The 72,089-nt window shown below is 42.9% G+C and overlaps 1 long non-coding RNA gene across 1 annotated transcript; it reads left to right on the plus strand.

Moving 5' to 3' along the window:
• Positions 1-3,218: 3,218 nt before the first annotated feature.
• Positions 3,219-36,537, plus strand: LOC123615666 (uncharacterized). The gene is made up of 5 exons (XR_012499476.1): positions 3,219-3,340; positions 8,903-8,977; positions 25,082-25,140; positions 28,928-28,990; positions 35,772-36,537. It is a non-coding gene; the product is annotated as an uncharacterized LOC123615666 (long non-coding RNA).
• Positions 36,538-72,089: the final 35,552 nt, after the last annotated feature.

Here is a 72,089-nt window from a genome sequence, read left to right on the forward strand (position 1 = left end):
GGGGAGAGACAGCGGGAGCCCTGTGAACTGTTTCCCATGCTTTCAAGAGGGTATTAATAGGGATATGTGTTTGCCTGAAGTTGAAAGAGGGCAGGAGAGAGACACACCCACTGAATGAGATTTTAGGAACATTTGCTCTAGGAAAGGACAGGCGACTGTTCCCAGGTTACAGGGTCTGCACGGCAATTGAAATAATTTTGTAAAGTATTCCTTAAAGTGATATTGGCGTTCACGGCCCGCGCAGCGGCTGCAGCTTCGTGCTCTGCAGGTGTGTCCCGCGGTGGTCCCAGAGCGAGCGCTGTAAGCATCCAGGTGTGGGTTGGACGGGAGCGCTGGCATCCAGGCCTGATGAGCTCCGGGGAAAACCTCAGGGTCTTCCCCTTTGTCCTCACATCTCCTCGCTAAGATTCGTGTGGCCCAATCTGGGGAAGGGTCTGCACAGAGGAATGGGCACAAATTAAAGAAAACATATTTCAATGAGACATAAAGGCTTTTGGAAAGGCTGTCTCTGGGGTGGGATTCACTGCAGTACTGGTAGGTTCTACTTCCCCGGAGTCCCCTCCCAGAGAGCACCTGGAAGCCAGGAGACCAGGAAAGCCACAAACAGGTGCAAGATGATTTCTGGCAGTGCCTTCCCCTCTTTGAGCTGCAGTTTCCTAGTAAAAGGGCAGATGATCAAGTGACATCTATATTTCTCCTCACTGGAAAATGACAAAAGATAAGGAAACAGTTCTGAGACAGTGTTGTAATAGTTCAGAATTCAGCCAGATTCCCAAGACTTTTAGCTAATGCCAAGTACATTTACTGAGCACCAGCTGTATGCCAGGGACTCTGCTGGGACTGGAGGGAAAAGGATGAATAAGACATAATTCTAACCCTCAAGAAATTTTAGGCATATATGCACATTTTAATAGTCTTAAAGGGGCAAAAATGGATAGTGGCATCTCCAAACAAATCACTCAAAAACCTACTTGCTTAAAACAACAACCATTGTTTTATTTCTCGTCATTCTGCAAGCTGGACTAAGCTCAGCTAGGATGCTGAGAGGCTTCTCTGTTTTCACACGGCCTCTTTACATGATTTCTCCAAGTGTTCTCCCCAGCAGTGTAGTCAGACTCCTCACAGGCAGCTCAGGGCCATCCAAGATAAGCCCCAATGGGCAGTACTCATCCAGACTTTCCCTGCTCACGTTCCACTCATCAAAGCAAGACACATGGCCAAGCCTTGAGTCAACGTGGGAAGGGACTATGCAAGAACATGGGAGTTGGGTGCATAGTTCATGGGGAGGTCCTCAAAGTCTACCACAGTTATTCTGTTATCTTATCTTCAAATAAAGGCAAATAAGACCAGAGAATTTATCCAACATCGTTGAGCAGAGCCAGCACTTGGACCAAGATCTTCCAACCATAAGTCCAGCATGTCATTGGCTGGATATATGTCCACTCAGTCATTCATTCAACAGTAGGTCAAAACAACTTGTGTAAAGCTCTGAGTGTGGTGCAAAGGTAAATCAGACCCAGAGGGCTCGGGTCGGATGGGAGCTTACAGACGCGCTGGGGATAAGACCTATGTATGTAACTAATGCAGCATTCTAGGAGAAACAGAAAAGACCACAGAAGAGGTTTGGAGGATTAGGAGAAGGAACCAGCAAGCTTCCTCAAATCAGGACATTAAGGATGCCTAGTATCTGTACACGTGGAAATCGGGGATGGGGGTGGAAAAAGGGAATTCCAGAAAGGAATGACATGGGTAAAGGCATGGAGAAAGGAAACTGACAGACAATTTGTGAATGTGTTTTCATTTCTCTTGGGTAAACAGATAGGAGTGGAATTGGTGGCACTGAGAGATATGTTTTACTTTATGAGAAACTGCCAGTTTCCTGAAGCAGGTGAATTAGTCTACATTTCTAGCAGCTGTTGAGAATTCTGGTTGCTCTGGGTTCTCACCAACATTTGGTGGTGTCAGTTGTTAAGTATTTTAGCCATTAAAGTGGGTGGATATTGATATCTCATCATGCTTTTAATTTGAATTTTCCTGATGACAAATGATGTTGAGCACTTTTTCATGTGCTTACTAGTCATTTGTATATCATTTTTTGCAAAGTATCTGTTCAAGTCCCTTGCCCATTTTAAAATAGGGTTGTCCTTTTTATTATTGAATTTTAGGAGTTCTTTACATATTTTGGATACAGGTCCTTTGACAAATATCCGTGTTATGTTTTCTTCCAATCTGTGGCTTGCCTATTAGTTTTCCTAATGTTGTCTTTCTTTGAGAAAAAGTTTTTTAATTTGATGAAGTTTAATTTATCAAAAATTTGTTTCATGGTTATTACTTTCTGTGAACTAAGGAACCTAAGTCTTGGAGATGTTTTTCTCTAAAACTTTTATAGTTTAAACTTTTCCTTTTTAGGTCTATGAGCCATCTCAAATTATTTTTTTGTGTACAACATTGAGATAGGAGTTGAGGTTTGTTTTTGTTTTTGTTTTTCTCATGGGAATATCTGACTGTTCTAGCAGCAACTGTTGAAAACACTTTCATTTCCCCCTTGAATTGCATTGGTGCATTGACTGAAAATTATTTGACTGCATATTTGTGGGTGACCAAAACATTTGACTCCAAGGGAAAGTGGGTGCTTTATTTCCAAGGACAGAATAATGCTATTTCTAAGTTTCCTGGGCTATGATCCATATCAAGCAACAGAACAAAGTTCATCAAAGTTCACGGCTAAAATGTATGGCTCATTTTCAGTGTCTCATTTGGTTTGTTGCAAGACTTTCCACAAAATTGTCCATATTAACTTAAATAGGAGCCTAGAGGCAGAGGTAATGGCCAACTTGCTTTTTATGTATATGAGCAAGTGATCAAGTCTATTGAATAGTTTTGGTTACAACTATGGATATTTTCAGTGCTCCTGTCCTAAACTGCATGTGCTTGGCGGGGGGGTGGGGAGACAGTCAAAACTAAACCACTGTTGCATAAATCCAAATAAATAAATACTGCAAGAATATTTGACGAGTCAGTGACAAACTCTTCAGTTGTCTCTACAAGGAGGGAAGGATAGCGAGGCTCCCAGGGTATAGAACTGTTCTAAAAATAGAGATGACCACAGAAGAAAGGTTTTTCAGAATCAACTTCTTAAAAGATGCCAGCACAGCCCTACTCTACGCTGAAGCTTTGGAAATCAGCCTTCTGCCCAGCCAGTGGCTCCCACCTGTCCTGTCATTTCAGGAGTTTGAAGAGTGAGGTGGGCTCAGGAAGTCTTTGGCAACCCAGTGAGAGCAGATGTGAGGCCGCCATTCTGGCCCGGGGCCCTGCAGGTCTGCAGGGATGTCTCTGCAAGGTAAGGAGCATCAGTGTTTCACGTTCCCACTGGATGTGAAACCGTGTTGAGCGCACAATGCCAGCCACTGTCCCCGACCTGGCCTGGGAGCCTGGGGTGGAGGGAGGCAAGTGCTGTGGTTATGAAAGGCTTTGCATGCCAGCGAGCCAGGCCTCTAGATGAACCTGTTTATCTTGTTGCAGGAAACGGCACTTTATCCAGGGAGTTAATTCAAAAGTGAAAGGCATCACATGGGACGTCAGCTGGATACTCCCAACCCAACTTGCCCTCCTCTCCATCTCGAAACCTCTAACTCAGCTAAAACACCATAAACCGAAAATTGTATTTAATTAGCTTAGCTACTGGAGATCCTCAGATCTGTTCACTTGATGCAGGGACATGCAAACCCAAAACAATACAGTTCGTGTTGGGAAGCTAAGCTCTCTCCAAAGGATGACTCGGGTGTGTTAAGGACCACGGCTGGGCTTTCTGACCCCAGCTCTGGGTCCTGTGGTGTATTTGTACACGTGGAAATCAGGCATGGGGGTAGGAAAAAGGGAATTCTAGAAAAGGAATGAGTGGGAAAGACTAAGACAGACAGACAGGCATACAAGGTAGTAAGCCAGGGATGTGTGTGTTTACTGAAAGTCAGAGGCGTTCTGTATGTGTGATGGGAAGGAAAGGGAAGAAAAACTGTGTTGAAGAGAAGGAAAGAAAAGATATATGTGGCCAAGGGAGAGGAAAAAAAATGCAGTGTGTGCATTAGAATAAGCAAGGGCTTGGAGTGAGACGTACCTGGGTACCTATTATTGCTCCTACTAAAGTAATAATAACAACAACACGAAGGAGGAAAAGTCACTTTTCTTGTGTGCTTAACTGTGTTCTGATGCAGCGTTAAATACTTTTAATGTATTATCTCATTTTTTATTTGCAACAACAGCCTGGGTACGAGACATTATTATCCCCATTTTACAGATGAGGACAGTGAGGCCCAGAGAAATTAGTGACTTGCCATGGTTCTATGGCTAGCTAACATGCAGAGAAACTGCGAGTTGAAAACAGCTCTGGTTGACTCTGAAGCTTGTGATCTTAACCTCCACACAGTAAATGAATGACAGGCATCCATCCAGGAAACTCACTGGGCTTCCAACTGGTTCAAATTCTGCCTCTGCCCTGTGACCTTGGATAACCTCTCCGATCTCTTTTGTGTAAAATGTAAACTAAAGCCTCTGTTTCCCAGCTCCCAGAGTTGCCTGGAGGACTAAATGAGGTAACACACGCAGAGGTGCTTGGTAAATTGTTAAAGGACTAGACAAATGTGAGAGCTTGTTAATTGGGGCATTTTTGCATGTTCTGGTTTCTCTGTTCCTTTGCAGAGATGTTCCCACTTGTGAGCCTGCATATCTGTTTATTTATTCCATGAAATTAGATGCTCCTTTTCATCCAAACACACATGTCCTTTTTCCTTCTCACCTGTTCCTTCCTCTCACCAGGGCAGCCACCTTTGACTGCTCCCAGGCTCCAAAAGACACGCAAGTTTGAAGTTCAATAGAAGAATCACACACAGCAGATTCCAAATGGCCCTTCAGCCAGAGTAAGGAAGGGATGTTCATTTCCTGTATCTTACTAAGGGGTGAGGAATAGAAATGTGTGGGTTAATTAGCACATGAAAATTTTTTCAAGTCTAATAAATATAACTGAAGTCAGGGCTGGCTGAGCTACAGAGGCAAGGAATGGCCATGACTTGGAGTCTAATCTTCAGTTCACTCAGGATCCAGGGTCGATCAGGCTTAGCAAAATCAATGAGCATTAACCACACTCTGAAATATAATTTCCAAGCTGCGTGTTAGGCTCTTTTAGGTGCATGGAAAAGTGAAGGCCAGGTGCCCTGAGGAGATGAGAGTTTATTATTAGGCTAAACAGGCAGAGAGGAAGACCACCAAACTGTGCTAAGGGCACGATGCTCTCATGGACCAAGTACTCCTCTGACCACTGCATCCCGCAGACCTGGAGACAACAGGAATGTGGCCTCTCGTCACACAGGGATGTAGGACTGACCTCCCTCTGTTCACTGTGTCTTCACCCCAAGACAAAGGTTGATCCGGAGCCATCGTCACCATTCTATATGGAGTTTTGAAACCAGGCAGAGTTTCACATGAGCCATCTCATTAGTGATTGGCCAGACCGACTGGCCAGACTATAAGTGGGTGTCTTTTAGGGACATTGATAATCGATTCAGTTACTAGAGGCCAAGGCAGCTGGTTTAACTCAGACACGTGGCACAAACCATGTGCAACCAGATGAACTTGGCATGGCTCTCCTTTAGAAAGGAGCTCCGGGCATGCCAGGTATGTTGAACTTGAAGCAATACTTAAAAGTTTGTGTCAGCTGGACAGCACGTTCCCTGCCCTGCAGGGACCCTGTGCATGGGAGCGTTCTTGCTGAGCGTGGAGTCAGAGCATGGCAAGTGAGCTGCATGGCCTTGATGACACCAGGCAGTGCCAGCCGGGCGCAAAATTCTTGCTGGGACTTCTTTCTTTCCCACTGAGTACCTAGGTGGACATGGGCATTTCCATCACAGGGGCTCAGAGCCAGGGCTAGAGAAAGTGGAAAAAGCCCAGGGTGGGGTTAGGTCTTCCCATACTGACAGACACAGTCTAGACTCACCTTGTTCCTACTCGTTACATCTCCCAGGCTGGTCTTCACACAGAGCAGGGAACATTAAGACTGATTAAGACTTGAGGTGCTTTCTGCAGGTCTGCCTTCCTGCTTCCGCAGGTCCTCTTCTCCATGATGGAAAGCTCCCCTGGGCCAAGCTCCATGCTGGGTGCTGAGGATTAAAGCACAGGAGAGAAGTACGGGGTTCCTTGCAGTCAGGTGGGGAGACAGCCACTTGCGCAGCTACCTACGTCAGTGTGATCTGTACAACTGAGAGAGGAGAAAGGAGTGTGAAGAGGGAAGTGACTGCCTCTGCCTGAAGGGCTGAGCAAGTCTTCACAGAGGGGCCTTGGGAAGGTTTTGTAGATAGAATAGGAGTAGATTATGGAGGTGGGGAATGGGGGAGGCATGCCAGGTACAGGGTGACAGGCACGGACTAGCACAGTCGGAACTACAGGCTGATCAGTTTCTGGAATGCAGAGCTTACGAGAAGAAGAATGACACTGATGATCTGAACCATGACAACTACTATTTGTAAAGCACCGACCGGGCCAGGCTCTGTGCTAAAAACTTCGCATCATCACAGTCTGTCTTTGAAACAACCCTATGAGCCAGGCACGAACATTTTTCTATTGGGGAAAATTCTTGGTTGTGTCATAAGCCAAAGTCACACTGGCTGAGGCAGATGTGGCCAGTTTGGGAAGCTTTCTCTTCACCTTTCCATTGACTCTTGTTTCTCTCTCTCTGCAAACTGGCCTCATCCGTGTACTACGTGACGTCCAGTCATGCAGGATTTTCACATCTTTGGCTGTCCTCCCCAGAGAGGGATTAACTCTTTCTTGCTTTTAGTTTAAAAACAAACAAAACGAAAAACAGAGAGCGGGGCCAACGTGGGCCTAGCTTAGGTCATGGGCATCCATTCTGGGATTAATCAGCAGTGAGCTGTAGATGGTTAAGAATGTGACCACCCCAACTGGGACCAAATGGCTGGAGTGGAAGGACGAGCAGTTCCCAAGAGGAGGGGACTCTTGAGAGACAAAAATCACAGATGCCCACTGCGTTCTTTATTTTAGGCATAAGGATATCGGCCCTCTGAGAGGCTGAATAACATGCTGAGGTCACCCAGCGAATAAGCAGCAGAAGCTGGAGCCCAAGCTGAGTCTCTCTCAGTGGTTCTCAAACAGGGAGGATTTTGCCCCCTCCCCTTGGCACATGGGGCAATGTCTGGAGATATTTCTGCTCCTCTCAACTCAGGGTGGGAGGTGGGGCTGCTTCCGGCATCCTGTGAGCAGGGGCCAGGGATGCTGCTAAAACCCTACACTGCACAGGACAGCCCCACGAGGAATGATCTGGCTCAAGGATGTCAGTAGTGCCGAAGCTGAGAAGCCCTTGCCCATCTGAGCACGAACGCCACTCCCTGACACGGCCCTCCGCTCTCAAAGGGCCTCGCCTGGCCTTTGGCGGCTCCCAGGCCTCCTCGCCACACGTTTATAGACAAGCGTGCTGGGTTGCTTCAGCCTCGTGCTCCAGGTTTTGTTTCTCAGCAGTTCCTCCGTCAGAGAGCAGCCTTCTTGTTTCCCAGCGCTGGGTTCAACTTTCACTCAACGTGAGCGCTAACTAGATGCCAAATAATGGGCGCATGAAAGTTAAACCCTTTGGAGCTTTAAGCATTTTATCAAAACTAAAATTGACAGTCTAATAAAATACCTCCCACCCATGAGGATTATATCCGGTGTCTACCTAGCACTGTTTTACCATGAGGAGGGATGGGTTTGCAATAAGGTCACCAGATTCTTTCATCTCTCCGCTCAAGGTTAACAGCACAGTCCGTGGCCACGGAAAGGTTCCTTGGGCAACAGAGTTGGTGGATTTGCCTGGGTTTTGTCTTCTCCTAGGTGATCCGTCAGGTGTTGGCTACAAGAGGAGACAAGGAGAGGCGTAGAAAAACAAGTTCATTAAACCTGCAGGTCCTAGAAATGGGAGGCCTGGCTCCCCACGCAGGGCCACCTGGGGAAGCACCAGCACTGGTCAGGAGGCAGAGGGGGCAGGAGTGAGGGGGGATTTGAGGCCATGACCTTAACTGGAGTTTCCCCAGGGAAAGCACGGCAGGGAAGGGTAAGCAGTCTAGAATTGGCTAGTTTAATCATTTCAGGGGGCTCCGGGCTATAGGGGTGTGGCCCCTAGTGGCCTGGTGCCTGGCTCTGTCATTCACTGAGGCTGAGGACTATCGCCTCCTGGGATGTATGGGCCAGACAGGGGGCGTAGGGCTCTGGGCTGGCGAGTTTGTACATCAAAGGCATGCTCCCAGCCGAGTCCTCTGCTGTCTCTAAGAATTGCCTAGCCTCAAGAGGGGCAGTCTACCCTCCAGCCAGAAAGGTTTTTAAAGATGTCAAACCCTCATAATATAAAGAAACTAGAAAATATAAATGTGGCCTGGCTAGCATAATTTTCTAAATCAAGCAAGTAAGCTTAGATGCCACCATCCTCCCTAAGTTCCAGATACCTGAGAACGGGGTTCTCTTTGCCCAATAGTCTGAGTTACACTGCTCTTTCCTTCTGCTCCTAAGTAAACCAGTTCTCCCCTTTTTGTATTTCCCTCCCTCACTGGCACCACTTTGCCCAGTCACCAAGTTAGAAGCTACAGAGCTGAGCCTTCTTTCTGCCTCATCCCCCAGTTGGACTTTTTGAGAACTAAATGCAGTATTTAAAATCAAAGGCAGATTCTGTCTGTCTTCCAGAGGTACCTTCTCCTTTCTCTCCTCAGTGCCACTGCCTTGGTTAAGACTTGCTTCAGCTCTTCCTTAAAGGGGAACCTCCTTATTCGCTCCTGTCTGTGCACGTTCCCTTTTCACTCCCACCCCAAAATAGTCCTCCACCAAAGTTAGCTGTCAAAAGTCCAACTGGGTTTTGTTTTGCTTTACTTAGGAGCCGTCAGTGCATCTATGCTCCCCGAAGAATGAAACCCAAGCTTCTTATCGTGCAGAAGACGCCCCATCCCAGGTGAGTACCCACCTCCAGATTCATTCTGGTTCCTGCCCCATATCCTGCCCTTCACCTGTACCCCAACCCCACCAGCAGGGGGCAGCATGCAGTGCTTAGTCGGGGACAGCTCTGGAACAAGACCTTGGAGCTCACATCTGGGTTCCACTGTCTGTCAGTTGGATGATTTGGGGACAAAGCTCTTAGCTTCCTGGTGCTTTAGTTTGCCCAACAGCACTTGTACCAACCTCACAGGCAAGAAGCAAATGCATCCATAACACATGCAGAACTTAGACTAGAGCCTGACACGAAGCGTAAGCTCAATAAACACGTTGTCATGCTTTCACACCTCCTGCTCACCTCCTTTCCTCATCTGATGAACGCCTGTCTCGACCTTCAGGGTTCACCTCAGCTGTCACTCCTGGCTGAAGCCTTCCTGACGCCCCCGGAAAGAGCTAGTCCTGTTTTGTGGTCCTGAAACGCTTGCTTACATGTCCATCTCCCCCTCTTCTCTGCAAGGGTGTGGTCCCTTCCTCTTAGTATCCATCACCATACCTGGCACGGTACCCACCACATAGGAGATGCTCAGTAACTGTGAAGGCATAAATATACAGATTTCATGGGGGCAACACCAACATTTAGAGTCCTCTGCCGGGGTCATCCGAACGTACTGATCAGTTTGCCCAGCACTTTTTCCCCTAATTCTCACATTTCAGCTATTCCTACTTGCCCACTTTTGAAACCATGAAAAATGAACTCATTTACAGAGTTCGGTGGCTGGTCCTTCCACCTCTACCCGTCAGCTCTGATCCAAGTCTGAGTGTCAGTCGTGTTTGTTATCAGTGCTTCCCAGACTCTCCACTACCTCTCTGACTTGGTTACTGCTCACCCGCTGAGACCAACCCTTGACTGTTCAGCACGCCTTCCTCACTAGTCTCTGCGCACACGGCATCAGAAGGGTTTCCTGTCCAGTGAGACCGGCCACCAGGTCTCCAGCTTGTGGCCCCAGTTCCTCCACAGTCAGTGCTTAAGTAATTTCAAGTCTCCAATGATTAGTAATCTGGGTATCTCCTACCTCTGCCTCATAGCCCTGGGTTCTCAGCTAAGAAAATGGCAGGCAGCCTATGGGAGTTCCTCTCTCATTAAAAAAAAAAATCTTACAATATTAGGTCATTTCAGTCCCAAAAGACAGAAGCCACGCTCCGTTGTTCTTCACCAGCAGCTGTCAAGTTTTATAGACCAACGTTTAGAGGCGCTGGTTAGAATGCAGGTCCCTGGACCTGCTGCTGGGGGTTCTTGTTCAGCAGTCTGGGGTTAATTTTTTTTAAGGGCTCAATTTCTTCTCCCCTTCCCTCTTAACAACTAAGGTACTGTTTATAGCTACCTGCTTTGTACTTACTAAACTTAGGTTCTATAAGAATCTGAGATCTTGTAAATACTGCATATCCTATTTGAATCCGCTTCCCTTGTATTGAAAAAGATTATGCCAAAACTCCACAGAGCTTGGGTTTTCACTAGATTTCAAGTGGAGCTATCAACTCACAGCTGACGCGCAGCTCAAAGGAAGCATAAGGGCTTCTTTTCATTCCCCTGAGAACATCAGATATACCTTAGTATTTGTACACATTTTGTGCTTCATCCATAGAGAAGCAGCCACTTCAGCACTGGCATCCCTGGTTACCAACAGGCAAATCAGAGATTTCTGCATTTATTACTATTCCTTTCTTCAGTGGTCTGCGGTGAGGTCGAAGTAGCTGCCTTTGTGTCATGGTTCGCAGTTCCCTTGGGCTACCCTAACAAATTCCCACAAGCTTGGTGTCTGAAAGCAAAAGGAATTTTTGTCTCACAGTTCTGGAGGCCAAAATGGAAGGTGTCAGAACCAGGGTCCCTCCAAAGGCACTGTGGGAGAATCCTTCCTCATCTCTTCCAGCTTCTGAGGGCTCCAGGCATTCCGTGGCTTGTGATGGCATCACTTCTGTCTCCACCTTCTCCGCCACATGGCCTTTGCCTCTGATGCGTGTCCAACATCCCTCTTCTCTCTCTTATAAGGATACCAGCCATTGGATTTAGAACCCAACCTAAGTACAGGAGGATTTCATCTGGAGATCCTTAACTTAATTTTGTCTGTAACGATGCTATTTCCAAAGAAGGCCACATTCACTGGTCCTGAGGGTTAGGACTTGGACTTAGCTTCTTGGTGGGACCAAATTCAGCCCCCTGGAGAGGGTTATTCTGATTTATGGGGTTCTGGGGTTATACTGTAAAAACGCTGCCCTTGGTCCTGGATCAGTTTGAGAGCTTACCTTTACACTAGTTTTCACGATCTCTAGACAGTTTTCTACTAGGATAGTAAGCTGAAAAATAAGAAATAAAAGCGAAAATGCTCCCTACCCTGGGCAGAGCACATCTTCCTTCCCGCGTTGTTATGATGGAAGAGAGGGAGGGCAAGGAAAAGCAGAAGGACTGGCTTCCTTCCTCTGCTCCACGTGGCTCCCTCCCCTCCCTTCCCCCTCCCCTCTCCCCTCTTCTCTTTCTTCCTCTCTCTCTTGAATGCTTGGTCTTTCCTTTTCCAGCCACCAAAATAAGATTTTGGCTCTAAAAGCAAAGTTCTAGGCTCAGACACTGCCTCTTCACCAAATGTGCTGAGCCTACTGCTGGAAACGTAGACATTAAATGCATGAATCCAAGAACAAACACACCAACGAATGGAAGCATTTCCTCTTCTTTCAACTCATTCAGGGTTTTGTAGATTAAACTTGGGGGGAGGGGTCAAGCCTTCCTCCCTATAATCCTTATCCTGGTTTTCTCCCCCCTTATCAGCTTGGTTTTTACCATCGAGATAAGATTCCTCCTCTTTCTCTTCCTGTGTGTTAGTCACATTCCCCCACCTGTTTCAAACCAAAGAAGTCTGAAACCAAGGCTCCACAATAATATCTGCTTTTTCAGCAAAATTATGGGTGTCTTAATTTCATGGTTGCAATCTGTCTTGTCTACAAGGGCCCCGTCTCTTTTACCTTGTGTTCATTTCCTGTACACCTAAGCCTCCAACTATCAGTTACAAATCCTTTGGCTGGTGCCCCCTTTTTAGACAAAACACATTTTACCTTTTATACAGCCTTCAATCCCTTCTACTCCACAGTAGATCTGGGTCCTAGAAGCTTTCCAGAAGCTGTGACGTCCTTGACGTTGGGATCAGGGCCAGTCACATGGGAGTCCACCCTGAAGCTCTGCCTCTGCTTTGGCAAAATCTGGCCAAAAAACACCTGTTCACTCACTGGTGTCTACCTCTCCCATCCCAATACCCCTGCTTTTCATTCTTCCCGCAGCGAATCCACTCTATGTAATGACATGGATGAGTCTCACAAATACAGTATGAATGGAACCAAAAAGTTAAGAACCAAGAGTATGCACCATGGCTAAAGTTTCTGTGGATCTAGAATCCAGTAATGTAGCCATCACTCTGGGAGGGATGGGTAGGGGACTGATAAATATTTAACACTTGGCTCTCAGGAAAACAAAGTCATGCTGATTTCCCTGGTGCAAATACTCCTATCTTGACCAATTTCAAACTGCTAACGTGATGTCACTTAACATGGAGTTGGGAAAAGCTGTGCCGTAGCACAATGTTATGCGGGATTTCCACTAGACAGATAGATGTAAATACTCTCAAGAGCATAAATCATAACAAAATGTAGAGAATGCTTTGGAAGTGGTGAATTTCTAATATTTATTACCATTCCCTGTAAGTGCCAAATAATCTGTTCATCACCTCATTCACATGCAAATTTGAAAGCCCCAACAGCTAATAAATGTCCTCTGAGATACAGAATTAAAATAACTTCAAATGTCCAACTACCCTCTTGATTTCCACAGGTCTCAGATCCTCCTAGTCTGTCCATATTTATTCAGTGTATCAGTAAATGTTTTCTGAGCTATGTTCCAAGCAACTTTCTTTTTCTTTTTGACAGTTCTACTGAAGTATAATTGACCTACGGCAAACTACATATGATTAAGTACACAATCTAAGTTGTTTTTTTAAATCAAGGTAGATAGTTTGATTCATCTTGATTTATTTATTTGATTGTGATTTGAGGAGCACTGACTTTTTTCTTTTTCTTTTAAATTTTTGGCAGGGGGGTAATTAGATTTATGTATTTATTCATCTATCTATTTATCTGTTTATTTATGTGGAGGTACTGGGTATTGAACCCAGAACCTCATGCCTGCTAAGCATGTGCTCTACCACTGAGCTACACCCCCCCTAAGTTCTGATATCTGTATACACCCACAAAACCATCACTACAATCAAGATAATAAACACGTCCACCACCCCCAAAATTTCCTGGTGCCCCTTGCATCCCCTCCCTCTTCCTGCCCTGCCCTCCCCTATCTCTAGGCTACACTGATCTGCTTTCTGTCACTTTACATTAATTTGCATTTTTTAGGATTTCTTACCTTGGCTTTTGATATACTTTATTTAATTAGAAGTTTACATACAATTTTTTCGATAGTAGCTATGTTTAACAACCAGTTCATAAATTTCTGAAAATTGGATCCTCACCACTCATAAGCCATGAGGGGCCAGCTTCAGTAGGAGAAAAGGGTGGATAAGTGAATGGAATGGGACATGAGGGGAGATTCTGGGCTTGCGTAATGTTTTGTTTCTTGATCTGGGGGCTGGTTAGAGATCTTCGCATTGTTAAAATTTAATTGAGCTGAGCACTTACAATATGTGGACTTGTCTGAACTTACCTTGTACTTCAATAAAATTTACCCCCAAAAGGCACAAGAATTTAAAAAGGTGGGAATGTTGAGGGGAGGGTATAGCTCAAGATCTAGAACACGTGCTCAGCACGCACGAGGTCCTCGGTTCAATCCCCGGTACCTCCTCTACCTCTCTCCCCACCAGGTACCTCCTCTACCTCCCTCCGCACCACCACCCTCCCCAAGATAAAATAATTAAAAAAAAAAAAAAGGTGGGAGTGTTGGATCACTTTTCTTCCCAATTATTTAAAACCCTTCTCTGGCTTTCTGCTGCATTTCAGCTAGTATCTAAGTTCCTTACACAGCTCTCAGCCCTGCCCTGCAGACTCTAGCCCCTGATAATATTCCCAGCCTCACTTATTCAAACCTCAATTCCTCAAACTTGTTAAGTTCTTTCCAGCCTCAGGGCCTTTGCACAGGCTATTCCGGCTGCCTGGAGCTCTTTCCTGCCACTTTCCAGAACCCTACTTCCTTCTCAGCCTGGACTGCTCAGTCAAAACTTCACCTTCCCAGGTCTGGACCCCCGCAGCTGCCCTCTCTAAAGTCGAGCTACTCTTTTTCTCAAAGTCTTATTTGTTTCTTTCTAAATACTTTTAAAAATGTGTAACTGTTTTGTTAATTTGAGTATGGCCTGTGCCCCTCCTAAAGTGTAAGTTCTCCGAGGCCAGAGATAGTATGTCTCTCACGGATCAGTGTGACCTGGGCGCACGGTCAGGCTCCGAGCTGCTGCTCAGCACAAACCTAGTGAGTGAAGCTGTGAATCTGGGGCTTTGTTGGGTCATATGGGGAAGCGGGGGCGCGGCCCGAGGGGTGTGGCCGGAAGGGCTGGGAGGAGAGACGCCGCCCGGTGTGCAGCCTGGGAAGCACCTGGGGTTGCTCCTGCACCAGCTGCGGGTTCTACATCCTCCTTCCCGCGAGAGTCTGGTACAGCCTCCTTCCCGCGAGAGTACGAGTGCGAATTTTGCAGACCATCCAGCTCGACCCCAGCACCCCTCCGTTTCCAGATGAGGACCCTGAGTCCCGGGTTCCCCGGCTCAGAAGAACCCGGTTCCTCGGCCCCATCCAGAGCTCATGCCTTTTCATCACGATGTCAGAAGCCTGGGGTGGGGGGCAGGGCGAGGGGATAGGAGGAGCAGGGGTTTTTAACAAACGCAAGAGAAGCTGGCTTCCTAACTTCCTCCTTCAGCATCTGTGGACCAACAGCCGAGACTCTTAAGCCTCAGTTTCCTCATCAATAAAACGGGGGTCATAATGATTACTTTGGGGGGCTCTTGTGAGGAATGAAGGAAACACTGTGTGTAAAGCAACGATCTCATTCTTGGTAGTTAGTAGAAACTCTGTTGGTCGGCAGCAGCTCGTGGGGGCTGAGCAAGATCAGGTCTCTCTTCCCTGTTGCACAGATTTATTTCCTAATCGTGGCTCTGACTGTTGTCCAGTATAATTAATGCCCTGGCAGTGGGTTGACATTCACAGGCCTTAAATGTGTAAGAAAAGAGCTTGTACCACAACACGGTGCTCACACATCAGGCTTCTGCCACTGAACGTCTAATGAATTCATCCCTTCAGGCACTCAAAAGAGTGAGAAAACTCAGGTTTCTGAGAAAACAGAAAGCTCAGGTTGGAGGAAGAGCTATCTCTGACAGTTACAAGTAATGGAGTCAATAATGCCTCACTTTCCCAAAGAATTGGAACCTTTTTTTAACGTCAAAAATATAGCAAGACATCTCTTGGCAAACATATGTAGTGATGTTCCCTCCTTAAGAACAACCTTTCTTAATTATCAGTATTTTTTTTTTAAATTGAAGTATAGTTAGTTTACAATGTTGTGTTAATTTCTGGTGCACAGCACAACAGTTAATTCATATATGTACATACATATGTTCGTTAATTATTGGTATTTAGTTTCCCATTAAAACTTAATCACATTGACCTCAGGGCTTCCAGGCATTAAGATGATATGCTGAGTGAAAAGGGCGGGTGGGGCAGGGCACTGATGTATTTTTAGTACATACTTTTTTCCAAACACTGGGTTAGGTGTTAGCTTCCCTATGAAATAGGCATACTCCACTTCAGGTTTAGGTATGAAAGGAAATATACCAGTTAGATGCCACAACAAAGAGGTCCCAAATGTATAGCAGTTCCAATGGTTAGAAGTTTCTCTCTCTGTCACATAACTCTCCATAGGTAGGCAGCCCAGGATCAGCAGGTGTCCGTGCATCCTCGAGACAGTGCTTTCATTTCTGAATCCAAGATGGCTGCTTCCTCTGCTGTCATGGTGTTTGTATCCCAGACAGCAAAGTCAGGGAAAGGTAAGGTGATCAGCAGTACCACACATCATTTCTGCTCACAGCCCTCCGTAACAATGGTTTCAATAATATAGAAGTTTCTCTTTCATGTAACAGTCTGAAGTGGGGGCCGCTACAGTATCAGGAACCATATTTGTTCTGATTATTCCACCATCCCCCATAGTTTACTATCTTCTACATAGTGGAAGGAGGTCCACCACGTGGTCCCCATGCCAGCCAACAGAACCAGGGGGAAGGAGAAGGAAAAGACAACTCTTTTCTTTTAAAGAGCACAATCTAGAAATAGTTCACAACAATTCTGCTTGTAGCCTATTGGCCAGAATTTGGTCACGTAGCCAAAATTGGCTGCAAGGGAAGTTGAGAAATGTGCCTAGCTAAAACTGGGTGGTTCTATTGGTAGAGAAAGAAGAAATAAATGCTTGAATGCTTTCTGGTTAGAAATAAACCTTTCTGTGAGAGTCAGCATAGGGTATGTGCAAGGCAGTGGCACAATCTGACTGATTGTTCAGGAGTCGTTATGGGTGTGAGAGGAAGGTACATGCAGATGCATAAGCAGAGAAGCAGAGAGACCAGCTGAGAAACAGAGGTAGCTTGGTCTAGGGTAGTAGTAGCTGAAATGGTGAGAAGTGATCTGACTTGGGGTATATTTTGAAGTCTGCTTTCAAAAGCCCTCAGCGGGATTTTCTGAAGGGTTGGATGTGAAGTGAGACCAAGAAAGAGGCACTGAGGATGTTAGGATGAATGGCTTCGTCACGTCATAAAGGGTGCAGCTCAAACACTGAAGTTTTCCTTGGACCACTGCTTCGTGGCAGTCATGCTGTCACATCATCCTGGTTTTTCTTCCTAAAACGTATCTCCATCTGAAAGGATCTTGTTTCGTTTTCTGTTTGTTTACTTATTTCCTGCCTCCTCCCAGTAAAAAATATGCTCCATGGAGTGGAAACTGCATCCATCCTCTTCGTGGCTCTGCTGTTAACATCTAGAGCAGTGCCCAACACATAGTAATACGAGTGGTAGCCAACATTTATTTAGTATTTGTTGAATGGGTAAGTTAAGATAGATAGCTGGTGTACCTGAAGATATCAGAATAAAAAGAAAAGTTAAATGATATAATAAGAAAATGGAATAATAAAACCAAAGAGCTACACGTTGAAGGATTTGTAGTGTTTTTTAAATAATTAAATATTGATCAATGCTATCACATAATCTTTGTGAAGCTGTTACTCTAAAGTTCTACAAGTACCCTCACAGAAGAGTAAGGTTACTTTAAAAGAAGAAATACTCAGGCTGATCACAAACCTTCCCTCAGCCCAACAGATAACAAAAAAAATAACAAATAGAAAAAAAATAAGCCATCTCTAGAGATCGAAGAGGGAAGGGAAGTGACTCAAGAATTCTAAAACAATCAAATTGTCATTCTCCACCCCAAAACTATTAGAACTAATAAATGAATTCAGCAAGGTTGCAGGATAGCAAGATTACTATATAGAATTCTGTTGCATTTTTCTAAATACTGATAATGAAATATCAGAAAGAGAAAGTAAAAAAAAAAAATCTAATTTAAAATTCCATCAAAACAAGCAAGCAAAAAACAAACAAACAAACAAATAAAACCTCCCCACTGGAATAAAATTAACCAAGGAGGTGAAAGACCTATACACAGAAAACTATAAAACACTGATGAAGGAAACTGAAGGTGATTAAAAGAAATGGACACATATCCAGGCTCTTGGATTGGAAGAATCAATATTATTAAATGGCTATTATACCCAAAGCAATCTACAAAACTAATGTGATTCCTGTCAAAATACTCAGGACATTTTTCACAGAACTAGAACAAATAATCCTAAAATTTATATGGAATCACCCAAAGACTTAGAATTGCCAAAGCAATACTGAGAAAACAGAACAAAGTTGGAAGTATAACCCTCCCAGACTTTCGACTATCCAGTAAAACCACAGTAATCAAAACAGTGTGGCAGTGGCACAAAAACAGACACAAAGATCAATGGAGCAGAATTGAGAGCCCAGAAATAAACCCATGTACCTATGGTCAAGTAATCCATAACAAAGGAGGCAAGAATATACAGTGGAGAAAAGACAATATTTTCCACATGTGGTGCTGGGAAAGTCAGACAACCACAGGTAAAAACATATACAAAAACAATCTCTAATCTCAAAATGGCTTAAAGACCTAAATGTAAGACATGAAACCATTAAACTCCTAAAAGAGAACATAGTCAAAACATTTTTGGACATAAATTGCAGCAATATTATCTTGGATCAGTCTCCCAAGGCAAAAGAAATAAAAGCAAAAATAAACAAATGGGACCTAATTAAACTTAAAAATTTTGCACAGCAAAAGAAACCATTAGCAAAATGAAAAGACAACCTACACCACTCACAAGGGGTTACTATCCAAATACACAAATAGCTCATACAACTCAATGTCAAAAAAAACCAAAACAAACCAATCATCAAAAAATAAGCAGAAGACTTGAAAAGTCATTTTTCCGAAGAAGACATACAGATGGCTAACAGGAACACGAAAAGATGCTCAATATCACTAATTATTAGAGAACTGTGCATCAAAACCACAGTGAGATAGCACCTCACACCTGTCAGAATGGCTATCACCAAAAACGTCTACAAATAATAAAAGTTGGAGAGGATGTGAAGAAAAGGGAAAACTTGTACACTCTTGATAGATATATAAATTGGTGCAGCCACTATGAAAAACAGCATGGAGGTTCCTTTAAAAACTAAAAATAGAACTACCATATGACCCAGCAATTCCACTCCTGGGTATATATCCAGGAAAAAAAATGAAAACACGGATTTGAAAAGATACATGCACTCCAATTTTCATAGCAGCACTATTTATAACAGCCAACACATGGATGCAACCTAAGTGTCCATTAACAGACAATTGGATTATGAAGATGTGGTGTGTGTGTGTGTGTGTGTGAGTGTGTGTGTGTCTGTGTGTCTGTGTGTCTGTGTGTCTGTGTGTGTCTGTGTGTGTGTACGTATATATATAAAACTTAGCCATAAAAAAGAAATGAAATACTGCCATTTGCAGCAATGTGGATGGGCCTAGGGAATATTATGCTTAGCAAAATAAGCCAGACAGAGGAAGACAAATACTATATGATATTATATATATGTGGAATCTAAAAAATAATACAAATAATGTATATACAAAACAGAAACAGACTCTGACATAGAAAAGAAACTTGGGGTTACCAAAGGCGAGCGGGAAGGGGGAGGGACAAATTAGGGATTTGGGATTAACAGATACAAACTACTACATATAAAATAGGCAACAAGGATTTACTGTATAGCACAGGGAATTATACCCATTATCTTGTAATAACCTTTAATGGAGTATAATCTGCAAAAATACTGAGTCACCATGCTGTACCCCTGAAACTAAAACAGTATTGTAAATCAACTATACTTCAATTTAAAAAAATTATCATTCAAATATGAAGAATTCTGGGAATATATCACTCATATCCCTTTTGGATTGAAAAGGTATCATCAGAGCCACTGAGCATGATTAGAATGAAGTATTTATGACAGGAGTGATGTTGAGGCATATAAAGATTATTGGTGAACACTGAAATATACCAAACATAAAGTGAATTTTTAAATCATTGTGGTTATAAAACAATGTAAAAGTTACAATTCTCAAAAGCTAGACAGTGTAAAATCATAACAGAATATGGATTTGGCATCTTTAACAGATGCCAAATTAACAGTGGTTTAAACAAGACAGAAATTTGTTTCTTCCTTTCACTGCAGTCTGACTGCGAAGAGTCCAAGGCTGATCTGGGCTCCATGGTATTAGGAACCCAGGATTTCTCTCTCCTGTTAGTCCCCATTCCCTACAGGGTGGCCCTCCTTGGACTGGTTGAATACGGCTCACCACCACATCCAATGGGTCTGTATTCCAGCAGCAGGAAAGGTTAAAAGAGGGAGGAGGACGAGAGGTCACACTCATGACTTCCACTCACATCCAATTAGTTGGTCACTCAGCAACAAGGGAGGCTGGGAAATCTAGTCTCTAGATGCATGGTACGTATCTACCTAAAACTTCTACTGTTATACAAGAAGTGGAGAAAAGGCATGTATGGGAAAGGGAGACACCATCAATCTTTGCCGTACTACTTCAGGGGCTGTTTTGAGGATGAAATGAAGTGTTAGGAGACATGCTTAATACCTATACCTGCAACACAGTGAGTATCCAGTAGTTACTGGGTATTATTTTTAAGTGAAAAGGAGCTTATTTTTTCTTCTAAAAATGTTGGTTATAAAGTATTCAAACAATATGAAAGAATACAAAAAAGTAAATGTCACTCTGAACCCGACATTTCGCGTTAACCACTGCTAATACTATGTTCATATCTGATAATTTATCAAGTGTTTGAGTCCCAATATGCAGTTACTTTTATAAATGTTTCAACATTTGAAAAAAAGAATATGTACTCTCTAGTTACAGGGTGTTTATCTAGGTTACTTCAACCACATCAGTTACATTTTACATTTTTGTGTTATGTTATTTGGTGCAAAAAGATTTACGATAGTTATACTTTGTGGTAGCTCTACTTCTCCTTGGTTTTACGTGTCTGATATTAACATCACACCTGTTCCTTCCTTTCTGCTTCCACTTCCCTGGACACTTGGGCTGCTAAAAGAATTTGCGCCAAGCAAATTCAGGACTTTAACAGGTTAATTTTTTTAAGGGCTCAATTTTCTTCTCCCTTTCTCTCTTAACAACTAAGATACCATATACAGCCACCTGCTTTGTACTTACTAATCTTAGGTTCTATAAGAATCTGAAATCTTGTAAATACTGCATATCCTATTTGAATCCACTTCCCTCATATTGAAAAAGATTGTGCCAAAACTCCAGGGAGTTTGAGTTTTCACTAGATTTCAAGCAGAGCTATCAACTCACAGCTAACGCACAGCTCAAAGGAAGTGTAAGGGTTTTTTTTTTTTTTTTTTCTCATTCCCTTGAGAATGTCACATATACCTTAGTATTTGTACACATTTTGTGCTTCATCTGTAGAGAAGCAGCCACTTCAGAGTTGGCATCCCTGGTTACCAACAAGCGAATCAGAGCTTTCAAAATTTATTTTCATTCCTTTTGAATTCCTCTCTTTAAGAGGAAATTATGAGAGAAAGTATATCCTTGCTTATTTGCACCAATTTTCTTTCTGAGAAAATAATCATGATGATGCCAGGAACCGGCTGAGGGTGCCTACTGGGTGCCAAGCACTTTGCATACAGCCTCTTTACTCTGAGCCTTACAGCCACCCTGTCACATGAGCGTGACTCCCCATTGTGCAGCTAAGACTACTGAATGCCACAGGTGAAGGAGCAAGGAGTTACATACATAGACTAGTCGTGGCACGGGGTGGTGGGAGCTGGGGTTCGGACCAGTTCTGTTTGACTCCAAAATATCTGCTTATTCCACTGCTGGACTTCTGGGGGAAGCAGGAAGTTCTTTGTTTTCCTCTGTCTTGAGTAATGGTTCCTCCTTTTCTCTCCTTGGATGCTCTTTACTGGAGCCAATGAGAACACATTCCACATGCAGCTACAGAGATGCAAGTCTGAAGGAGTGGAAGGCTAGAGCCTGTTTAATTTACAGTTCAGCAAGCAAATACGATTTCCTTACATAAACCCTCCAGGAGGGTTGACGAGTTCAATCCTCTTGTTATTTCAGTGCTGTAATTCCAGAATATGCCTGAGTGATTTAACAAAGGAACACTGATACCAAATATTGCTCTCCATCTACTGCAAATGCCCTTCTGTTGTTGTTTAGAGTACATGAGCTCCGTAGGAAAACATTATTTCTAGTTTTAGAAACGCTAACTGCATTTAGAATGGCATTTTGCCATTTTGGGTAAAATTTTATTCATTACTTAGATTTTTTTCTTTCAACCAATGAAAACTCCTAATACGTAACTCTGGAAAAAAAAGAATTGTCCCTTTTGATTGCAGATACATTTCCGTTAATGTGAAGTATACTTGTAATACACAGTGTTTTAGCATCACGGGTCTAAAGGACCTGGGGATGGTTTAATGGGAAAGAGGAAAGGGTTTGGATCAAGCCAGCAGTTCAGAACTGGTCATGTGTGGCAGCATACCTGTAGATCTTTCCACAAATTCAGGCCCTTCTCCAAAATCACTGGTTCAAAATATTAAGAAGTGGAGTCACAGGCATGTGTACCGAAAAAATGTCACAGATGATTTTGATGCGCATCCCTGGTTAAGAACCCCTGGGCTAGACCATGCGTTCCTGGGATGGGACACTGAGTAGCAATGACAAAATATTGTCCTTAGAAATGCTGGCTCCCACTATGAACAATTCTTCTTCCTTTCCTTTTCCCCCACTCTTGGGGAAAAAAAGTAAGAAAAAAATTGTACAATGAAATAAACATGGGCAGATGTTCAAAGATGGGAGATCTGAATCACCTTGTTCTCAAGAAATGCACCTTCGTGATCTGTTCTGAATACCTGGTGCAGGCAGGGTTTAATGGCCACTTGCAGGGCTGGGAAAGAGTTTTTGAGAGCAGTAAGTGCAGTTTTTACTAATAAGGCCCAACAAAGAAATCAAAATACTTCCTTCTCATCCAATCATATGATGAACAGGATGGAAACAACATTGGAAATCCTGGGGTCCAGATGCTTCATATATGCTTGGAGAAGCTGAGCCCAAAGTTGGGGAAGTGACTTCTTCTATGTCCCAGAGCTTTTCTCTGTTGTACAAACTATGCAATTCAGTGACTAACTTAGGAATGCAAACCAAGCTCTCTCTCTTTTTTTTTTTTTTTTTTTTTTTTTGGAACCTTGCCTTACTGAAATTAGAAAGAACACAGAAACAGCTGTTCAACCAGGTCCAGAAATGAGATTCCACTCTTCAGTAAAACATCAACAATTTAGTCAAGAAGTGGTAAGGGAGGGGGGGAAAAAAAGATTTGGTGAAGCAGATTCTTTAGCAAAGTTGCCCATCTTCACAGAGTGAACTAATCAAAGCTACCTTTACGTTTGCTTTTCTGTCGGTGTGAATTGCTCTTTGTGGACAGATATTTAAGAGTAGATTTAGCTTGAGCTTCACTGCATTCAATTTTTCTGGATTTATCCCTCAGAGGCACGCTCTTGCAACCTCAGTCTGTCTCCCTTCTTCAGCCCCTACACACACATACCCTAAACAAAAGCCTTGGAGAGGAGACTAGAATAAGAGTTAAAGACTGTTATTAAATAATATCATTAATGTCTTGTTGCGAGGTGCAAAGCCCCGTGAAAAGACCAGCAGGACCCACAGGCAGGGCCATTACTTTCCTGTCAGTGCCATCCAGTTCCCTGGCCCAGTGGCATTATCTTGTTTTTTATTTCTGTAAAACGGCTTGCTTCTAGAAAAGCAGAACTTACCCCTAAGATTCTATTGGTTCCCTAAGCTCACTCCTGATTGGTCCATTTCTATCACTCCTTGGTCCAGTTCTAAAAAGCTCATTCCTGATTGGTCCACTTTGTTACACCTTATTTGCATACGATATTGCAAAGTCTAGACTGGCAGCCTATAAAAGCCTGTGTAAACCTATAGACAGGGTCCAGAGTTTGGAGTGTTAACACCTCTGGGCCTGCCAGCGTAATAAACCTGAGTTCTCCAACCCTCTGAGCACTGTTCGGTCTCTTGTCAGGATCCAGGTTGCTGTCACAACTGAGCTGTAACACACTTTGCTGCAACAGTTGGATGTTACGAGCTGAATTGTGCCCCACGCTACCCCTGCCAAATTCATATTATTAAGTCCTGGCCCTCCCGTACCTCACAATGTGATTGTATTTGGAAACAGGGTCTTTCAAAGAGTAATTTAGTTAAAATGAGGTCATTAGAGTGGGCACTAATCTAATATGACTGGTGTCCTTATAAGAAGAGGAAAGGAAATCAGGAAACAGACACGCACTGAGGGAAGATGACATGAAAACACAGGGAGAGGACGGCCATCTACCAGCCAAGGTTAGAGATCTCAGAAGAAACCAACCCTGCCAACACCAAGATCGCATACTTCTGGCCTCCAGAGGTGGGAGAAAACAAATTTGTTGTTTAAGCTGCCAGTCTTACCCCCAAGTGGTGTTTTGTCACAGAAGTCCTAGGGCATGAATACACTGGACCACAGGCTTCATCTGCCGTGGAGGGAAGAGTTAATCCCATCCTTTAATAAGTATATGATCTGAGTGGAAGGGCGATGTCATCACTTTGACCCTTTAGTTAAAGTGAGGACCTAGGCATGGGATGAGTTAAGGGGCTTCTGCGGGCAAATAGCAGAAAACCCAACTGCAGGTAACAAATGGGATGTGTTTGGCTCCAACAAGTGATACGTCAAGAGGTAGTGCAGGCTGCAGGTGAAGTTTGATCAGGGTGCGGCCTCCTCTGCCACTCCTTGTGTATCAGGCATGTGGTTGGGTTGGCTCCCCTCAAAGGTGGAAAGGTGGCATTGGTAGTTAAACTTCCTTCTCCATGCCCATCCGTGGAGAAAGCATGTCATCATGTAACCACTGAAACAAGTTCAGGCTTCCTCTGATTGAACAGTCATTGGCACACTTATAATACCAACAACAGTATCAACAACAAATGTTCACTGAGTCCTTAACAGGTGCCAGTCACCCTTCTGAGAGCTTTAGCTAAATTAACTCCTTTTAACCCTGATAAAAAGAGCGACAGGATGACAACAATTTGTTAATTCAATCAAAGCCAGTCCCTGAAGCTGAGGGGAGGTAAGCCACCCCCCTGCCCCCACCACACTCAAAGTATAAGGTCCTGATACAATGTGTGCAGAACATATATTAGGGAGAGAACCACAGTATGAAGTACAGCCATGTGTCCGCAAAATCAAAACTGCACCACGCTTCTCTTTTCTTTTAACGATCTAGCTTAACACAGGCAAAAAAGGAAGATATGTTCTACTTTCATTGTCCACATCACCTAAATTACTTTTCTCCTAACTGTCCTTTTGAGTGTCACAGTATTGTTTTCTCCTTGCAGGTACAGTTGCCAACCAAGCTGGGAAGCACACAGGTTTCAGGAAATTCCTTCCCACACAGGTAACCAGCTTTTCTCCTGTAAGGTACAGTGGCCCCTTGGGTCAAACGCAGGGCCTCTTTGAGTCTGCTGCTGTTCTGACGTTAGCAGAGAGGTGTGGAAACTTCTTGGCTTATTCTGGCTTGTGTGGAACTACTTTCTCTGTTCCTCATGATTCATAGTAAGAAAGGAACAATCAGGGACAGGGATTTGTGCTGCTTTAGTGAGTCTCACTCCTGTCCTCCCTTCCCCCACCTCTCGGACATGCTACCTGATGTCTTGTAAGGATGAAATGCACGGATCTGATATTTTCCATTTTTCAAACTTGAATTCAATTAGAAGTTTAAAATGGGTCATGAAACTAGCAATGCACGTGATATGACTTATGACATGCTAGTAATCAAGAATCAATTTCATCAGGCTTCCTTGATTTGAAATAATTAATGGGCAACTTACTGTCAGAATGTTAAATATTTAAATACCACCTTGGTACAAAGTACTACAACTTTCTTGGAGAATAATTTGACAAAGCTTTATGAAAAGTCACAAAATATTTTTATCTTTTGTATAGCCATCCTGTTCCTGGGATTTACTTAAAAGTGGAGGAGGAAAAGCATCGTGCACAACTATGTTCATTAAAGACCAGCTTAGAATAACACAAATGGAAACAATATACATTCCAACTACATATATGGCTAAGACAAATATAGTAAAGAACTCCGTGAGGGAAATATTACGTAACTATTAGTAGTTCCCTTTGTTTGGAACACTTCCCCACCCCCTCTGCCTTACTTTTCTGCCAGCTAACTCCCACTTAGCCTTCAAGACTCAGGGTACCCACCCCTCCTTCTCTGTCTTATGTAACACCTGTGCACACTTCTATGGCTATCGAAGAATTTACAGCCCACGCAGTTGTAGCCCACTGGCTTTGCTCGTCAGCCTCTTCGACTGGATCGCAGCCCGTCGAACAGACCCCGCGCTTTGTGCAGCAAGTCAAAACTCAGAACGCGTGGGGGCAAGAAATACAATTATTCCTAATACATAAAATTCAGGCCTCAGTTGATTCAAGGCTGCCTTCACACACACGCACACGCACACACACACACACACACACACACACACACACACGCCCATTAGCACCACCATCCCCTCTGAAGTCTCTTGCGGAAGGTGAGAAATTGGCTTAACATCCTCCTAGGGGGAGGTGCAGAGGGCAGGAGATTAGAAATACAGCCTGCAGAACATTCCTGCAGGGCTCCAAGAACCATTCACGTTCTTTACTGTTTCCTTTGACAAAGTTGGTTTCCATGAATGTGGGAGTTCCGTCACAACACACTGGGACTGCAGAGGACCGGAGGGATTCGGTGGACACCGACACGCCACGCGCCCCGCTTATTTGCCCGCCCGACTTAGGAGCCGAGCGCCCCGCAGGGAGGAGAACCGGCGAATCCTCGCGGGCGCCCGGCGCTCGCGGACCCCGCCCGCCCCGCCGCGCCCGGCCGTCACGTTGGCTGCGGAGCGCCTGCCGGCTGCGCCCGGGCGGGAGGTGCCGGGGTAGCTGAGGGGAGCGGGTCACGTGACAGGAGGAGTCTGACCTACTTTTCCCGCGGCCGGCGCAGGCGCACTCGCCCTCTGCGCGCCGCCGGGAGCCTCACGTGGAATCGCACGTGCCGCTCCTGGGCCGCTGCTGCCCGCGGGGCGCGCGGGGCGGGGTGGCGGGGCCGGGGAGCCGGGGGGCAGGGCGGGTGCGGGGCGGTGGGTGCCGGGCGGGGCGCGGTCCTGCGCGGCGGGACCCGGAGCGCGCTCTGAGGCTCCCGCAATCACCCCAGCATTGAGCGTGCAGCTTTGCAGAGCTGCCTGGGCGCCCCGCGGGGCTGCCCGCGAATTCATCGCATTTAACATTCATGAATTCAAAAATGAAAACAAAGTTACTGTACAGAAGCCCTTTGAATCAGCAGTTCCACGGCTCAGAATTTATGCTGCAGATGGGCTCCCACTTGTGAAATGTCTCCTTAGAAGGATAATCATGACATACGGTGCTTAACATCGCAGACGATGGGAAACGCTGAAAATGTCCAACGATACATCTGGTCAAATTCATGGAAACAGAAATTACGTTTGGGCTATGTTTGGAGTTCTCTGCAGGGGTTAAAAAGAAATGGACAGCCTTATAGACAGATAAGGACAGAAAGCCAAAATACATTATGTGATAAAAAAGATAAAATGCAGCACAACAGTATGCATGGGATGCCAATGTTTATGTAAAGAAAAATTATATATTCGTAAATGTATGGAGTAGCTCTGGAGATATGCCCCAGAAATGCAAAAGAATTGGATGACTGAAGGGTCGGGGGAAGGAGAGAGACTGACTCCACATTTACACACTTTGGTAACAAGTGTACCCTGTATGATCAGTTTATTTCTTAAAATAAAAATAAAATTGAAAAAGCAACGAGTTACTTAGCACTTGCTGTGTGCTGGGCACCAGGTTTTATGTAAATTATTTCCTTCTAGAAACTTTGTCATGTTCAGCTTGTATTTTAATGTTTCAAGCTTTCTGATAAACTCCGTTGAGAAAAAAATTTTTAGCTCCCAAGATAACCACCCAACAAGGCTTCTGCATCTTTAAAATCCTCTCCAAGTTGTATGTCTTAAGGGAAGACCTCTTGACAGAGGGACTCTAAGCAACAAATATTTGCATGATAAAGCCTACACAGCAGTTTTGCATCTGTGATTAACCTTTACTCTCCCAAATACTCTCCACTTTGTAATACAGACATTATTGTAATTGTAGTTATTATAGGTATAATTTATAATATGCTTGGTTGCAAGTGACAGAAAATCCAACTCTCAGTGGCTGGAACAGGAAGCTCGTTTAACTGAAGTTCAGGATAGGGTGGACTTCGAGGGTAGTATAAGCAGCTCACTGATGTTGCCAGGAGCTGGTTTCTTTCCAACTGTCTGCCATGCCTCCCAAGATGTCAATTTTGTCTAAAGCTTTAGGAATGTCTTACTTAATAAAAATGCTTCTTTCCCAGAGTTAGCAAGCAAACATCCTCCCCATACTCACTGGCCTGAATTGGGGCAAGTGCCCACATCTGAACCAGTAAGGGTAATAGGAGTTGGGATTATGCTGATTTACTTGGGTTCATCTTTTATCACATGTGCTTGGAGGGGAGCTAAAGAGAACCAACAAGCAAACAAACTGGATACAGACGTTGAGGCAAACACAGCGCCCCTCACATCACTTCTGTTACTGCTGATGCGATTACTGTCCCTTTCTCCAGGTGTGGGGGGAGTGACAGATCTTGGTTTGCCCCCAAATTATGCAGCCAGTGTATTTGCAGTTTTACCTGCAACGTACCCCTTTCCAGTGAGGGAATAAGTAAGAGCATCAGTACATCAGGGAAAATCTATCTCCAGTACTAGAAAACAATTCAAGTTATGGTGAGAGATTGTGATGTCATTTTGGTAGAATCATATAAGGGAGGTATGCAAATATTACACTTAGGTGCTATTTCTTCATCCACACATCCGATAAAAGATTCCTACCGTATGTAGAAGCACAAGGGCTCTTGGAGAAAAAATGGAAGACATTCATGACCCTGGAACTCAAAGGGAATATAGTCAAGTTAGGCAAACAAGATAGACACTTGGAAAACGTTAAAAACAATGATATGAGATAGCATGCAATTAAAAAAATTTTTTATTGAAGTGTATTGAAGTGTAATTGATTTACAGTGTTAATTTCAGGTGTACAGCAAAGTGATTCAGTTTTATATGTACATATACATATTTTTTTCTTTTCAGATTCTTTTCCATTGTATGTTACTACAAGAAATTGAAAATAGTTCCCTGTGCTATACATATACAGTAAGTCCTTCTTATTTATTTATTTTATGTATAGTAATGTGTATCTGTTAATCCACAACCTCTAATTTATCCCTCCCTGCCCTTTTCCCTTTCATAAGCATAATTTGTTTTCTATGTCTGTGAGTTTGTTTTTGGTTTCTAAACAGAAATTGTAGCTTTTTTTTTTAGATTCCACTTATAAGTGATATCATATGATATTTGTCTTTCTCTGTCTGACTTACTTCACTCAATATGATAATCTCTAGGTCCATCCAGTTTGCTGCAAACAGTATTATTTCATTCTTTTTATGGCTGAGTAATATTCCGTTGCAGACATATACCATATCTTCTTTATCCAGTCATCTGTTGATGGACATTTAGGTTGTTTCCATGTCTTAGCTATTGTAAATAATGCTGCTATGAACATTGGAGTGCCTGTATCTTTTTGAATTATAGTTTTCTCTGGATATATGCCCAGGAGTGGGATTGCTGGATCATATGGTAAGCCTCTTTTTAGTTTTTAAGGAGCCTCCATACTGTCCTCCATAGTGGCTTTACCAAACTACATTGCCACCAACAAGGTAGGAGGGTTCCTTTTTCTCCACATCCTCTCCAGCATTTATTATTTGTAGACTTTTTAGTGGTGGCCATTCTGACTGGAGACAGCATGTAGTTAAGTGCCTAAGTGGATGATAGGGCCATGTGGCAGATATTCACAGCAGAGAGGGCCCATATAGGTGGAGGTTAGTTTAAAAAGATAACAGAAGAGAGCCTTGAAGGATTGCTCAGATTAGGTCACATCGACAGAGGAGACGGGAAGGGCTGCCTAGTTGGCTGGACACCATATGAGTAAAGGAGTGGAGGCAGAAATGAATTCAGTATTCTCAAGATTAGACATTAGATGTATTGGCATGGAGGGTTGTGTTGGAGAGCAGTGAGAGATGATGTTGGAACATAAGACACTGGTTTCTCCAGGTTTATAGCTCTTGTGGGTATAGATGCATAATAATTATTTAAATTGCACTGGCTCCTGCTCCCACCTGCTCATCCTTTTCATATCTCACCAGTTATATCAAAGAGTACCCAAGGGTCTTTGCCATGTGCTCACAGATCAGTCAGCCAATGGAAGTCCCCCCACAGCACCTGCCATGCACTTCCTGTTCTGTTCTGGTCTGCCTCCTGTCAGGATGAAAAGACGGCTCACCACCGCTTGACTGGGGAAGGAGAGGGAGGAGTAGTCAGGAATGGCTCCAAATACATCCACCATGTTTGGGGTCTGCTGCGTCATTACCGCGTACATGACACACAAAGGGAAGTTTCTCCTCCAGCACATCTTCCATATTCAATCACTGTCCATTCAACATCAAGACACACTCTCAAGAGCTGGAGCAGGATTGCATCGAGGCAACTGAAGCTGCTAGGGTGCGCAGCTTGACGAGGCACTCACGTGGGGCCTTGCAACTTTACCAGAATGGTGTGCCACTGTCTTTGTCTTGTGTTCTGGACAGGTCAAAACTAGAAACCTCTAAGTGTCCGTCTGAGACTTTTAAGACTCACTGTATATCAAGGAAGTCTTACTAGTGGGCATTGGTAAATGTTGATTTTGACTCACATCCATGTATTTATTTGTCTGTTTTTCCCTCTTTCTATTTCTTTTGAAAATCTTTCTCACCCATCCTTACAGCCCAAATTGTACTCTAGACTTTGGATTATTAACTAGCTGTGTGAATTTATGAGGAGATATAAGCTGTCTGTTCACCTGATAATTAAACATACATGCGTTAATGGTCTGCAAGGGTAGACCAGGGATGCATTAGTCATTAGGACTATGATGAAAATAAACAAAAATCACTGAAAGTCTTGCTTTCCAGGAAATTCCATCCTATAAGGAGGAGACAAGCGTGTAAACAAATAAGGGCAATAAGCCAGTGCAAAAGTTTATCGGAGTCAGGGGGTCACAAGAGTGTGAATGGCTCCCTCTATCACAGTTGGCTGTGAGTGGGAGGTAGAGGAGGCCAAGAAAAGGCTTTCCAATAGGATGTGACATCTGAGCTGGGTCTTCAGAGGTGAGGCACTCACCCACCACCCCATAAGCCAGGCATTGCATTAAGCAGTTGGAGTAGGGAAAGGAGATGTATTTAAATCTCAAATAATAAAAAACAAAACCAAAACAACAACAACAACAACAACAACAACAACAACAACAAAGATGTCACAGTCCTCTTGGAGACAGGCCTGAAAACAGAACTGCAAAGGTCCTGGGAAGTGGTCAACAGGGGTTTGTGCCCAGTGCTATGAAGGGCCAGGAGAAAGGACCAGATGTCTGATGTGTGGGAATCAGGATATATATTTTGGGCGTGACAAAGCTACCCATTACCCCAGTATAGAAAGCTTAAAGATTACCAGGTAGGGTTGAGCATATTTGCATAAGGAGCCAAGTTTTGAAAGGGCTGGAAACTCCCTTTTTCTTTCCCTTTTGATGTTCAAAATTGTTTGAAATTTTCTGATGATTTAGATGGTAGCGACTAAAACCGATCGGTAGAAAAGGATACCAAAATGTCACAGTGATGGAGAGGTGGTGTAGTTGGGGACAGGACCTTGATTGTCCAATTGAGGATGAAGCATGTGGTCTAGGCTGGGCCATTTTATTACCAAGTGAATGTTAGCATTGTTAGCAAAAAATGACCATAACGTTGGGAGCTCACAGATGAGCAGAACACATGAAGAAGGAGCCTTATTTTCCCTTGTGCTGTGTATTTTCCCCCCAAAAAAGCCCCTGGGAAATGCTGTGGCAAAAAGAGCCCCTGGTAAAGAACCTTTTTGGATTGTCAATAAGCCATGGCCTCCTTCTTCGGCGATGTACTTGCCATACAACAGCTTGTGTTCAGATAATCAAGTTACTGGTGTGTATCAGTTAGGATAGGATAAGGTGGGTCATAGTAACAAACAAGCCCAAGTCCCAGTGGCTTAAAAGAGAGATGATTTCTTGCTCATACTGTATATCCATTGCAGGCTAGCAGGAGCTCTGAGGCTCCATCCTGTCTTTGTTCTCAGTTGAGGACAGAGATAGAAGGAGCAACCCTCATTTGAAACATTACTGGTCCCCAGGCATCTTCTGCATCAGCAGTTAAATGCTCCAGCCTGGAGGTGACAGGATGCATTACTCTCACTCACAACCCAGTGGCCAGAACTAGTCCCACAGCCCCACCCAACCACTAGCAGCTGAGTGGGTATAGTTCTCCCTGGTGCTGTGAATACAAGACGAGGGAGCCGGAATATTGTGAAGAGTTTCAACAACAACTGTGCAGGCGACATCCTTTTCCTCAATTTGGTTCACCAAGTTCACAGACTCCAACAGGCAAACTGAAAAATGATATTGATGGCAGAAATAACAATAGCAAAAAATATTTATTGAGTGCCTGCTGTGCTGTTAGAATTGAGCTAGACACTAGTGTAAGCACTTTCCTTGTAATAACTTATTTAATTCTCCCAACAACCTGGAAACACAGAGAAGGGCAGGGAGGAATAGTCTCTCAGCAGCCAGGGTAGAGTCATACAGATTTTATTAACAGGAAAATGTGCTTATTTTTATAAACCTGGTTAATGAAGTGGGATGTGTTGATTTCACATATAGATCCGCTTCTGCTTTGTAAAGGAGGGATTTGGTGTGTAACAAAACAAGAGAAGTATAAATTCGAGGGCCTGAATAAATGAACAAGGACATTGTTTCTTGTACTCCATTGTCCACAGTAATACTTGTTACTTTACCAATTCATGCACAACATTTTATTACAGGCTTTCCTCATCTCAAGCAACCACAGGCTTCTCAAGGGAAACAGTGATGAGAGTACCTTTCTCCAAATTGGCTCAGGAACCATCTCTAGAGGGACAGAGGCAAGGGACAGAGCTTACTGCGACATAGTGTTTGCAGAATTCTATCAGAGGGACACTTGAAGAAGATTGTGTGTGTGTGTGTGTGTGTGTGTGTGTATGAGAGAGAGAGAGAGAGAGACAAAGTCAGGCATGCCTGTTCATTCCTAAGTGTGTTTTTCTTTTTATGTCTGCACACCTTCCCTGCTATAGTCTGAATGTCTGTGTCTCCCTAAAATTCATGGGTTGAAATTCTCTCCCCAAAGATGACTGTATTAGGAGTTGGGTCCTTCGGAGGTGGCTTGGTCATGAGGGTGGGACTCTCACCGGTGGGATTAGTGCTTTAGAAGAGAGGCTCCGGAGAGCACCCTCGCCCTGCCGCCTGTGAGGACACAGAAGTTGTGGGCCATGAACAGGAAGGGGGCCCTCACCAAAGGCAGCCATGCTGTCACCTCGATCTTCGGCTTCCAGCCTCCAGGGCTGTGGGCAATACATTTCTGTTGCCTCTAAGCCACCCAGTCTGTGGTGTTTGGTGTTTTGTCGTAGCAGCCCTAACTGACTGAGATATTGCCACCTACTTATAAGTAGTTTATCAAGAGTCTTCCTTTCATAGCTATTTTTAGAGCCCCCAGAGGGTGTTTACCAACCAAATATTTCTGTGAAATTGCTGCTGCTTTGGGGAAATGTTCTATGAACGGCATCCAAAATTAGTGAAACAATAGCTAATAATAATATAGCTAATAATAGCTAATAATAATAATAATAATAACAATAATAATAATAATAATAACAACAACAACAACTTATTGTGTGCCAGGCACTGTGCTAACTACTCAGCATGTACTGTATTATTCATCCTCAAAAAAACCCTATGAGGTGAGTGACATCCTCCACTCCGGTCAACAAAGGATGAGTTGAGGCACAGAGAAGTTACACTGCTGGTCGCTGGAACCCCAGAGCCCACACTTAGGACCTCAGCACTGTCCTGTCTTCTGCAGTCTTCCTGTTGCCCACCCGAGTCTGGCACTGCATTCCAACCCACACCCACCATTAAAACTCTACCCACTTAGACTTCCCACTGCTGGCCCTTCTGCTGTTTTCTGAACACCTCTAGGTTGACCCCCCCAGTTTTTGCCCTCGGCTCATTCTGTCCTCTTTGCCTGGTTGGGGTGCAGAGGTGAGTAGGATGCTATCCAGGCCCTCAAGTATCTTATACCATGGTAACAAGACTGACACATAACCAGCAAGTCTAGATGCAAAGCAAGGTAGAATTCATGTTCTGTCAAAGGAGGCAGGGAGGGCGACCCATACTTACTGAGAGTCCTGGAAGGTGGTAGAGAAATGGCAGCTTTGCTCCAGCCACAGTGCTAAGTGGTGAGAAAATGTTGTGCATGAATTGGTAAAGTAACACAGCCCTGCCCTTAAGCAGCCACATACATGGAGAGGCCTGGGATGTTGGTACGTGGTGGTCATCTGCACACGGGGACCATGTTCCCAGGTAGACCTCAGCGTCTCCTCAGTAAGGACATTTGCTGCCCTTGACTCCCCTCCGTGTCAGGCTGTTGCTGCTGTCCATGCCGTGGATCAGAAACACACGTTAGGGGGGCTCCTTAGGGACCATCTATTCAATGGCTTCAAACTGTCTTGTGAGCCACTGGAGGTTCCCAGGGGCTCTCACAGGAGAAGCTGGAGGTGAGGAAACAGGGGGAGAAGGGATGATTAAGCCACATCCCTTTCAAAGGGATGATTAAGCCACATCCCTTTCAATTGCAATCAGGACAGCTCTGTTTTTATTTATTTTATATGTTCTCATTTTTATATAAGATTTCACTTGAAGGGTGATGAGGCTGGAAAAGTTTGTGAGGCACTGATTTTATTTTTATAGAGAAGAAATCTGGGAGAGAAGTAGGTCTTCAAGAAATCAGTCAGAAAAAGTCAAGACGGGATCCTGGGTTTTCAACTCCTGGACCACTGCAAATTCCACCATCTAAGCCGCCTCCCAGGGAGGCGGGTACACCCGCGGTAGCCTCAGGTTCTTCCCTAAAGTGGCTGGAGAGGGGCCCCCAATGGGTATACATGGCGGAGGGAATGGGGGGCCATGGAAGAGCTGCTGTTGGTGGCTTCTCTGCCTGCAGGTCGAGGTGGCATTAGGTGAGTGTGCAGAACACGGGCATGTGCTGGGGAAGCACCCACAGATCTCTCTCTGATTCTGAGAAAGAGAACTCAGTCGAGGGGTGCTCCTGGGAGCAAGAGGATCTGAAGGTGGCAGGAACTGAGTGCGTTTCAAAAGAGAGATAGCTTCTGATGTGTCCCAGAAGAAACAGAAGGAAGCAGGTTTCCCAGGGCACCAGGGACTCAGGCAGCTTTTAGGGTAATAACCCATCCTTCATTGATTTGCTGAGCGCCTCTGGGGAAATAAAGGTGAATCTGCCATTGTCTGTGCCACACAGAAGCCTGTGGTCTCGTGAGGGAGTTAAGGCATCTACATTTGTAAGTATAACAAAGGGTGAAAGAGAGAGGACCACGTGAGCTAGGTACCTGTGAAGGGGAAATTAGGGGTGCTTCCTGGTGCAGGCTTGCTCTCAGCTGGTACCAGAAGCAAGGTCAGCCCTCCAGAGCTGGGGAAGGGGCTCCACACAGAGGACCTAGTGGGAGAAAGGCACAGAGGCAGACCCCCCAGGTCTGGATGGGGAGTGGGAGTACGTTAGTGTGGCTTGTGCACATACTCCGAAAGGCTGTTTTGAGCTCTATCCCATTCTTCCCAGAACCTGAGAGGTGTCCTTCCCCAGAAGACTAAGTGGGTCACTGATGACTTAGGTAACTTCGGGGATTTTGGTTTTGCTGCCTCATGAGAGGAAGGCGGGGTCAGGCAGAGACAGTGGAAGGGCTCCAAGTGATGTCACAGCTCACCTTTTCTCCGGTTCCTTTTCAGACAGAGAAGCTGAAATGATCTGCGAGGCCCACAACGAGTCTGGGAAGGTGGCGAGTGGATGGCATTCCCTGGGAACTCTGTCTTTCCTCCTACTTCAGCAAACAGGTTGGAAACCAGCCCGAAATCACAAGAATGACCAACTCCTGAGCCAGTTTGAAAACAGCATTTATTATTCTCTGGCACCTCCCCAAGCCAGCACCTGACATAACTCACAGAGGAGAGAGGGATCGGAGTACAGCAAATGGAGGGCAACTTCCTCTCCCCTAGAGAGAAGATGGAAAACATACCAAGGTGGCGTGGCAGGAGGGAATGTTAGGGCAGGCCTTGAATGACATGGCTGGATCCTGACGCATTTCAGTTCTTAGAAAATCAAGTCCTTATCAAAGAAAACTGGGCAATAATGAAATGCTCCCCAAGATATCTGATTGCCCTTGAGAAACATACCAACAAAATAACTGCATGTCCCACTATGGATGTATGACCAGGTGGACAAGGGTCACCATCCAGAGAGCCTCAAGCTAGAGACCCAGCTCAGTGGACATCCTTTTGAACCACTTTTAATCATTTATATTTTCCTCAAAAAAGAAAATTATTGAAATCAGCAAGGAATGATGCATGATATTTTCTTAAAGTTTAGAAAAAAAAAAACCCAACCCTCTCTATATTTATACTTTCTAAAAGTTCTAACATGCATTCTTCAATGAACATGCCATAGGCAGATATTTCTTTCTGTGGTCGAAACATCTTAATATATTGTAAAGTACAAAAAAAGTGGCAATAAAGTATGAATGAATTTTTATAAACATATATATGTATAGAATGAAAGAAAAAGAACGAAGATATGTGTGTGTGTGTATATATATCTGTGTGTGTGTATATATATATATATATATATATACACACACACACACTTTTGTGCTTACTTGTATTCATGGATGCTAAGACTGGTCAGTGCTTGAAGCTGTCTGTCCTTAAGCTCTCTGTGCTCAGGGGAGGTGCTGGTATGGTTCCCAGAGGCTGGGCTCAGAGTGGTTGGAGTGTAAACCAGAAGAGGTCCAAGCCAGGAAATGGGATCATAGCAGCAGAAGGGGCCTATGGTCAGAGCCAAAGGGCAAGTGTTCAGCCAAAGCCAAGGAATGGAGTAAGAGGTCAGGAGCTGTGGTAACAGACTGGGTCAAGGAATGAATTAGCTGTGACCTTGGGCAATAGGGCTCCAGACTTCAGCTCTGTAAGGTATCAGGGACTGAGTTTTCCAGGAAATTGGCTGTACCGCTTGGGAGTGGCTTGGATGGTTTAAAAGAACTTAGCTGGGTCAGGTGTGTGATTGATTTGTTAAACTCAAGTACATGGCTTGCCATGTGTCTCTGTTAAATTCAATCTTGTTATATTAGGTTCATTGTTATAGCTCAATAAGGTGTTTATGGAACCTGGTTCTGTCACCCATGTGTTAATGCCTATTCCTAGATCTGTGTGTGATTTGATCAGCGTGCATTCCAGGTACTCCTACCAAATCCATTAAAACCCATCACCAAAGAGCCCTCCTGCGTCCTCCAGGGATGGTCATTCAACCATATGCCAATTCACTTTCCTTTTTCCTTCTGTCTGTGAGGATAACCTCAGAGACCCCACCAAATCCTTTATTGTAGAACGTTTCCCTAGATCCATCAGTTTAATGACCCTAACCAAGAAAGACATGAGATGGATTTGAAAAGGCTTGTTTTACTGAGCAGATTGGATCACATCATACCATTTTCTCCTCTAGGCTAAGGGATCCCAAGAGCTGTAGTCTTTTCCTGACAACCAGAACAGGGAGTAATGAATTGCAACATGATTGAATCACAATAAGCTAGGTTCACCTCCACAGAGGTGATGTACAAATTTCCATTCCCAAATGATCTTGTGGTTGTGTAGAATCACTTGGCTTAAAGACTCCAGCTGTCTGGATACCCAAACAAATACCCACAAAGTAACCTGATCTTGGCACCAGATCTGATCTGGGACCCAGTCTTTAGGTTTTTCGGTCTAGAAACTCTTTGATCAGTCACCCATAATTGAAAAGATTCAGGAAAACCAAGCTATGACAAACATCCATTCATTCAACACATTCATTTATCTATTTGGGAAAAAAAACCACTTTGTATCTACTTTGTGAGTGGCATTGTTCTGGATGCTGGGGTACCGCAGCAACAGGCTAAATTCTCTGTCCTCATAAGCTTTCATCAGTAGGAAGAGGCAGTTAATAAATAAGTAAGCAAATATGTTAAAGGTGAAATTTCAGATACTTGTAAATGCCAAGAAAAAATAATGCAGGATGGGGGATACAGAGTGACTGGTGCATGGCTGGCAGATAATTGATTATGGTCACAATGCATTGGTAATATGAATTTCCTTTTCCTTTGTCAGTGCTTGTGTCCTCACTCCTGGGCTTTAGTTTTCAGTTACAGAGGCCAGGAAAGCTAACTGGAATACATCTTAGTTTGGAAACAAGGAATTTGTACAAGGAAGAAAGATGGTAGAATGCGGTAGGTGATAGTCTGTGGATAGACCCAGTGGAATGGTAAGACATGAAATATGGAAGTGAGAATATATAACTGGGGTTCAACAAAAAGTGTAACCTAAACTCAAATGACATCTTAGAGAAAGGATGTGATGTAGCCTCTTTCCCCACTTCACCTCCTTACCCCAAGCTGAAAGGGATGAAGACAATGAGTATGTAGTTCCAGGCTCTTCTAACTTGACAATCCCCTTGCTCTGTGTGGGCTGTGAGCCCATCTCATCTTGTTATATCTTTGAGAAGCAAGGGAGCTATTGGAGACCTGCTCAGTCATGCCAGCCTATATTCATCATCTCATGTATACCTTGTGTGGTGCTTTTTGGCTAATACAGCAATTGAAAAACAAAGAAACATCAGCTGAGTCTCTCTTAGCAATTTTTCCACTTTCAAACTTGCACCAGCCTTTGAGGAGTCTGGTCTGGCTCCGAATGAAAATAATAGCTACAAATTTTAAGCACTTTCTGTGTAACTAGGCACCATCCCATAGGTTCTACATGGAGTCTTCTCTTTTTATTCAACAAAACAATTAGTAGTGTACTAGTTAAGATGACTAGCTGCTGTATCAAATAAGTCCCCAAAAGAAATAATAGTTTACCCTATAGAACTGATTTTTTTCTCCTACAAATAAACTAAAGTGGTCCCAGATTGGTAAAGGGACTCTGCTCCACCCAGTCATTCAGGTCCCTAAAATGTTGGGAGTTTTGCCACATCCCATCAGTGGGAAAGTAAAGAGGATGGAAAATGAAACATAGGAAGTTTTTAATGGGTCAGGCCTGGAGGAATTGCACACCACTTCTGCTCATATTCCACTGGGTACAAATCTGTCACATGGCCACTCCTAAAACTTCAGGAAGAGGTTGGGAAATGTAGTCTTACTATGTGCCTGGGAAGATGGGGCAACTAGGAACTATTAATATTATCTCGATTTTACATATTAAGAAACCGAGGCTCAGAGAATTTAAGTATCTTGTTCAATACAGTAATTAGGCAAGTGTATCAGTAAATAAGTAGATAAGGTAGGGTCCTGGTGTTCAAAATAGGTCAGTCTGACGGTAGAGGTGTTCCTAACCAACACACTCTGTGTCCTTTTGAAATATGTGCACACTATGTCGAATCTTCCAGATTTACAATCTCTCTCCTGGATACTGAGCACACAAGGCCAAGTTTTGTCTCTTGGATCCCCATTTTTCTACACTTTTTTAGCTAGCCAACCCTTTTCTCTCACTATAGTCTTCTTTTAGATAGGTTAATATCAAGTAGGCTGGGACCAATGTGCCTTTTCCCTTTGTCCAGGATATTTCTGCATTGATTTTGCTGACAAACTGTCAGAATTCTCAGGTGCATTTCTTTGTTCCTTCCACTTGGATGATTCTGCCTTTAGTCAAGAAATCACTGCAGAGAACAGGATACATTCTAGGCATGTTTTCTACACCTGTGCATTCAAGGCTGTCATGCCAACTCTCTCTTTTGTTGTCATTGCAGGGATGTCCTATTTGCAGCTGTTAGTCCTTGGAGATCCCTGGATAACATGGTTCTGTCTATCCTCAGTTGATTTTACTGACCTCGTGAGCACACTCACATTGCGGGAGTAAACAAATTAATGACAGCTCATAGGACCACACTTTCACAAAGGTTTATAATTGTTCAGACCCTGCCCTAGCCATGTTGCAATATCTTCCTCAGTCCCCGCCGATTTCTGCACACATCCTTCTCCAACCATAAAACCTACATTCCATAAGATGCAAAGGCATACTTTCAAGATAGGCAGGAGAAATGAGCCTGATTTGACCCTAACCAAAGGTGTTTGTCATTGGCCTCCTTTGGTGGTGGGTGGTCTGCGGTATGGACTGGTTGACCAGTGATTGAAAACCAGCTCCTTTCCCAGCTTCCTCCCCTTCTAGCCTCCTTGAGACCAGACGTTCCAGCCTCCTCATCCTAGAGAATGAGACTCAGAACCACAGACGTCTCTCTCAGCATGAGTAGAGTATGCAAATATGGGATGAGGTGAAATTATAGCTTGGACTACTGACTAGTTTTTGACTAGGAAACTCCTTCAGAAAACACAGAATTCTGGTTGTCCCTGCCATGCAGGATTTTAGGGAAGGATAAAAGCAATACCCTGAAGAGAAAGGGGTAAGGAAGCTAACTGGGTCCCTTTTCTCTTTAAGCTGGAGAGTCACTATATTTCATCCCAGTTCTGTTTAAGTATTCCCACTTTCAAAGCTCCCTAAGTAGTAGATAAACTGTATAGCAGGGGAGAGGGGCAGGGTGTAGCTAAGAGGTAGAGCGCATGGTTCAATCCCCAGTACTTCCAGTAAATAAACCTAATTTCCTTCCCCCAGAAAAACTTTTAAAAAAAATTAGTTACTTAAAATTGTATGGGAAGGGAGGTATAAGACTGATCTTTTCTAAAGTCGCTAACACCTTACCACTCAGGTATGAGCAAAAGTGTGCAAAGGGTACAAAGTACATCCTCCATTTATTATTTCAGCCATGAACTTCAACCATCCACTGCCTATGAAGTTTTTTATAACATGAATAGTCGACTTTAAGGTTGGCCATTCCTTCATATCCACTCACCTATTATCAATATAACTCTGGTCCACTAGAGCTGATAAAATTCCATTTTCCTTATGGTCCTCAACTCCTTTGAAGAAAAATGATAAGAAATAGAATGGAGAGTTGGTTTTTGTGATATGGGTAATTGAAAAAGGTCTTTGGGGGAAGTGCCTGGGTGGGCAGGATGGTTGTTCCAAGACAGAGAGGTAAGAAGGTTCTGAGGTGCTGAGTAACCACTGGTGGGGACCAGTGCTTTTGAGCACCAGTCTGGAAAGGGCCACCCAGATGTCCCTCAGCACCTGCAACTTTCTGAAGTTTACTGGAAAAGGAGGAAGAAAAGTGCAGTATTAGATTCTGTGCTCCACCAAGTCAGTGACTGTCATTGTCTTGTTCCAACCCCAGGGCCTGGCATGTGGTAGCTGCTGGTTAAATATTTGTTGAATGCATGTGGAATAATTGAATGTCAATGGCGAGAGCCAGGCTACTCTCTGGGGTTGCTTGTAAAGAAGTTTTGTTATTGCCGGAGAGAGAACTTCCCCTATTTCACTGGCAGTAGGAAGGACAAGCTATGCAGTGGTGGCCTGGGGTTAAGAATGTAGCAAAGAAAAAATCTGATGGTCAAGGTCACCACAAAGCAAACTGATCTCACATGACAACACGGCAGAATGCCAAGCCAGCAGCAAAAAGCAAATGAATGAATCCTCCCTCTTCCAGGACCTGCCACAAGAAAGCAGGAGACCAGAGAATTCAGGGACCAGTGATTCTGCTGGGAATGTCTAAATCTGCTTTGTGGAACAAGAACCCCAAATAAATCTAATTTCATGTTAGTCCTTCTAATGGAGAATATATGGTAGGAAAGAATTCCATTTTCCTTTTATCTTGGAAAGACCCGGAGATTATTTCTCCCTATTTACATTGTGATTGTTGGAGAATTTTGCTCACGTGATGCCTTACAGTCAAAGCTTACCTCCTTGAAGTTCAGGGGAAACTTTAATTAAGACACCACAAAGTGACTACTAAATAGAGGTGGGGACCTTGCTCTCCCCAGTTCACTTTCCTGACAATTCCAAAGTCATTTCAGGTTGGAGGCATGTTAATCTGGTTTTGTTTGTTACAAAGTTAAAATGTGTTCACTGTCCAATATGTAGAACCTAGGTAGATAGACTTTCTTTATCTTTCGTTTCACACGGTCAGATTTATAAAATTAAAACTGCAGGTGAACAGGTAATTTTCTGGATGCTTAAAGCTGGTCCTGATCTCAGCAATAATCCCCTCTGGGTAAGACTGCCTTTATTTCTGCCCTTTGTTTCCAGGGATCCTTCTGAGGTCGGAGAGCACAGATCTGGTAGAATCTCTCCCAGCTGACCTCCATCAGTTCAGCCTGCTTGGAGGTGCGCTTTTTGGCAATTCATGGGCATGTATATACCTGCTGTAGTGTCTCTTTCTCCACCTTAGACTCAGGAAATTGCAGGACTACTGGCTTCCTTCTTGTTGGCTCTGAGTAGAAAGGAAGTGGGTATATGTGTGGTGACTTATGTTAGATAACTGGAGATTTGAAACGCATGTATTACAGATTAAAAATGTAGAAATATTAAATAAAGTTTGGTTCCCTCCTTCGCACCATGACCCCATCTCCAGGAGACACAAAGAACTTAGAGAGAATAGGGGCAAATTCTTTCTTTCTTTCCTGTTAAAAAATTCCAAATAGACCCTTGAAAGTCAGAGCAGAGGCATTAGTCTTGAACTCTATGACCTTTTATTTTTTTTTACTTTTATTTATTTCTTCTGAGGGGGGTGGTAATTAGGTTTATTTATTAATTTTGATGGAGGCACTGGGGATAGAACCCAGAACCTTGTGCTAAGTGGGCACTCTGACTCTAAGCTGTACCCTCCACTCAGGGCCTTTAATTTTTGAGGCAAAAATGGAGGTTGGTGATGGTTTTTTGTTTGTTTGTTGGATGTTTGTAGGCTAAAACTCTGAAGGAAGCTGGGTATAGAGTTAATTCCCTCTAGAGCTTTCTATAGGACAAGGTGACAGCCTGGAGAAGCTTCAGAAAAGGATGAGGGAGCTTAGCTGCCAGTCATTCCCCAGATGGGCCTGGCCCCACCCCCTAGTCCGAATAAACCTGGTAAAGGTAGATGACAGCAGGACAGAACCCAGAGATGGAGGCCACATCCTCAGTACAAGAGCTCTGTCCCTTGCTTCCCAGATAGGCTGAGCGGGTGGCAGTGCGCTAGAGAAGTCTTTCACATCTGCCTGGAAAGTGGCTGCACAGTGTAAATGCGGATAAGGCAGGTCTAGGCAAAGGGGCAAACAGATAGCATCCTTCCCACCCAGAGGTGCTTATGACACCCAAGAGGCCTGGAATAATAGCCAAGAGTTCCACGTGCCTGTTAGAGCCGCACAGAGTGGCTGACAGAGGATGGCTTACCCCAGGGAAGAGTGGTCAGAAGAATGAGGACCTCTGTGACCCCGTCATCCAAAGGCGAGGCAGGGTGGAGCAATGCTGGCAGATCCAGAAGGGACCCAGGTAACGACCAGAGTTCACACAGGGTGCTATATAGCCCAGCAAACTCCATCAGATAACAGGGGGACAGCTGCAGACCAGAAAGCCCATCCTCCAATGGTCCTCTCAAAGTTCGATGCCACTTTGGGGACAGAATGATTCAGCTTTAGCCTGAAGTGCCTGGAAAGGAAAAAATCAATTAATTGACAGTTTCTTTGGATTGACTGGCATATGTTTTCTACGTCAGATGTAACAAAGGCCCTGGCTAAATATTGGATGAGTTAGAGAAAAATTGTACAAAGTTATGTTCTTTGCATCCAGGAGTTTTATAGCCTGATAATTAATATCCACTATTTACATTAGAGCTCTTGGTGGCTGAGGGCCTGCTCAGAAATGGTTTGATTTTATTTAATTAAATCTCCCTTACAGGTTTCTGAGATAGGGCGAATTTGCATCTGACACAGATGGGTTAGTCATAACCCGGTCTGTAGACAGAGCAATGGACTAGATGACCTGGAGGTTCTGCCCCTAGTGTTCGCTGCTTTGATCTTTGGGCACTTAACAACATACCAGCTGCTGTATAAACTCTCTACAATTAAATCACTGAATGTCACTTTCCTAATTTGCTTGACCCCCTTCATTATTTTTTCTTGTTTATTATTAAAATAATATTAAAGTGTGCACAAATGGAACTGTTGTGCTGAACATCAGAATTTGGAAGATACAACAGAAAATGACTTGCTTCTGTTCTCATCACGGCTCCTGCATCTGCGTTTTGGAGGGCTGGCTCTTTCCCACTCTCTTGAATAAACTCCAGGGCAGAACCCACAGTGTTCAGGCCTCTCTGAGATCATTGGTGAGCCTTCCGTCCCGTTAGTCCTCAAAACATTCCCGGTCCAGTCCAACGTCCCAACCTCCATTGAAGTTAAATCTTCTCTCCCTTTCCAGCTTTGGGTGTGTGTTTCCCTTTCTCGGCCTCTTGCTGACACCAGTTCTGACTCTTCTAAAGTCAAAATGAATGGGACGCAGGGGTGGGGAGAAAGAGGAGAGGCAAGAGGGCAGAAAATGTCTTACTTGGTTCATATTGTGCATTGTCACTCCCTGGGCTCAGATGTTTAAAGGGGACTCTCTCGGAGCACTTAGTGGCTTCTTTGCACAGCCGCCACCACTGGGGAGGCTCTCACCCCTACTGTGTCCTGACAAGGAGGACTCACACTTGGACAGTCATCTGAACGCTCCCCTTGGCGCCCACCTTCAGCATCTCTCTGATCTTCTCTGGCGCTCCAGATAGCGCCACTGATTCTTTCTGGCCCCCAGGAGAAACAGGTTTCTGAGATCTGCTGTTGAGGACGCAGTTTCTTTCCACCATAGCTCTCGACTTTCTGCCTGAGGCTGCTTCAGACCTTCATGCTGTAGATTCCTGGGGCATGAGTCGGACGCCACACCATCACTCCACCAGCTCCAGGGCACTCACGACCAGTTCTCTGAGTGGTCCCAATGCATCCACTTTCCTTTGACTTGTGTAGGGGGTAAGGCAACCTGCACCTTTTTCTCAAAAGTGCATGTGTGTTGTGTGTAGGAAGGAGGGGGAGTAGAAACGGATGCAGCTTTCAGACTGTCCTCTCTTTTGAAAAGCCTTGATTTCCAAACTCTCCTCACCTCTCCAATTTAATCCTTGTGATGTTTGAGAAGGTAAAAAGACAAGAATCATAAAATCGATTTTCACTGTCTCCTCTGTTAGTCCTGGAAGGTGAAGTTCATCTCACTTTGGTGGACACCTATGGTTTTGGGGTTTCAGCCATTTTAACAAATGACAATTAAAAGATGCATTGAAAATGTCATTTTTTTTTTAAAAAAAAACAGCATACCAAATACCTAGGAATAAGCATAAGTGAAAATGCATGATATCAATCTTAGAAACTTACTAAGAAACACAAAAAGTATTTGAATAAGTTAAGAGACATTCCAAATTCCCAGATAAGAGGACTAAATACCATAAATATAATACGATAATAATAACCAAATATTGAACATTAAGCATGTATCAGCCACTATGCTAGGAACTTAAAAACTTTAGGTCTCATAATTTATATTCTCATAATATTTCTGGATGAATTGTAGATGGATTCATCCAATTATTTATTCATTCATAACACATTTTCTGAGTGCCCATTCTGTGGCACACTGGAGAGACACCATGAAATGAGAGCCCCATGACCCTGCTTTCATGGAGCTTATAGTCCAGGGGAGGAAAATGAAATTAGCAGGAGGTGAAATAATTTGCCCAGGGTCACATAACATGAAAAGAGCAAACAGTAGATTTGAATTCTTGCATTTGAAACCCACGCTCCCCAGTACTAAGGTATAAAATTCCCCAAATAGCCCAATCTCAGTGGAATATTAAATAGGCTGAGGAGTTTGTCAAATTGATTCTGAATTTCATCTGAAAGAATAAAATAAAGACATGATTAAGAAAATATATCAAAACAAGTTACCCAACTATTTTAATTTGGGGGTAAGAGGCAAAAAGCAGAAGAGGAGTAAGTGGAACAGGATGGAGAGCTGGTAGTAAATAAATAGTAAATAAATCAAATATATGGTGAAAGAAAATGTACCAACAACAGGGAGGGGAATACTCAGAAACGAATACTGAGGTTGTTAAATCTATTAGAAAAACTCCAGTTAGATTCGTATTTCACACTTCCCAGAAGATTAATTTCACGTGGGTTAAATTTTTTTTTTTTAATTTAAAAACAGGAAGAAAGTATTGGCAGATAGATGGATAGATGAGAACTTACAAGCAACAGGAGAAGGCTTTTAAAAAAAAAGACAGTCTCTTGAGTAAATCGTGTCGGGAAAATCGGACAGCAGCATGTAAATTAATGAAGTTAGAGCACTCCCTCACACCACACACAAAAATAAACTCAAAATGGCTTAAAACTTAAATATAAGATATGATAAACCTCCTAGAAGAAAATATAGGCAAAACATTATCCAGCATAAATCTTAACAATGTTCTCCTAGGGTAGTCTACCCAGGCAATAGAAATAAAAGCAAGAATAAACAAATGGGACCTAATTAAACGAACAATGGGAACCATAAGCAAAACAAAATGACAACCTACAGAATAGGAGAAAATATTTGCGAATGATGCAACTGAAAAAGGTTTAATTTCCAGAATATATAAACAGCTCATACAACTTAATAACAACAACAACAAAACCTTCAAACAACCCAATCCAAAAATGGGCAGAAGACCTAAACAAGCAATTTTCCAATGAATACATATGAATGGTCAATAAGCACAAGAAAAATGCTCAATATCACTAATTATCAGAGAAATACAAATCAAAACTACAATGAGGTATCACCTCACACCAGTCAGAATGGTCATCATTAAAAAGTCCATGAACAATAAATGCTGGAGAGGGTGTGGAGAAAAGGGAACCATCCTACACTGCTGGTGAGAATGTGGTTTGGTGCAGCCATTATGGAAAATAGTATGGAGACTCCTCAAAAAACTAAACACAGACTTACTGTATGATCCAGCAATTCCACTCCTGTGCATATATCTGGAGGGAACTCTAATTCGAAAAGACACGTGCACCCCAATGTTCATAGCAGCACTATTTACAATAACTAAGAAGCAACCTAAATGTTCATCAACAGATGACTGGATAAAGAAGTTGTGGTATATTTATACAATTAAATACTACTCAGCCATAAAAAAGAATAAAATAATGTCATTTGCAGCAACAGGGATGGACCTGGAGACTGTCATTCTAAGTGAAGTAAGCCAGAAAAAGAAAGAAAAATACCATATGATATCACTCATATGTCGAATCTAAAAAAGAGAAAATAGGAGACACTAATAAACTCATCTACAAAACAGAAACAGACTTGCAAACATAGTAAACAATTTTATGCTTACCGAGGGAAAGCAGGTAGGAAGGGATAAATTTGGGAGTTTGAGATTTGTAAAGGTCAACCATCATGTATAAAAATAGATTAAAAAAACAAATTTCTTCTGTATAGCACAGGGAACTATATTCAATATCTTAAAATAACCTTTAATGAAAAAGAACATGAAAATGTATGTGTATATATATATATATATGTGTGTAACTGGGACATTATGTTGTACACCAGAAATTGACACATTGTAACTGACTATACTTTAATAATAGAAAAAGGAATAAAAGTGCAAAGAATACATATTAGTTTGAAACAGTAAAAAAAAAAAATTGTTGTACCTGGCTACCTAAAAATAATTTTTTTAAACTAGTAAGTAGTTTGTCGCCAGCACCAAAACAATATCAAAAGGTGTATAGAAAATTGGACAATCCATTTGCAGGCAAAATGAAGGGCTAATAGCCTTAAATTAAAAAGGATAAAATTTGAGTTATGCAAACACTAACCCTGGCATAAAAATGCACAAAGGACACACATGATTGGCATGATTGGAGGATGTTTGAGGCTGGTGAGGGTGAGGTGAGTTCTAGGCTCACATCCCCTCTTGCGGGAGTCACACGATGACAAATTTCATAGGGAGACATTTCATAAGAAGTATCCTACAAGCCTTAAAATGACCATGTCTCTGGATATAAAAATTCCATTTCTAAGAATCTAAAGAGACAGCTGATTCCAAATTTATATTTAAACACGGTTACTTCTCAGAAGTTACTTAAAATGGTGACCAACTGGAAACGTCCCACAGACAATGGTAGGGGACTCTTGCATTGATGATAATTTATGTCTAATCTGTGATGGATAGTATGCAACCACGGAAAAATTGTTTTCAAATAATATGCAGTGTCAGGAGCAATGAAAATAAGATTAAGTGGAAAAGAACAGGACACAAACTCATGTATAATGAATGTGTTATGCTCATGGTACCACATACACGCATGTCCATGGATGTGTGTGTGTGTGTGTCCTCATAGAAAAGTGCTACAAGAAAACACACATAATACACACACTGTCTAGGGATATTTTAAGTGGGGGAAAAAACCTATCAAGAATTAATCCTTTTCTTCTTTATCTTTCTAATTTTGTGATTTTTTTTTTTTTTTTGTCATCTGAGGAAAACATTATAAATGGGCTCATCAAACAAAACTCTAATTTTATTTTTGGCATTTGTTATTTCTCTTCTAAACCCTGTCAAAGGAAGCAATACATGCCTTTCAGATGGCAACTTGCCAACACCACAGATCAGGATTTTAATGAATTCCCTCCTTCTTAGGCCTAATTTAAGCCCAATGTAAACAAAACACAAAGGGGAGTGAGCACTCCTTTGTTGTGTGTGAGCTTTGAATTTGACTTTCTTCCTAAAATGAAAAATAGAGCAAAAAATGAGCTTAATAAGCTAGACTTCTCCTCTGCTCAGGCTTTTCTCATTAAGTTTTAATAACGTCGAATGACATGAGAAAATTTAGATTTATCCAGTGTGATTCGGGCTTCTTCTCCCTGCATGTGTAGCACCAGTGGGCATTCTAGACCCAGGGGTTCAGCATGCCTGCGAGTTAATCTGGGGTCCATCAGTGACCCCGATCCTTTTCATCTCGAGGCTTTTCTCACCGAACACACATGCACACACATAAAGACGCCTGTGCACGTGTGCACACGAGCGCGCGCACACACGCGCTTACCCTGACCTGTTCTGTGAACCTACCCACCACCAGGGGTGCCAGACCCCACACAGTCAGCCCGTCCCTTTAGGCGCCCTGAATCCCACAGAATGAAAAGCCTATGACCTCACTGACCCTACATCAGGCATCCTCTCGGAAGATGGGCATAAGTAGTGGGGTGGAGAGCCAAGTTCTCATCAAGCCGAAGCTGTTATTCAGCCTGTGACGTGCCCTGCAGGACAACACTAAGGGGGTGTGCTCTGTCTGTCTTAGCTCATTTAGGCTGCCATAACACAAATGCCATTGGCTAGGTGGCTTATAAACAACAAACGTTTATTTCTCACAGTTCTGGAGACTGGGAAGTCCAAGATCATGGCAAGGGCAGATTCAGAGTCTGGTGGAGGCCTTGCTTCCTCACAGACAGATGGCTGTCTTTTCGTTATAACCTCACATGGTCGAAGGGGCAAGGGAGATCTCTGGCATCTCTTTTATAGGAGCGCTAATCCCATTCATGAGGGCCCCACCCTCATGATGTAATCACACAAAGACCCTCCCCACCTCTTCATACCATCACACTGGGGGCTAGTATTTCAGCATATGGATTTGGGGTGGGGGACATGAATATTCAATCTGTAGCATCGTCCAGAGCATCAGCAGCAGATGTGAAGGAGCACAGACTAGTGGAACACAGCTCCCAGGCTGCTCACTCTTTACAAGAACAAGTGCTTAAAACGACTGGCCCCGGTAAGGAAGGTGCACCCCTGCCATATTTGCTCCTCTGAACTTTCACCTCCCACTGCGAGGTATGTGGTGTCACCCCGAATGGGCAGAGGAGGAAAGGGAGGCTCAGAGGAGCTTCAACCACTTGCCCAGGTGGTTTGTTCAGGTCTTTCATTCCCCAGCTCAGGCCCTTCCTCCTCTCGGCTGAGCGGTCCGGACTGGATGAGCCTCACCTGGGTCTGGACGTGAACTGGCATCTCTGCCCCTCCCCCAGCAGCTTCCAGCACAACCCTCGACGGAGAAGAGGTGAACCTCCCCAGCTCTCTCCTCCACCCAAGCTGTCAGAGAGAACTTCCTTTCTGGGGCATTTGTTCTTTGATGTATCCTTGGGTCTCCTCACAGACTCACTATTTGTCTGTCAAGGGTTGAAAATAAACAGACTTATATTCCTTCCAAACCTTCAGCCTTCTTTTCCTTCCTGAGAGCTCTTCACCCTCCCCCTTTATGACTTGAAATCACTAATCTAGGGTGATTAAGACTCATTTACACAGATCTACTATTTCTCCGAGGTCTGTTTTCTTTTCAAGCTTCACATCACTAATTGTGAAAAAGCTTTATGCACTACACAAAAATTTGCAGGGTAATAAAACACCATAGATATATTCTGCCCGCCCTCCTCTCCTCTCCTATCCCCCGTCTCCCTTCCTCTCTCCCTCCCGTCCTCTTTCCTTCCTTCCACCAACAGGGTGAACATTCAGCCTCATTTCCCCAGAACAGTCATGATTTTCACGAGCTGTAGCTGTGTAGCTGTAAGGAACACTCACTACCACTTTCAGAAGGGTCCTGGTTTGAAAGATAAATTATATGATCTCCCAATGCATTCAGCAAGCATTTATTGAGCACCTAATACACGTCTGTTACACAGAGGGGCTGTGCTGGGTACTGCAGATAAAAAGAGGCAGCAGGTCACCCAACACTGAGTGTTTCACCGCCTGTCACCCTGCTAAGTGCTCTGCAAGATTAGAATGTACCAGAAGAACCATCAAGGATTTCTGGAGTCAGACTACCCCGGGTTCTAAGCCCAGCACAATTTAGAATGTTGGTCAAGCTGGCCTCAGAGAATCCTCGTCTCTCAAAAGGGCATAATCGTGGGACTGTGAAGAGGATTAAATCAGATAACATTAATAAAGCATCCAGCACGCATTCTGGTACCTTGAGACTTAACAATGGTAGCTATTATCAATACTTTATTATTATGACTATCATTACTTTTCTATTGCTTTCTTAATTACAAAAGAATTGCATGCTGATTGCAAGCATATTCAACAATACAGAAATATAGAGTGAAAAATAGAAGTCACCCCTCCCCTGACCCCCACTTCCCCTGCAGAAGTGACTGGTGTTCACAGTTTTGGGGTCTCCCACTTCCTGTTCCCCATTAACAAAGCAGATCTATATCTGTGTGCGTGAGAGGGTGGGGGGTATAAAGGTGACAGGATGCTAAACGGGGTATTTCCTATTGTTTGGGATTTGCAGCTAATGCACCAAAGCTGAAGCTCATGGGTGAGAAGTGAGAGGCATGATACCCAGGATTTACTAAAACAAACAAAATGAGACCAATGACATCATCACTAACAGCCTATGTAAAATCAGCTAGAAATTAATTTGAAATACCAGTACTTGAAATTGGAATTGGTAAAAAGTCTTTGGCTTTTCCCCTCTATTTCAGACCCAGGAAGGAGGCTCCCTCCATAAGTGGCTCATGCCTGCGAGAAAGGAAACAGAGATCTCCTCCCTGGCTGAAGGCTGCAGCACTGCACACATGGTAAGGGCACCGATGGGGAGGGAGGCAGGGATGTGGACCATCACCAGAGAGCTAGAGCGGGTGCCTGCCACCGCAGAGTCCCTTGCAGGACGTGAGGATGATCACAGCACAGGTCAAACAAGACATCTGGCTCTTTTCCTTGAAAACCTCCTTTTCTGTGATTTGACCCTGTAGAAGCCATCAGCAAAGGTGGAAGGAGAGGAAGAAAGGTTAAGAGGTTAAACATTCCCCCTTATCCCACCACTGGTCTCCAAACTGCAGTTAAGCCTCTATTAGGAAGAGGCAAGAGATTTTAAATTGGATGTAAAACTGACATTTTGATTTAGACTGACTTTATTTTTCAGTACCTTCAAGTGATCAGAAAAGAGACTACGAGGTCTGCCTGTGACATACAACTGGGAAGGGGAAACGTGAAAACAAACGCATAGCCATTTTCTGTTGGTTACTCAGTTCAACTCATTTAGTAAGCCACGTACGCACATACATAAGCTATCTAACATTCTCAGCAGTAGAATTTTTGGAAACAAATCACACTAAATGTTTTTTATATCTTGCTTTTGTCACTAATCAATATGTAATATATGATGGTAAGTATAGACTGTCTTGTACTTTTTATAGACTTATAGTATGCTATTTAATGCATGCACAAAATTTAATTAGCCATTCCTTTACTTAGGGGACATTTAGAGAGTTTCCAATTTTACGCTGTAAGAAGTAGTATTTCTTTTTACCCAAGAGCCAATACTTCTGTAGGGGGAACTCATAGAAATTAAATAATAGACATCCTTTAAAGTTTGATAAATATTGCCCAATTGTCCTCCATAAAAATTGCATCAATTTGTCTTCCCGCCAAGAGTACACCCTTGCCTACACCCTTGCCAAGAATGTATATAAATGCTTGTTAATTTGAAAGATTAAAACACTTTATCTTGTTTTGTTTTTCAGCTTTTTTTTTTAATGTAGTGAAGTTGGACCTCTTCAAATAGATTTTTGAAAAAATTTGTAATGTAGATTGTCTGTTCACTTTGCCCATTTTTGTATTGGATAGTTTTAGTCCTTTTTTTAAAATTACAGAATACTTGAGAAATTTTATTCTTGAAACCAAATAAAGACTTTATTAAAAAAAAAAGATTACAGGTCTCCATTTATATATGCAGTGGGCTCAATCTAAATAAGAATTGGGCCATTAATGACTTAATTCTATAGAAATATTACAGGTAGGTAAATATTTCCACTGACAACATGAATTGAACCATGACGGAAATTCAGCACTTTATATTTTTGGATGGTTCTAATCTTTTTACTGATTTGTGTTAGAATTGTTTCTCTTTCTCTCTCTCTGTTTCTGTGTCTGTCTCTTTCTATGTAAACATCTACCTTTTTTTTTAAGTAACTTTTTTACTTTTTGCCAATTTTTTTGGTTTGTTTGTTGTGGTGGGGGGAGGTATTTAGGTTTATTCATTGATTTATTCTTAGAGGAGGTGCTGGGGATTGAACCCAGGACCTCATGCATGCTAAGCATGCGCTCTACCACTTGAACTATAACCTCCCCCCAAACATCTGCCATTTATACCTTTCCCAATTGTTGTTTGTTTATTGTTACTGGCTTAATTTTTTAACACTGCTTATAACATCTTTTGCCCTGTAAAATTTTATTTAATGTAGATAATCTGTTACTTTTTTTTTTCACTTTGTGTGTTAACTTAGGAAGGATTTCTCTACTTCAATATTATGACTGTTTGGATCTGTAGATCTTTAATTCATCTGGCATTCATTTTATATGAGATGAAATGCTCCTTTATATATAGAATAACCAACATTTCTAGGTTTTTTTGGTTACATGGTTCTGTTGTGCTATTATCTCATCATACAGTTTTGTTATTAATACTGTATAGTATAAGGACAAATTCTCCCTAATTATAAAAAAAAAAAAAAAAACAACTTCCCTGGCATTTGCATTTACTCTTCTAGATAAAGCTTAAGGTTCATCCAGTCAAATTCCAATGTCCCATTCGAATACTATAGTAGGATTTTGATTCTGATGCCTGAGATGAGGTAGGAGTTAGCTATATTCTTTTCCTTTTCTGATGGAAAAGCAAAAGAGATGTCCTAGTTGTAGAGACCCATACATGCAAAAACATAAAGAAGAGAAAGAGCGTGCCATCTGGTCTTTCTGCCTTATTCTCAACTACAGCAGAGAAACCCCTTCCTGTAGCTGGGAAATATAACTTCCAGCAGCTCCGTAATTGCATTGTTTCAGCTTGGCAAACTCATTAGGAAGAAGCAGGTTTTACCTATAGTCCACTTGTCATTTTCCAGAGATAGATGTCATTGGCCTTGCTTGGCTCTGTGTCCACTCCCTGGACCACTTAGTTTGATGGAGGTGTGCAGTACCAGGGCTGGACAACCTTGAAGCTTGTACCAGCCCTTGGAAGAGGAGGCCGTATGATTAGAGAAAGATTAGTAATTCCCATCTCCAGTGGAATCACATAGAAGAGAAGATGGGGAGAATCCCAAGGGAGGAGTTGTCTATTACTCTCTCAGCCTAAACAGCCAGGGTTATCTGCAGTCCCATTCTCGAGAGGTCTTCCATGTTGCCATGGAAAGAGAATGACATGTGGAGTCTGAACTCCTGGCCAGTTTCATCACTTACTATCTTTGTCATCCTGAGCAAGCCTTTACACTTCAACTTCTGTGTATATAAAAATACGTGCAACATCAGGCTGGCTAGCTTATCGAAAAATTTAAATGAGATCCATATAGAAGTACCTGCCACAGTCCTGATTATTTAATACCTATTTAGGTTCCCTTTGCTTTTTCCTTGGACTCTCAGGCACCAAAGAGATCAGGAATGGAGGTGAGAATTGTATATACACAGATCAGGTATTTCCAAGATGGATGGGTCTCAAGAACAGACTGTGGAAAGGGCTGAGTTAGCGGGAAAGGAGCAGAGATTTAAGTCCGTAATGAAGAGGATTTGGGTTTGAAGCATTGGGTGTCTTACTTAGCTTTTGAGCTGACTCTCACTATTTGTGTGTGTGTGTGTGTGTGTCCGTATCTGTCTCTTGATTATATTAAATACATTAAATGTAAATTATTGACACCAGTGCAAATGATTCTGAAAAATAAAGAACAAGAGGGGGAGAAAAAAAGAGAGAAACGTTTCTATCTGACAATGTAAATGTAATTCCACCCTTCACGTGAATCGTTTACCGTTTATGCTAACTACTCTGCAGCATAATAACTCTGAATGTTAGGAAATAGGCTTTGGAGTAAATTTGTTGCCAGTTGCATTTGGTGACAATGGTCAACTGTGTTTGCACATGCTCAGCGTGCAGCTGGCTCTCTGCTCAGAATTTTGAAAGAGAAAGAAAACTGCTGAGGAAGCAAACACACATAGGGCAGATCTCCGAGTGCCCTTCTCCTGGTCTTCCCCGTCCCTGCTGTGAACACTGTCTTCACTATGACCTTAGCTGCTACATCTTGATTAGACTTCTTCTTCCCCGGAATATGTCCAGATTTCCTAGGCATGTTGAGAAGCTGACAGGAGTGAGAAATGCTGTAATTACAAAGCATCTTAATATTGAAAAAGAAAGTGGGTCTTCAAACTTATTTCCTTTAATAACGCAAGTCACTGGCGTTCTGGAACACAGCCCTCCTCCCCTCACCTCTCCTTCCCCTTTTTACCTTCCTTACCCTTTCTTAATTTTGGTCACAACATGACAAGAATAAAAATAATTTCCAGATGAACATTTATTTAAATAAAAACAGTAAGATCATTACGTAAAAAAATAATAACAAAGCTTAGCTGACTTTAAAAATTGCTCTTATAATTACTGCTTTAAACACCAGTGTGACTGGAGGGGAAGCTGATTTCTGCAGCCACAGCTTCACGCTGCCATGGAAACATCTGGGCTGCAACGTTAACCGTGAAGCTTGTCATAAAAATCAACTTTGGCACGGGCAAATGACAGTGAACGGAACAATTCTGGCTATGGGGGCACTTCCGTTAAGCAAAGCATGTGTACAACGGTCTCGAGAGAGAAAAAGAAAATCTGGCTGAGTCTCCTCCCTGCGAGTCCCCTTAATATGGATAGCAGTGAACTCCCTATTGGGTTAGAGAGAGAGAGACTGCTGTTTCCTTGGTCTCTTCCATTGTGTGTTTTTCATGGTTTGGTTTGGTTTTGAACATGTGCCCTGTGTTTGTTAATGGTTTACAAACTGGAGCAGTTAGGAAACTGCTCCTAGAAAATGTATTTTCTCCAGCAAGTTAATTTAGCTGTACGTTCAATCAAATTTGAGATCAAACTATATTTTTCCTTCAGGGTAGATTCCTCTGAAAATCATCTCCAGACTTTGGCAGGAGTCACCTGCCTGCAAGACAGAAAGACTAATGAGGCGGGGAGCGGGTAGGGAAAGAAAGACCATTAAATTAAGTACCAGTCGACCTGGGTTTGAGTCCTAGTTCTGTCTCTTATTAATTTGTGATCCTGGGCAACTAAGAAGGTATGGAAATTCTGTACTTAGTCTTTTTCCCTATAGTATATATAATATAGGAATGTAATATAATAATATATATATAATATAATATAGTAAAGTGCAAGGAAGCTTTGTGAGTTATAAAGTGCTGTACAAGTGACAGTTATTAGTATGGGATTTAAGTCCATTTGAAAATGTTTACTTCCTTGTTACAGCGAAATGTCCTAATTTAGGAATACCTTCTTAGATTCCTTAGCTGTGACGGAGAACAGAAAGATGTCTGTTCCTTTGTAAAGCATGGTTCGGTCACATTGTTAATGAAAATATTAATTCACCTTCATGCGGTCATTCATTTATTTTTATAAATATCTGAAATTTATTGAGATGCTAGAAAGTAAAAGGCATTGTGCTAGGCAGTGGAGATACTATGATGAACAAGAATAACTTAAGCTCTGTCTTTCTAGAGACTTCCTCCCAATAGGAAATAAAGGCCAAAAAAATTTACACACAAAACAAATTACAAACTGTGATGAATGGTACAAAAAAACAAAGAAGAAAATTAGAAAAGGTTTACAACAGGAGAAAGGTGGGGCTAGATAGATATGATCAGGAAGGGCTATCAGAGAAAGTAAAGCTCTAGAAGACAGAGAGGTAGGAAAAGTATTCAGGAGAAACAGCATATGCAAAGGCACTGGGGTAGAGAAGATTTTGATTTACTGAGAGAGCTGAAATTAGGCCAATGTGTCTGGGGCATATGGGCCAAGGGGAAAGAGGCAGAAGTTGGGAGTGGAAACACAGCTAAAGGCTAAATCATGCTAGTCCTTGGTGATTTTATTCTATGTAAAGTGGAAAATCATTAAAGAGATGTTAAGCAATGGAGGAACACAGATAGCTTCTTGGGCTCTTCTACTGTTGAGTCTCTTTGAGTTAGAACTCTAGCTATTTTGCTAAGTACCTTAGCATACTTGAGCATATAAATACAAAATAAGTTCTGCTTATCACTATTAAAGGAAATCTGAAGATTAGCCTGAGTTCATTTTCCTGTGACCTTAGAGGTTTAAACTGAAAACAAGAGATGGTTTTATTAGGGGAACCATCTTCCATTTGTAGTGGATGGTAAACTTATGATATTTACAATCTTTTGGAACCTAGGAAGAGAAAAGAACAGAACTTGGCTTTTCACCATGAAGGTATGCACATAATGAACCGAAATTCTTTGAACTTAACTGTTTCTAGGGGGAAAAAACATTGTTAGAAGACTTCATTGGCTTCCTATAGTTTTTTTTCCCAAGAGACAGTCAAGAATTCACAGAGTACTGTTTTCAGCAAGAATATGAATAAAACTTTCTGCTCTGTTGTGCTTTCTGGTTTAAAATTTTTGTTCTGGGCAGAATCCTGTCACTGAGCAAGAAATGCTAATTGGACATTTGATTCATCTGGACAGCTGTGAATGGAATTTTTGCTAACCAGCAGCAGATGTAGACCTGAAACAGCAAGGCAAACGGCCACTGGCATGGATGTGCTGTTAGCAGCATGTGCCCATACTCCAATCCGCAAGCATTTCAAGGCCTTTTTTTTTTTCCTTGAAAGACTTTTATTACATATTTTTGTAAATTAATCTCAGTGATTGTAAAAGGCCGGCCCAATCCATTGGCATGGAAAGAGAGACTCTGTCGCAGCATTTATAGTGCTTCAAAGAGTGAATCCGTGGAGTGAGATGGGAAATACTTGCTTTCCAGTTGAAAATGCAGAACAGATGCTGGTATTATTAACAGAACATTGCCTACTTGCAGTTCATGTCCCGGATGGAGTCGTATGCCACTTGGTCTCCAAGTAATACTCTGGTTTATTTAGGAATCAATATGCCTTTGGAAAAAGCAAGAATTCAGTACATTTAGAAGATGATACTGAGCTTTCTTTTTGCGTTTAAGTTTGATAATTTGGTGAATTGATTTTATACCAGATGCTGGTTCATTTAAAAGTACTTTTACTTAACCAGGAATGAGTCCTGAAAATTACCCATGGAATTTACAATTAACAAACAAACAAAATGGATTCTGTCTTCAGAGATTTTTATTTCAAAATTCTTCTTTGATGATTTGCATGTACACTGCTAGTTGAGACTCTCTCGTCAGAATAACACTTAAAAATAGTTCAAGATCTCTATCATTAGCTCAATGCAGTGTCCATGGACAGTCCCACCACGCATGCATGGTACAATTTCCGTACTGAAGAAAGAGGTGGGAAGACATCAGAGGGTTTAGCACTCCAAAATCCGGCTGACCCATCAGCCTCCCTGCAATGATCTTCCCTGTTGCAGCCTGAATTTCTAAAAGAAATCGGGTCAACTTTTACACTGTAGATTCTCCAGTGGAAGTGATGGGCTTGGTTCCCACTGTGTGCAATGGTGCCCCATTCTCCCTCTCATTCTATAGAAAGTAAAAAATTTTCCGTTGGTCACTTTCATTTTGAGGGGACTTATATTTTCCTATAACCACAGAAGTCTTGATGGTGTTTGCCTCTATGCAGAGCTCATGAAGTTCCCCGCCTTGTCTGCACATTAGAATTACTTGGGAATTCAGCATTTTGTTTTAAATCATGCCATCCCACCCCACCAACTCCCCAAGAGATTCTGTTTAATTGGTTAGGCCTGAGGTATCTATTTTAATGTTTTAATAGCTTTCCAGATGACTTTAATATGCAGACAGATTTAAGAAGCACTGGTCCATAGCATCCCAATTTGCTATCCACAGGTCTAAGGATTCTTGTATTAAGAATGATCAATAAAGAGATTTACTGGCTAGATTTATTACAAGCATGCTGGAATGTATGCATATTTCTCATTATAACCTTATTACGACTTGGCTATTTATATGTCAACCTACAGATCCACCTGATTTGTCCAAACCTGTGGGTTTAGACCTTAAACCTCAGAGGACTGTCATTCTAGCACCAGATAGGATTATTCTTAGAACATCTTTTATTCATCCATTCATTCATTCCATCATCAAACAATTATTGAGCACCACTTATTTGCCAAGAATGGAGATAGATGCTGGGGAGATATATATCCCAAAGAAGCTCACAGTTTAGGTGGAAGGAACACATGTCAAACGAATAGACATATATAATATCATAGAAATTCTACATAGGAACAACGGACACAAGGAAAATCACAAAAGAATGGCTGCTCAAGTCTCTATGGTGAATAAGGGAATACAGCTATCCCTCCTGATTGATGGGTTCCCCATCCAAAGATTCAACCAACTGCAGGTACAAATTTAAAACACGCCCACAATCTCACAGATACAGAAGGTCAACTATGGAACTTGAGCATCCTTAGATTTTGGTATCCACCGTGGGTCCTGGAACCAATCCCCTGCAGATACTGAGGGATGACTGTGTAGTTATTAGAAAACATTTCTGTATAAGTGGAGCTGTGTATTTCAAAACCCCATTGTTCAAGGGTTAACCGTACATAAAAGTCAAATAGACAAGTTGAACTAGGTGAATAGACCCTCAACAAGTAAATATGATAGAGGGTTGGATAAAAACTTCTGGGCAAAGAATATGTTTTGCAAAGCCATGAAAATTGTAAATAGCAGTGTATGTACTGTGAGCTGAATATAATTTAGTGGAGCTGGCTTGAGTATGGGGTATGTGGTGGGGAGTGGTACATGGTAGGTAGGGATTGCTTGTGGAGGGGCTTGTCTGCCAACCTTAGGAGTTGCTCTACAGACAATAGAGCACCATTGAAGGGAGATAGAAGCAGACAGATCATGCACCATTTTACAAAATGCAGGTCACCATGACTGTCCATCCATCCGAAAACAACCAATCACATTACCCATGAGCCAACCCTTACCGAGGATATTCAAGCAAGAGATGAGCTACTTAAAAAATGCAAACCATCCTTTTGTCTGTTTATTCACTGAACATTTATTCATTATTACCCATTGAACACCTACTGAGTGCCAAGCACTAAGGGTACAGCAAGACTTCTCAACTTTGGCACTGCTGACATCTGGACATACAGGACATTTGTTTGTGTATGTTGGGGTGGTGGTCGCTGTCCTGTGCACTGTAGGACGTTGAACAGTGCCCTTGACCTCCATTAGATGCCTATAGCTCCCTCCCCCTCCATGTTGTAACAATAAAAAATTACCACTGGTCTCCTCCTTTTTTCTTTTCTTTTTTTTTTAGATTCCACATATGAGTGATATCATATGGCATTTTTCCTTCTCTTTCTGATTTTCTTCATTAGAATGACAATCTCCAGGTCCATCCATGTTGCTGCAAATGGCATTATTTTATTCTCTTTTATGGCTAAGTAGTATTCCATTTTATAAATATACAAAACAGAAACAGAGTCGCAGACATAGTAAACAATCTTATGGTTACCAGGGCAAAGGGAGTGGGAAGGGATAAATTTGGGAGTTTGAGATTTGCAAATGTTAGCCACTATATATAAGAAAAGATTAAAAAAATTTCTTCTGTATAGCACAGGGTACTATATTTAATATCTTGTAAAACCTTTAATGAAAAAGAATATGAAAAAAGTAAATGCATGATTGGGACATTGTGCTGTACATCAGAAACTGACACATTGTAACTGACTATACTTCAAAAAAAATTGCCACTGGTTGAGAACCACTGGGATACAGGGATGAATAAGGCATACCCCCTGCCCTTAAGGAGTTTACAGTCCAATCCAACAAAGAAGAGATGTGTGTTAAGAAAAAGCACAGTTCAGGGTAAAAAAATATCATAAATGAGATATAAATTGTGATTAGTGCTTATATAGAAGGGAAATGATGTTTGCACTAAGGGTGAGCAGGGACATCTTCATGGAGGTGAAGAGTCCTTCATACTGGGCTGTAAAGAGGGTCTGGTTGATGAAGATGAGATGTAGAGACTGCCATTCAGAACACCCCTCAGCTGCATAGTCCCCTCTAAGGTGCTCCTTGTGCATAAGTCATCATATGAGTACTGGTCGATTTGGACCAGAGGTGAGCACCCAATCACTGGACAGGCTGACTGATGACCCAGAAGGTGTTCTGGCAAAAATACTCTTCCCTTGTGCTTTCCATTAGATTTTACCTTTTCTCACCCATTTTCCCTCCTGGTTAGTTTAAAGGTATGACTACTTAATGCCCAGGTCCCATTTTGATTGGTTGATACTTGGGCTGTACGGGTCATTACATACTGTGAATACACACACCCCTGACCACTCAGGTGCCCCTGGACTTTTCACCTCACCCTGATCCTGCCCATCTCCACCATTCATTTGTAAGGTGGAGTAAACCTGACACTTCTCCACTGAACAGGGTTCATGTACAGCTAAACCTCTCGTCTCTGGTTCTCTTGATCTATCTGAACCTACTACGATGGGTGCCTGTACCCTCCATCTGTAGCTGCATCAGTAGAGTGATTTAGTTCAGGGAGGAAGCTGGAGGAACCACCGCCCCCCCCCCCCCAGCATCTGTCAATCTAGCCATCAGCAGAGGCCCATCAGTAAAGCTTATGCTTCAATCTCTGTTTTCCCTTGGTCCATTCTTTAACACTTAAGAGAGCAGGAGGGGCAAGTAATGAGGAGTTGCTCTGCACTACAGCTGGGTTCCAAGTGGGTTTCCATGGAGCCATACAGAGTTTCAGAGGCAGGAAGAAAAGAGACAGGGTTCCAAAGTCAACTTTCTATTTCTCCGATTTCTCCAAGTGATACAAGTCCCTTGGTTTAGAAACCGGTACTAATTTTCACTTTTTCTCTCCTCTTCATCCCTAAGTCATTCACAGCACCAAGCTGCAGATGGCTGTCAGATTCACCACGTCCTTCCATGAATGTTTCACTGCCTCATTCAGGCTCTCATCACCTTCCTTGTGGAGTGAGATCTCCACCTGGTTCTCACTGGCTCATCCTTCCATGGTGAAAATCACTGACAGGTTCCGTGGCGGGTCGTTCTCTCAAACTGTGTTCAAGAATCTTACGATCCAAACGTTTTCGCCTGGTTTAAAACCTTGTCACTGGGATTTCATGTTTCATCTCCTCAACTTTGTGTCAGATCCCCTCACTCACGGTCCTTGCATCTAATCATCTCAGCTCTCCTTCTGCTCCTCACCCCACTTCCTGGCTCTCTGTTTCCTCATCTTCCTCATGGACTCTACATTTTCTAAGCTGACTTCTCACCAACAATCTAGGATTCATGCTGATCTCTTGAATTCAAACGCCTTCCTCAAAATATATCCCACCTATCTTTAAATACCCAGATCCTGACACCAGCCCTCCATGTAGCTAGCCTTTATGAGTGCTCCAGGCTAAATTCATGTTTCTCTTATCTGAGTGTCTGTTGCACTCAAAGTTTTCTTCATTATTTCGTCCACTTGTACGGTGGTTAAGTACATGGCATTTGCGTTCAGGCAGATCTGACTGCAGCTTTGAAATCTGGCTCTATCAATGATTATCACAGTGAATTAACTTCTCTTGGTGTCAGTTTCCTTATCACAGAGGCTATTCTGCTACATGACATAAAACACAATATCAGGGGTCACACTGCTTGGGTTTGAATTCTGGCTTCACCGCACACTAGCTGAGTCGCCTGGAAAGTTAGTTAACTCTCTAAGCCTGAGTATCTCCATCTGTAAAATGGCAGGTTATTAGCAGATACTTCAGAGAGTGATTGTGACGATTAAATGAGGTGATGCATACACATTTGTTTAGCAAATTCCTGGAAATCGTTAAGATTAGGATTATTAAAATGGGGGCCAATTGCTCTTGGGAAGAGTGGTGCTTCCCCTCTTTGGGTATTTCCTTCCATCCAGAAGGAGCTCAGTTGGTGCCAGAGCGCAGAGTGCCTTCCCTCCCTCTTACTTATTGCACCTCAAAGGGGGTGAGTCGAGGGAAGTAATGCACTTGATTGGTGAATTCAAGAAGAACCAGTTGATCATGCTTGGCTCAGGTCCGCTCTTTCTTCCCCTTGAGAGTGAGCTGCTCACATGAAGTATGTTTGCTTCTCTGTTGCTCCATGTCATACATTTTGGAGAAGATTGCCTCTCCATTAGGGGGTCTGCTAGGATGCAGGATACCTGTGCGAGTTTACTTCCTTCTGGGATACAGAACTGGGAGACCCATTCCTCTGAAAATATATGCTCTGTCAGTAATAAAGATGATGTGTTTGGTACCTTTGTCTTTTTCTCAGTTCATTCAGAACTCAGAGCGAGAGAAGATTCCTTATCGGACTCAACAGCACCTCTGTCTTTTGGAATTGGTGATGATTAAACAGCATAGGTGTAAAAAGACATAGCATAGCACCAAGCCAAATATAGGTGTTTATAAATTAGAATTCTTTGATTTAAACAACTCTCTGGCCAGCTGCCACACAACAGGAATTTGTTGGTAGGCCATGGGATTACTCACATAATCAAAGAAAACCACTCAGAGACTCAGAGAGGACAGGAGACAAAGCAGCTCCTGTAAGAACGGCCCAAGAATTCTTGGGGCACAGCCATCAAGGGTGTCACCTCCAGCCACTTTAAATCTTCTGGTCACTCTGCTCAAAATTCAAATTCTAGGGACAGAGTCTTTGATTCACCTGGCTTGGGTCACGTGGTCTCCCCTTAACAGGCAAAACCAAGGCATCCTGCCTGGGAACCTCACCAGACAGCGACCCATGAGGGAAAGGCTGCCCCTACTGGCTTTGTCACAAAAAGGGGGAATGAATGCTAACTCGCAAAATTGAACAAATATACTAATAGCTACCTCTACCATCAGTAAAAACGAGTGCAATTATTCTCACCACTTTCCTGACTAGATTTAAAGCACCCTGAGGGGAAATGGCTACGTCTTGGAGCACTGAGCACGTTTTCTTCCTGCTCTTACTTCCAGGAGCCCGCTTTGACTTACTCTGAATATCCCCTTATAGTATTCCTCGATGCCATGTTTTCTCTTGTCCCAAACCTCCTTGTACCTCATTTCTAGGCAGGGCATCTTGGCGCACAGGGCCTCCTGAGTACACTGGAGCACTTGGCAAGTAGGTATCGACTGATCAGTTATGAAGATGAGTTGTCATTGCCTCGTCTGTTGAAAGGCAGCATGGTGAGGTGGCTTTTGCTCAGAAGGCAAGACACAGTGGAGAGTAAAAGTGCCAGCCATTACTAGTCATTGTAATTCAAGGACACAGATTGATGGTTAAGCATGAGAGAGGGGGTAATACGGTCAGAGTCCGAGCCTGAGATAGACCCAGAAAGAGACTAGAAGAGACCAAGACAAGGGCCAGAAGTGAAACAGATGAACTCCAACAGAGATCTCCCACGGCCCACAAACGTCAGTGGGGACCAGGTATTGCTTTAGGTAAAAGTCTTTGAGACACTACTGCTTGGTATTTTGAAAAAGTAAGACGGATCATCCATGTCATAACCTTTGAAATGATTTCTTCTGGGAAATACAACTATGATTATCTTTTATTATGCTGAAGAGGCTTTAAAATTTTTTTTTAATTTTTTTTTTTGAGGGAGGAAGTATTAGGTTTGTTCATTTATTTATTTTTAGAGGAGGTGCTGGGGATTGAACCCAGAACCTCCTGCAATGCTAAGCATGCCCACTACCACTTGAGCTATGCCCTCCCTTCCTGTTATATTGTGTAGAGCACCCTTTCTCCAGCAGCATTAGCATCATGAAGCCAGCTGGAAATGCAGACTCTCAGGCCCCACCCTGGACTTATGACTCTGATTCTGCATTTTTGACTCCCAGATGGTTCATGTGCACATTATAGTTTGAGAACTGCCTGGGGGGTGTTGGAAGACCACTGGAGAGAAATCAGAAGACTTGGGTTCTACCATACCCTCCACCCTTCTTTTGCCATAGACTCTAGAAATCGCTAATTCTCACCGAGTCTCAGCTTCCCCATCTGTAGAGTGGGAATAACATATCTGCACTTCTTGTTTTCAGAACTTGTTGGGCAGAACCAACACACATTGAATGCAAAGGTATTTTGAAACCTGAAAAGGGCCCTGGACGTGGAAGCGTTTCAATCACTTTAGTGCATGAGGCTGCAGGGGACACACTAACCTTTGGCCTGGCTGTCACTTGTGAGCTGAACTTTATCGCTGTATTCTTTCTTTCTAGCCCTGTGTAAACTTCACCGTGTGTGAAGGAGATGTGAGCAAGTCAGCAGACGATGCATTTATTTTTGAACACGTTAATATCTCCATCAGCTCTATTTTCTGAGGGCATCGCTGTATTACATTAATGCCTCAAGTTGTTAACAGTACCAGCTGGCACCGCAGGCATCACTTACACCACAGTGCAAAAACTCAGGGGGGCAGCAGGGACATTGCCGTTCACACACCAGTGCTGGATCTCCTCCCTGGCGTGCTTTTAATCTCCCTTTGGGGCCAGGTCCACCATCCCCTCCTCTGTTTCCCAGTCCTTTTATTCATGATATTGCTTGGCATCTCTGCAATTTATTTTGTTCTTCTCTGGTGGATTTTGAGGTTTTAGGGGAGCAGAGATAGTTCATAGTTTCTTGTTTAACTGTTTCCTCGGGGCTCAGCACATGGTAGGAATGCAAGAAATATCTGTGTCATTTGAGTATGGGAGGGGAATAGAAAATTACCGTTTTGTCCTTATTCATCCATTTAGTCTCGGCATCCGTGGGAATTTCAGATAAGCTACCTTTGACAGTATAGGCTAGACCCTGTGTTCCCGCGGTACCCTTCCTAAATGCTCATCACACTCATCCCTCTTGCAGGAATGACTGTCTATCCTGGTAGCTTGGGAGCCCTCGGATAGCACGGTTGTTTCTCTGATTCCTCTTTGTGTCCTCAGGGCTCAGGACAATGTCTGTCACATGGTGGGAGTTCAACAAACGTCTGTAGAATTAAAGTGAATGATTTGGTAAAGATTCCAGTTTTGGGGCATTCCTACTTTTGTTGTTCCTCTCTACAGCTTATTTTTCAACAGTAAACCTTTCCCAGTTGGCAGTCTGGCCATCTTCGTCCCAGTTGCTGAAGTTCCCCTCTCAGTTCTTTTCCCCTAGTGGCCGACTACCTGGAGAGAAGGAAAGGACCATTTACTGAATGCCTACTTTCAACGGTATGTCATATGAAGTGTTATCATCTCTGCTTTCCTAGTGACAAAAATGATGCTCAGAGGATATGGGGCAGGACCAAGGTCACGGAGCTACTCAGGGGCAGGATTTCAATCGAGGTCTGACCAGGTTTACAGTCACTGTTTCACTGAACCACATTACCTGTGTAGAGTTGCTTCAAGGAAGCAACTTCGTCTGAATAGGGGCCACAGTTCTGGTCAGTGTTTGAGAACAGAGACATTCAGAAATTAATCCCTTGTGTAGATTTATCTTCAACATGAACCACCCCATAACTCAACCTTCACTCTTCCATGCTAAGCCATCTCCTACCAGCTGGGGCCTGTAACTGGAACGTGGCCTCCTTCATCAGTCTCAGATCTGGGGCAGAGATGGTCAGCCTGTGTCTCAGAGATGCTTGTGGTGATCCTTTCATCCAGTGGCAGGAACTGGGTTAAGGTTCAAAGTAAGCTCTGATGCAAATGTCTTTGGGCTTTTAAGAAATACACTTTCCTCTCTCCCAGATAAATGATCTGTCCTTGGCTTCGACTTACATAGGGCTTGTTCAAGTGACATGGTTCATAAAGCCTGCAGAGGGAAAAATAACCATGTTTGGCTGTAGAGCCACTGAGAAGCATTATTTTAAAAACTCATATTCTTATCATTTATATTTTGTTTAATCTATTACTTAATGCTTTAATTGATTTTTTTTTTGAAACATCCTTTCAACATTCATTCACCAAATACAATTGGCCCTTGAACAACCAGGTTTGAACTGCATACATGGATTTTTTTTTTAACATTTTTTTATTGAGTTATAGTCATTTTACAATGTTGTGTCAAATTCCAGTGTAGAGCACAATTTTTCAGTTATACATGAACATACATATATTCATTGTTGGATTTTTGTCAACAGTAAAATGCTACAGTATTACACAACCAGCAGTTGGATGATTCTTTGGATGTGCAACTGTGGATACTGAGAACAGATTATAAGTTACATGCAAATTTTTGAGTGCATGGAGAGTTGGCACCCCTAGCCTCCCAAATTGTTCAAGGGTCAACTGAACAGTGAGCAGTCCCTGGATATCCACAAGCAACTGGCTCCAGGACACCCACGTGGATACCAAAATCCACCCAAATCTCCTATATGAAGGGACATATTTGCATGTGAACCATGCACACACTCCTGTATACTTTAAACCATCTCCAGATTACTTTTAATACCTAATACAATGTAAATGCTATGTAAATCACTGCAAATACAATGTAAATGCTTTTTAAAATAGAAACTAATGTGCGGCAAATTAAAGTTTTGCTTTTTGGAGTTTTCTAGAACTGTTTTTTCCCAAGTATTTTTGATCTACATTTGGTTGAATCATGGACCTGGACCCATCAGATAGGAAGGGAAGCTGACTGTGCGTATTGGATGCCTCGCTTACACCAGGTTCTTGTCTAGCGGCTGAGAGTGCCAAGGGGAGAGATCATGCGCCCTGGCCTCAAGGATGATTCGCTCCTACAAAAAGTGCTTCATGTCTACCTGACAGACCAAAGGAAGACTTCCTGGAAGAGGAGGCCTTGATGGAAAATGGATGGAGGAGAAGAATGATGTGTCTGGGAGCAATCAACTGGTAGCTGAGAAAACGACGTGGTGTGGTAATTGGGGAACGTAAGGACGAATATAAAAACAACCAATTCTGTAGTCCAATAAGTCCTGCTCGTGCACTATTGTTTAATGCCTTAAAAACAAAACAAAACCAAAAAAAAAGGAATTTTTTTAAAGGAGCTGCTGAAAATATTCAAGGTCATAGTTTTGCTCTCAGCACATGCTAATAGATTTTTCCTGTCCTTATTCGGTTGTTTTAGTGGGAAAGGGCTCTGCATTTCAATTGCCAGGAAGGAGCCATCAGGTTGAACAAAGGGAGAAGCCCTTCACGCGGTCCTTTAAAATCAGGAGTGGCTGCAACACTCTTGACTGAGACAAATGGGACAATCTGGTCACTGAGAATAAAGTGGCAACTGTGATAAAGAACCCTTTTGTTAATGGCAGTATCCTCTCCAACCAAATCACAGTGTGCTCTAGAAAGATGTGTGTGTTTTCCAGCCCCTATGCCTTTTCTCAGCAATTTCATGCAGCAGAAAGGACTTGGATAAAAGTTACATGGGGCTCTGGTTTAGACTTGATGGATAGTTTAGTTTAAATGCTAGCTCACCATGTGACTCACTGATCTTATCATGTAACCCAGCGAGAGTCTAGTCTAAACTCCTCTTTGTTGATGAAGAAAATGCCACCCAGAGAGGGCAAGCAAGTGTCCCAAAGTCACACAGCTGACTAGTGCCAGGTCTCTTTTAATCCAGTGCTGATTTGCCTTATGCGACATTAGTTAATTAGCTATTGTATTAATAATTATTTACAGAACACTTCTGGTGTGCTAAAACTTTTGTTAGGATTGATTTTGTCACAAATGATTTTCAGTGGAGAGGCAGCACTGAGTTTCGAGTTCAGTGCTCACTGCTTTTGGGTCTCGAGCTAATAGCATAGACTTCTAAGCCTCAGTTTCCTGTCTGTAAAATGGAGGAGATAAGAGTCCCATTGCAGGGACATCAGAAAGATTAAATGAGATGGTGCACGTAGAGCTCAGCACAGCATCTGGCACACTTAATACCCAGGTTGCTAGGACTTAATCCTTCTGGACTTTCTATCAGAGCAAAGATCTTTTCTCTGTAACTCTTGTGTCTGCCTGCCCTAAAGATGGTTGTGAATGGTTTATGTCCTCTAGGTGCTTTTGCTCTCTCTAGGTCCCTCTAATCCCTAATTGTCAAGTCTGGAGGGCTGGAGCGTGTCTCCTTCACAGCCATCCCTTCTCTAGATCCTCCTCTCCCTCCTCCAAATTCTTGGCTGCCTCCCCCTTGCAGGGAATCCGATGTGTTCTCATTATAGCCTCATAACCTTCGTGGGGAGCTTCATCCCAGTATGCCTGCGTCTCCTGATCCATTCAGAGAGGAACAGGGGCCAGTTCCCGGATGGCATTTCATCCATCTCTGAGCCCAGCCAGGTTTAGGTTGGCTCACAAGATCTGGGACTTGTCATAATCTCTGGCATTCTAAGAATGGGTTCCATAGAGCCCTGGCGTTAAAAAAAATAAAATAAAAAACACCATAATAAGCAGCACAGCCCATCAACCCTTTTGGCAAGAACCAAGGGAGGAGCAGATCAGCAAATATTTGGCTGTGCATGTTCCTAACAACATAATAGAGTTTTCCTGGTCACTTCTAATGTAATAAGTCATCTTCTGGGCAAGCTTTTTTGCAGAAGCACGAACACCCTGCTTCTCTGGCTTCCTTTTGCAAATCACCCTCCCCATGAGTGAGTGAGCAATCTTCTTTTGTACACAATTAGTTGGAGGGAAAGCTGACCATTCACTGTGAATTAATGATGGCAGTACATTCCAGTACATTTTGGAGGGAGGCAGAGGCTTTAGCAGAGATCTGCAAAAGATTTGCAAAATACTCTCATGGGACAGATCCAGCCGTCAGTGAATTCCTTAGCCCCACAGCCTCTGAGGCTCATTTGAATGGTTCCCTTTTGTGGTTTCTTTGTTCTTTTTGATTTGAGGAGTGAGCTCTTTTTGATTTTGGGTCTCTTAAGGGAATTTTGGAGGATTTTGTCTTGCTCTTTCTTTGTCACCTGTGAAAATGAAGATGTAGCCTTGAAGTGGGGCAAGAGGAATACATGGATAAAAAGACATCATTTGTTGTTGGAGGGAGGACTTACATGGTGGTACGTCTACTTGTCACTTATCCTTCATGGCACCTGGCACTTGGAGAGGTTACCTGATTGGCAGGAGAGCATGAGGACCTTATGTATTTCTCCCCAGGTTTTTCTGCCTCCAAAACCATGCACTACAATTCAGATAAGACGATTTCATCATTTTGCACATCTTCTCCAAGTCAAGAGTTCTTTTTTTTTTTTAATCCTGAACTTTGTCTCCTTCTCACATCTCTGTGTTCTTTTAGTCTAAGCCTTATGCATCCTTTAGGGTCTGGAGCACTGTATATTTTCCCCATTTGGATTCTGTGAACTGAAAAGAAATGCACAACTTAAAAGCTGAGAGTTTTGTTTTCTTTAGTGAACATTTATGAGGACTTAAGCCCGGGACATGGCCTCACAGATCACTCTGAGAGACCACTTTGAAGAGGCAAGGGAGGAGCCAGGATATATGGTAGTTTTTGCAACAAAGACCAGGTAGTCGGAACCTCAAAAGATTGCTGTTAATTAAAAGAAACCAGATATCTTAAGGAATTTAGCGCTTTTCTATGTACGGGAAGATGCAAAGTCTGGGCTCATTGGAATCACTCCTTTGATGTGTTTCTGGCTATCCTATTCTTTATCCATCCTGAGTTCCCTCTGGCTCACTGTTGGGGGTGGTGGTAGTGGCTGCTGACTTGCTGGCCACAGCATCCTTTGTTTACTGATATGGCAGGCAATAAATTTCATTCACAATTGCAATACTTATTTTCTTAGATACGTATTCTTTGACAACACTGCATGCTTTGATTTACTGAGCAAAACCACCCAAGTTTCCTCTAACTTAATTAGCATTAGAGGCATTAAAATACAGGAGAGCTACTAGCTCTTAAAACCTCTTTTCTTCTTTATGTTAGTTTGAAATATAGCTAGAGCTTTTCTTTCCACATATTATTTTTGTTCTTTTCAGAATTCCTCTTCATGGCAGTCAGTATTTAAAGTCATTGGTCCCAAACTACTTATTTCATTCATACTTTATTCATACATTCATTTGTGTTTTAAGGTCAGCAAAAATTTGAAAGACACCTGTAGACAAGTAATGGTGTCATGGCAGTAGGATCTCTGTCTAGCAGGAAACGCATGGGATGAGGTTGGCCGACATTACTTTGCAGTTTTTTAAGCTGCCGACGGTTGTCTGTGGCTGAGGCCCTGGATTCATGTGTGGAGCCGGCAGGCCACAAAGCAGCCTGGACTCATCTTGAAGGTGATGGTGCACAACAGGATGTGTCATCCCTAAGGATGATCTTTGATTTTTGCTATGGATTTTTTTTAGAGTGTCAACTGAAAAAAAAAAAAAAAAAGCATAACCTAAATGTTGAGAGTCAGTTTTATTTGGTGGACATTTCTGAGGACTTAAGCCCAGGAGACAGCCTCTCAGATTGCTAGGAGGGACTGCTCCCGATAAGTAGAGGAGGATCGAGGACGTATGGGAGATTTTGCAACAAAGACCAGGTGGTCAGAACATCAAAAGATTGCTGTTAGTTAAAGAAAGACAGATATCTCAAGTTCAGGAATTTAGTGCTTTTCTATGTATGGGAAGATGCAAGATCTGGGCTCATTGAAATCACATCTAAGGCCAGTGTCCTGCTCTTTCCCATCCTGAGTCCCCTCAAGGTGCACTGTTGGGAGTGACTGCAGAGGCTGAGGTCTTGGCAGCAGGCAGCTTGCTTGTCTCCATCCTGAGTTCCCTCCAGCTAACTATTGTTGCGGGGTGGGGGGGGGTTGATGGTAGTGGTCTGAGGGTGTGGGAGAGTTTGGGGGAGGGTGGCGGTAGTGGCCGATGGCCAAAGTCTGCAGCATCCTTTGTTTACTGACATGGCAGGAAATATTTTTTATTCACAATAGTATTAAGAAAGTTCCTTTCTATTTTGAGTCTGCTATGAGATTCTTAAATCAAAAAATGGAGATGACTTCTGTTAAATGCTTTTTCTGCATGGAGATGACAGTAGGACGATCAGTCTTTATTTTGTTAAGGTGGTGAGTTAATTGTTCAGTTTTTTGACAGTTAAACCAGTCTTGCTTTCTTAGAATGAAACTTTCTTGGTCTTAATGTGTTAACCGTTTAGACATGGCTGGGTTTGGTTTGCTAATAGATTATTTACGATTTTTGCATCTTCATGACTGAGACCACTGTGTAATTTTCACTTCTTGTAATGTCCT

This window comes from Camelus bactrianus, chromosome 16 (assembly GCF_048773025.1).
Source record: "Camelus bactrianus isolate YW-2024 breed Bactrian camel chromosome 16, ASM4877302v1, whole genome shotgun sequence".
NCBI classification, from domain to species: domain Eukaryota; kingdom Metazoa; phylum Chordata; class Mammalia; order Artiodactyla; family Camelidae; genus Camelus; species Camelus bactrianus.